Source organism: Chrysoperla carnea, chromosome 2 (assembly GCF_905475395.1).
Source record: "Chrysoperla carnea chromosome 2, inChrCarn1.1, whole genome shotgun sequence".
Taxonomy (NCBI): Eukaryota; Metazoa; Arthropoda; class Insecta; order Neuroptera; family Chrysopidae; genus Chrysoperla; species Chrysoperla carnea.
This window is the reverse complement of record NC_058338.1, coordinates 13,710,078-13,782,166: the sequence shown is the minus strand read 5'-3', so window position 1 is coordinate 13,782,166 and position 72,089 is coordinate 13,710,078. Positions and strand designations below refer to the sequence as shown.

At 29.2% G+C, this 72,089-nt stretch overlaps 4 protein-coding genes across 7 annotated transcripts; all 4 read left to right on the top strand.

Annotated features, from left to right (window-relative positions):
* Positions 1-1,534: 1,534 nt before the first annotated feature.
* Positions 1,535-29,179, top strand: LOC123293820 (neurogenic protein mastermind). Of its 3 annotated transcripts, none has more exons than XM_044874755.1 (8): positions 1,535-2,023; positions 15,765-16,020; positions 17,251-18,642; positions 24,881-25,421; positions 25,821-26,018; positions 26,499-26,762; positions 26,839-27,074; positions 27,834-29,179. In XM_044874755.1, the coding sequence occupies exons 1-8, from the start codon at positions 1,950-1,952 to the stop codon at positions 28,158-28,160; spliced, it is 3,288 nt and encodes a 1,095-aa protein (XP_044730690.1). In that variant the 5' UTR covers positions 1,535-1,949; the 3' UTR covers positions 28,161-29,179. The 3 variants fall into 3 exon arrangements, with proteins under 3 accessions (XP_044730690.1, XP_044730691.1, XP_044730689.1); XM_044874756.1 differs by lacking the exon at positions 27,834-29,179 and adding an exon at positions 27,504-27,650 and having other exon boundaries at positions 1,536-2,023; positions 25,818-26,018; XM_044874754.1 differs by having other exon boundaries at positions 1,537-2,023; positions 25,818-26,018.
* Positions 29,180-33,130: 3,951 nt separating this feature from the next.
* Positions 33,131-39,610, top strand: LOC123293822 (heat shock protein 75 kDa, mitochondrial). Its single transcript, XM_044874757.1, has 15 exons — positions 33,131-33,409; positions 33,470-33,529; positions 33,589-33,812; positions 34,528-34,599; positions 34,701-34,864; positions 35,485-35,668; positions 36,098-36,260; positions 36,560-36,673; positions 37,325-37,394; positions 37,840-37,987; positions 38,130-38,257; positions 38,346-38,533; positions 38,658-38,889; positions 39,284-39,356; positions 39,424-39,610. The coding sequence occupies exons 1-15, from the start codon at positions 33,298-33,300 to the stop codon at positions 39,523-39,525; spliced, it is 2,034 nt and encodes a 677-aa protein (XP_044730692.1). The 5' UTR covers positions 33,131-33,297; the 3' UTR covers positions 39,526-39,610.
* Positions 39,611-39,723: 113 nt separating this feature from the next.
* LOC123294115 (V-type proton ATPase 16 kDa proteolipid subunit) lies at positions 39,724-50,853 on the top strand. 2 transcript variants are annotated; one of them, XM_044875205.1, is made up of 4 exons: positions 39,724-39,730; positions 42,510-42,575; positions 47,253-47,442; positions 47,879-50,853. In XM_044875205.1, the coding sequence occupies exons 1-4, from the start codon at positions 39,724-39,726 to the stop codon at positions 48,081-48,083; spliced, it is 468 nt and encodes a 155-aa protein (XP_044731140.1). In that variant the 3' UTR covers positions 48,084-50,853. The 2 variants fall into 2 exon arrangements, with proteins under 2 accessions (XP_044731140.1, XP_044731139.1); XM_044875204.1 differs by lacking the exon at positions 39,724-39,730 and having other exon boundaries at positions 42,345-42,575.
* Positions 50,854-61,880: 11,027 nt separating this feature from the next.
* LOC123291528 lies at positions 61,881-62,962 on the top strand. Its single transcript, XM_044871840.1, has 2 exons — positions 61,881-62,008; positions 62,597-62,962. The coding sequence occupies exons 1-2, from the start codon at positions 61,931-61,933 to the stop codon at positions 62,960-62,962; spliced, it is 444 nt and encodes a 147-aa protein (XP_044727775.1). The 5' UTR covers positions 61,881-61,930.
* The last annotated feature ends 9,127 nt before the right edge of the window (positions 62,963-72,089 follow it).

Here is a 72,089-nt window from a genome sequence, read left to right as displayed (position 1 = left end):
GCCTAAGCCGAACTCCATGTGTGAAACCAAATATGAGTATCGTCTCAGATGATAAGATGAACTTCTAATAGTTTGACCAGCTCTTTATATGTTAGTTCAATAGTTTCCTTGACTCAAAGAACTTCGACGATTTTTTAACTTTCTTTGAAAATAAGTAATTTGTACTAGATTTTTATCCAGTGAAAGAGATGAAATTTTAGATATTTCCGCTTTTAAATAATTTATTGACATAAAATCTATTAAATTTTGATATAAAACAATATTCAATTGACCCAAAACCAAAATAGAGAATGTATTTTCATTTTTTATTTTCATTCAATATACCATAAGTACCTACATATGTAACAAATTTTAATAAGTCTCTGATTAATAACAGTATATTTTTATGTAACGGAATAATTAAACAAAAAAAAAAAAATTTTTTTATACAACGATTTTTACACAACGGAAGCCTGAATGGCTCACAATCAATTTATGAGAAAGTGGCGCTACACTAGCTTTTTTTTAAATGTGTACTACCCACAAATGTAAAATCAACATTTTAAAAAGTTACTAGTTCACTTTCAACAAGTGCACTTGTGATTGTGGTATTATGGAAATGAACCTTTTTGAAGAACGAATTTTATGGAAACGAGCCTTTAATTAGACACTACCGAAACTGCCTGTAATTATTAATAATTATTTGTCTGGATTTAATAATAATATGAAAATGTTTATAATTTGTCTTATGTAGTTAGTTCAAAATTTTCTTTAGTATTATATAAAAAATATAATTCTTTAATTGTTGATGTTTTTCTTTTGCATCTACACATTTCTATTATTATTGTTTATTATGACGTTATAATTAGAAATCTGCACATTACAAAATACCGACATCTTCAAAAAGGTTCGTTTCCATAACACCACAAGTCACAAGTGCACTTGTTGAAAGTGAAATAGTGGCTTTTTAAAAGTTGGTTTTATACTTGTGGGTAGTCCACATTTAAAAAATAAGCTAGTGTAACGCCACTTTCTCATAAATTGATTGTGAACCATTCAGGCTTCCGTAATTTTGTTATATGAATAGTTTTGACGTTTTGCAGGTGGCGACCCTGATGCATTATTAAAATGGCCGCTAGCGTCCGCAACTAGTAGTGTATATTGTATATGTAGCGAAAGTATTTCAGTGATTGAACAAATTACATCAAGAATATTGTGAAAGATGGATACTCCAATACAAAAGAATTACAAACAATAATTAATAAATAGACTTTCGTGTGAATTAGTACAAACAAAGACGTAAATTAAATAAAATATATTATGTGATTCTAAAAACAGTTTTTTTTTATAATATTATTTTTACTTTGCATGTTTTAAAAACAGTACAAGAGTTGATTGAAAAGAGTAAACCCATTGAGTTATTCATCGTATTAAGAAGTTTTAAGAGGATCATTTAGTAATAATTTAATAGAAAATTCTATGTGAACATTAAAAATTTTTATACTCGACAATGTTAACAAATTTTTTATGTGAAGTTCATATATTGACTGATACAACCTGTTAGTGTTTTGAATTGAACATTTGAACCTTTGAAGTTTTGTGATTACGAACTCAGTGCAAAAAAAAAATGTAAATAAAAATGTGGTCGTATCATAAATTAAAATTAATATGCTATTCGGTATGCATTCGATAACGAACCGTAATTTAATAAAAATAGTGGAAATGTAAAAAAAAAATTGTTGGGATTTTGTTTAAATAAACAAGTAAAATTTTGTTTTGAGTTTTATTTTTGTATTTTTCTAAATAGTGGTTTATAATCGACAAGGAGGGTGGATAGAACCGGGTTTGGGTACACCACGCTGGACCGTGGCGTGGCCGGCGGGCCCCCGGGAGGATGCCTCGACGCTGGGGGAGGAATCCCCCGCCACCCGGGAGCCCTCTCTGTTGTGCCAAACGCCCCCGTACCAAATATGCCGCCACAAGGCTTATCACCAATGTCTTCTGCTGATGTACTTCCACATAAACGGCAAGTTGTTGTTGATAGGTAAATATTTATTTTGTAATTTTTAGAGATATTTTAGGTATTCCAAGAAGTTTTATTGAATGCAGAACCTTAAAATAAGTTTTAATTAAAAAAATGATTTGTTAAACAGTTTAAACAAACTGTCAAAATTCAGAAAACATAACAAATACTTAAACCAACTCAAAATAATAATTTCTTATCTTACTTGATGATAACGTATATCGACTAACTCATGAAGAATAAACAATGTTAAGAAAGTCAATACCAAGTTTGTTCTTGAAACTTATTTTAAACTGAATACCTTTTTTTTATCTGATAAAAACAAACCCTTTGAAATCGAAACAAAATTTGTAGATTGGTTATCAAAATTTATGATTCATTTAAAATAAACAGCACTAGGAATAAGATATTTAAAAAAATAATCTTTGGAGACAATACACGATAAAAAAAATCAGTTTCTTTTTTCGTTCGATTCTCGTGATGGGTTCGTACGAGATATAATTATAAATAAAATTTGTCAAAATCAGTTCAGTTTTCGAGATAATTTAAACTTAGCTGTGCATATAGCTAGTACAATCATCGTCATGTTTATTACAATAAAAAATATAATTTATATACCCTGTATATATGAAATATATATCAATGTGTACTAAGTTTGTACCGCTTAGAAATATTGCCACTACTCCGTGAACCATTTAGAGCTGTTTAAGAACTTTGATGTCGACGGACTCAGGTCGGAGAGGTCGTCAAAGACAGGCCGGCTCAAGTAAGTCCATCTCCTCATGACAAGAGCTGGGCAGTGACAGAGAAGATGAGACATTGTCCCCTCCCCCTCACCACTGTGACAGTTCCTGCAGTAGTCGTGATACACTTCCAGACCCAGGCGTTTAACATGCCTGCCGCCCAACCAGTGTCCTATAATAGCCACAACAACTTTGTGAAGACAAGTATACGAAAGCAGGCTCGAAATTTTCCGAAGTTAATATTCTTTTGCTTACACTTTTACTCTCGTGATGAGAGAAATTCTCACAATTTTTCTAAAGAACTTCTAAAAAATTTTAAAAACTGTTAATAGGTGGAAAAATTTATAATTCGAAAATAGATAAAAGCAATAGCAATTTTCATTTTAAAAGATACATATCGAAAATTTTAAGAAATCGAAAATTGATAAAACAATATTTACTAATTGAAAATAATTTACAAACAAATTTGACAACGTTGCATGAATATTGAAATAGCGGGAACTTTAAATTTATTGTAAATCAATACTTCAATATCCCTTGTCTACTTATTACAAAGACTTTAGGTTTTCATAGAATATCAACCACATATTATGAAAATATTGAACGAACGAATACGATTGCACACATTTTAATGAATAAAAGTGTACATGAGTGTTGGCGTTTCATAGAGAAAATATAAATAAGGCACAATAATGTCTTTAGATTAGATTAAAAATACATTGACGTGACGTGAACTTAGAATTACGTTCGTTGCATATTTTTTCTCTCCCCTTTGCAATAAATACATCCCACATAAAATATGTGGGTGGTGAAATTTTCGATCTATATTTCTATTTATTTATTTCTTTAACGTCTGTGAATGTATGGAAAATATGCAAAGTGTATTATGTGTGTTTAGATTCAAGAAACGATTGAAACGATTAGAAATATTGATTGTAGAACTATGTTGGTGGTGAAGCTGCTTTTTATACCATGTATATGAAATATACCAAGGTATACTAAGTTTAGTCCTAAGTTTGTAACGCTTAAAAATATTGATACTATTAACAAAATTTTGGTATATGTGTTCATGAAATCACCTAATTAGTCCATTTCCAGTTGTCTGTCCGTCTGTCATCATGATTACTCAAAAACGAATAGAGATATTAAGTTGAAATTTTTATAGCGCGCTGAGGACGTAAAAAGTGAAGTCAAGTTGGTAAATGAGCAACATAGGTCAATTGGGTCTTGGGTTCGTAGGACCCATCTTGTAAACCGTTAGAGATAGAACAAAAGTTTTAATATAAAAAATGTTTCTTATACAAAAATAAACCACTTTTGTTTGAAACATTTTTTCGTAAACATCACTGTTTACCCGTAAGAGCGCCAATTAGGCGTAAATTGTATAGTATGTATTAATATGGAAATATCAGTTATGTATGTGTGAAATGTATGTATGTGTAATGTGACAGAGTAATCAACACTGTTTATAAATGATATTTCAAGAATTAACTCAGTCAATTGTTTGTTTTCACTTGTTCCTTTATAAAATTCCATGATCCTTAACCCGCTGAGGGTTCCCTATCAGTTAGGGATCAACATCCCTAACCCGCTGAGGGATTTCTCTCCTATCCAATAATAATACAGTAAAATACAGTCGTATTATTAAAAAATTTTCTGTTTTTGTCGCGCCAGTTAAAAAGATATGATATTTTAAGTTTTGGAATTGGATTTAGTTGTTAAAACAAACAAACAGACAATATAAAAGTACACTAGAAATTGATAAATTGACATATTTTTTTTAAAGGTTGGTATTTTTATAGAGATAAAAACCATATCGTAAATTATAATTATAATTACAAATGAACTAATCATTATTAAGGCATACGTTAAATTTCTTAATTTTCTATGACATCATAATATAAATAAACGTTTTTGTTTTACACAATAATTATATTCATTCTTATTATACCAAATAATTTTAATTTCAAAATAAAAAAAATAATTAAATGGGACGAGTACTCGATTCAAATTATTTTTTATTAAACACTTCCAAAAAAAAATTTTTTTTTGTCTTAAAAGTTGTTGACGAAAAAATGTTTCAAACAAAAGTTGTTTATATTTGTATGAGGAATATTTTTATACCATGTATATATGAAATATACATAGTATATTAAGTTTAATCCCAAGTTTATAACGCTTAAAAATATTGATGCTACGAAAAAAATTTTGGTATAGGTGTTCACTAAATCATCTAATTAGTCCATTTTTACTTGTCTGTCTGTCGTCTGTCCGTCTGTCATCAGGATTACTCAAAAACGAAAAGAGATATCAAGTTGAAATTTTTATAGCGTGCTGAAGACGTAAAAAGTAAGGTCAAGTTCGTAATTGAGCAATATAGGTCAATTGGGTCTTTAAAGATAGAACAAAAGTTTAAATGTAAAAAAAATTCCTTATAAAAAAATAAACAACTTTTGTTTGAAATATTTTTCCGTAAACATCACTGTTTACCCGTGAAAGCGCATATTATGAGCAAATTGTAGTATTATGTGGGTATATCAGTTACATGTGTGTGACATGTTTGTTTGTGTAATGTAAGAGTAATGTAAGAGTGATCAACACTGTCTATACATGGTATTTCAACAACTAACTCAGTCAATTGTTTGTTTTCACTTGTTTACATTATAGTTTTGTTCTATCCCTAACGGTTTACAAGATGGGTCCTACGGACACAAGACCCAACTTACCTATGTTGCTCATTTACGAACTCGACCTCACTTTTTACTTCCTAAGCACGCTATACAAATTTCAGCTTGATATCTCTTTTCGTTTTTTAAGTTATCGTGATGACAGATGGGCAGACGACAGGCAGACAACCGGAAATGAACTAAATAGGTGATTTTATGAACACCTATGCCAAAATTTTGTTCATAGCATCAATATTTTTAAGCGTTACAAACTAAGGACTAAACTTAGTATACCTTGGTATATTTCATATACATGGTATACTAAGGAAGATAAGGTTAGGACAGAAAAAAAACTTGCTAGAGTAATAATACCTATATAAGATGACTGACATTCTATACAGGGTATTTTAACAATTAACTCAGTCAATTGTTTGTTTTTATTTCTTTTTTTAAATTCAAATCCAACGGCTACAGAAATTTTTTATTTGAATTTTCATGCAATGTACTAGTGAGCAGTATACATTCTAAACATGATCACTAAAAACATATTAGATAAGTTGGACATGATATACATTTTTTTTTGTGAATGTTGTACACTAACAGAGCGGAAGCCACAAAGAACAGACACAATTTTTAAAAATTATGATTATGATAAAACAACACAATTTTAAAATGTGAAATTTCTTCAAATGTTTTAAAATATTTTTAATAATTATTATTAGATACCTTTTCTTCTCTTGCACAATGTATTTATGACGTCATAAAAAAAAAGGTTTATCAATATTTTTTTTTATCAATTTTTATATTTTCCTTGTAAATGCTATAAATATCAATATACATATTTATATTTAAGTATTGTTTTTTTTTTGTAATTAAATGAAATATTTTGCGTTATTTTTTTAATTAATATTATACAGATTAAGATTATATTTCAATAAATTATTGAATATACATTTTTTAATATACACGTTATACAGAAAGTTCGATTTACACTTAGGCATATAAATATCACGAGTATGATAGAGTACATTCGTTAAGCAATGCATCTAAGTGAGAGGTATGGAAAGTCCTCCTAATGTATTAATGGCTATTTTAACAATAATAATTTTTAGAGCGTTGCTCAAAGATTAGGGGTTAGGGAGCTGGACAGTTGGGAATTTTAGCTCTTAAGAGCAAAATCGTCAAATCGATCAGTTAATATAAAATTTACGAGTGAAAGAAACAATTGACAAAGTTAATTGTTGTAATACTATATACAGTGCTGATTACGCAATCGTTTGTTTTTTTACGCCATATAAGTAAAGAAAGATAGCCACTCTTACACACAAAGTAATAAGAGTATCTTTCTTCTCTCTTCCTCAGTAGATATGGGATACTGCATGCTGTTACAAACAAAAACATGTATAATATATCGGGTAAACAGTGATGTTTACGAAAAAATGTTTCAAACAAAAGTTGTTAATTTTTTTATTAAACATCTTTAACATTTAAATTTTGCTTCAGCTTGATATCTCTTCGTTTTTTATTTACCGTGGCGTTAGACAGACAGACAAACGGAAATGGACTAATGAGGTAATTTTATGAACACCTATACCAAAATTTTGTTTGTAACATCAATATTTTTAAGCGTTTCAAACTTGGGACTAAACTTAGTATACCTTGATATTTTTCATATATACATGGTATAAAAATGTTATGTTTTTAATATTTTATTGATGTCAATCGTTTGTGACTAATTAGTTAATTAGTAATTAATGATTTTAATTATGAGTTTGTGAGATGGATATTATTTAAAATTATTCGAAAGATAGGGTATACTATCATAGATAAATATACTCAAAATGCTATCATAATTTCTAATAATGTGCGGCCGGTTTTAGTTAAACATCGAACACATAACCTCTGCTTTAGTAATTACCATGTATTACAGTCTGTATATAGAGGTAGGTAATAATAAATTTGAGAATCTGATTGACTTGACTGCGTTATACTAAGTTGACTATATGTGTATGAATTCAGAGTATCAGATATTATTTTATTAATTACTTGAGCATAAAAAAATATGATTTTGTAATGAAGTATGACATTATTTGCACGAGTTAAAAAAATTATTGCGAAAAATTTCTACAAAAACTCGTGTGTCAAAATCCGTTTATGAATATTTGATTTTGATACAATTTTCAATTTCGTATTTCAATTTGTTCACCTGTTTGTACAAGATAAAGGTAATATTTTCCACTCGGAAGAAAGATGATGATTCTGATGTTTTAAGATTCCTTGAATACTCGTTAACGTTAAAGCTTTTAAAGTACGAGCAACAATACTTTTCGGGTTCTCTCAATTTTTTGAGTTGTAATGAGTATGTAGTAGTTCGACTTGTGCGTAATTTCGCACTGCGGTATCCGTGGCTGAAAAAAGGCTACTTTCTTTTTATTAATAGGCAATTTTATTACAGATATGATAAACAAATTACATATTGAACAAAACTAAATCTTAATATTATTTCTCTAGCCTGGTTTTTTCGAAGTGGTACATTTTTAGATCGTGAGTCTTTTTTCTTCATTAGCCCTCACGATGAGCTTTAAAATGAGGGACAAATCATGGAAATTGAAAGACAGGGAAAAAAAAGGTTAGAGAAATAATATACAAGATGACATCCCGTTCATTCGAGATCACATTCTGTGCTTCCTTTTCGTTGGGGAATTTACAGTCGAGGCGATTATTATCGATCTTATGGCATCTAAAATAATTATTTTCCATATTGTTAATTTTCGCCTCGACTAACAATTTGTAATTTATTTATTTTAATAATAAAAAGTACTTGTTTACGGTGAACGTAATATCCGGTGACCTCAAATATTTTTTATGATATCAATAAAAACTGAATTAATTTCTGAAGGTTTTAGATAATATTTTTTTGTTCGAAACAATGTAATTCGCCAAGATCCAGGTTTCTGTTTGAAGTACTCTACTCAAGGCAAAGTCGAAGAATGTAATGAGCTCAAAATATGCTGGGATATCTGGATAAATGGATGCATTTACAGGACTGTATTGTTAGTTCAAATTTTATGTGGACAGAATCTCAATGGGAGGGGTTTTGACCCCTAAAACTCCTCCCTTGCGCGTGGGCTTGAGATATTCAAAACATTTATTTAGTTTTTGTTTTCACTAGCTTAAAATTTTTTAAATAAAAGTTATCAAAGACAATAGAAGACATTCTTTCGCTTGTGTCCATGATTTTGACCTGAAATTGTGAATAAAAGGGTAGACAAATGAGGGTAGGGGAAATGAAAGCTATAGACAGACCGGGCAGCTAGTTGGATTATAAAATTTTGATTTAGTTTTTAAGAATGATACCATACAGTCATAAAGTATACAAAGATTGCACTAACACTGATGTCATGTCTCAATGAGAACAACATTCAACAAATAATAATATAAATAATAATAATAATAATTATGGTTAGTTTTTGTTTATCAATTGAAAGTTTCATCAATAAATGAATGTGTATGAACAATGTATAAATAACTAACCACTCACTCACTCACTCAATCTCAATGAAACAAACACAAACCAAACTAAAACAGTCTATAATAATCTTATCTTTAATGTAAATGTAAATGTACAGTGTGTTTTATAAGTATTTGGATTGGTTCTATGTAAATACAAAATATTTTAGGGTAGAATGTATGTAAACCTTCTTTTTTACCCCGGCTATACAATGGCGAGGGCTATGTGTTTGACCGGGATGTTTGTATGTTCATCTGTTCCCTCCTAGCTTCTAAACTACTTATCGTAATATGACAAATAAGAAATCGCTAAGAGCGTCTTGATCGTCCGCTGGTTATAGACTATGTGGCGTCACATTAATATGGGGCCCTCTAGAGGACATAAAGTTATGATCGAAAAACAAATTTCGATTTAAATATAGCGTGTTATGTTTCAAATTAAAGAGCGTAGTTAGCAATTAACAAAAATATATATATTGTTATACTTAATCACGAAATTATAACCGCAAAATATTTTAAAATGTATGTATTTTCGCCTGTTTCCAACTACATACACAGTGGAACCTCAAGGGAAATACACAAAATTTCGAGTTCATGAGTTCCCGACTTAAGTAATTTGACATGGAGATTTAATTGATAAAAATTCGACATAAAAAGGTGCGATTATATTTTACTAACTACGACTTAGGGAGTCTGAAATTTGAGTTTCAGAGTATAAAACTCTACTTTCAATATCTTGCAGGGAAATAACATTTTGTTCGAGTTACAAAGTTTAAATAAATTCGAGATATCACGTACTTAGGGGTTCAGTGGAAGAGAATGATATCTTTTGTACTTTTTTCGGGAATTACGATTTACTGGAGTTTGAGTTATCGAGATTCTACTGTAGACCATCGGGGGTATGGTACTCGTTGTGGCATCAGCTTCATAAGTAATAATAATTCAATTCAATTTCTACTTTCTAGTTACATTATTATTATTATTATTTTTCACAAAACTTAAATATTATAATAATTTTATTACAATTGTCTCTATGCTGTGAGTGTTGTGTATATATGTTTTATATTTATACGGAGTGGTTTATTTTTAATTTCCCACCTAATTATTTTAAAAACACATTGGAATGTCAAGGAGTCTTACTTTTCAGGGAATGACGAAAACGTCTCTAGTTTTATTTTGCGAGGATGTCTTTCGGGTTAAGCAATGGATATTTTTTTAAATGCAACTAGCCATTTTTTGTAGCAGATTTTGATTCTATGCCGTCAAAAGCTGCATGGAATGATTCTTTTTAATCTGAAAATACATGAAATAAGGTACGAAAAATCGATGCTTTTTTGAGACAAAAGTGGCTTTTATTGTGGCAATATCCCATATAATAACAAGTGAAAACAAACAATTGACTGATTGGGTTGAGTAAATAGTTGAAATACCATGTAAAGGCAGTGTTAACAAGATAATATTTCTATTACCTTTCGAGTATCTCTCTACTCACTTCCTCTGTGAACATATTATTTGCTACAAACAAACACATACATATATACAGTAAATGTAGACCTAATAAAATACATGTACATACTATATAATACCTAATTTACGCTCTTACGGGTAAATAGTGATGTTTAAGAAAAAAATGTTTCTTACAAAAGTTGTTTATTTTTTTATAAGAAACATTTTTTATATTTAAACTTGTGTTCTATCTCTAACAGTTTACAAGATGGATCCTACGAACCCAGTATCCAATTGACTCATGTTGGTCATTTTATGAACTCAAACTCACTTTTTACGTCCTGGGACCGCTGTAAAAATTACAGTTTGATATCTCTTTTTGTTTTTGATTTATCTTGATGACAGAGTTGTAGACAACCGGAAATGGACTAATTACATACTTGGGACTAAACTTAGTGTACCTTGATATTTGTAACATATATGCAGGGTATAAAAATCATTCTGTATATTTTATAATATAAATATGTACCAATATACAAACGCTACCAATATTACAAGAGAAATCTTTATATTATAAATACCTTTTACGGGTTTTATTCAAACTAATCATATAACATACATTTTTAATCGACATTACTATTTGTACGCTAACGTGTAAATAATAATAATCTTTATTGTTCATTACATTTCTTGTATACAAGTACATTGTCAAAAGCATATAAAATAAAATAAGTAATTAATTAAAATGTCTGAAAAGGCTTTATTAAACAAATAAAATAACAATAGCTTTATTACTTCTAGTTAAGGAAGTTTTGATCATTATGAACGTTTTGATCTAATGGGCTCAATCCTCAAAAACTCCTCGCTTCTGAGCTACGGCCCTTCAAAGGTTATGCCTACATATAGGGGTCGAAAAGGAAGGGTTTTTGAGGGTTGAGTCCATTAGATCAAAATGATAATAATGATCAAAACTACCTTATTCAAAGTTTTCAACAAATTTTAACTGAAATCAATATCTCATGAAAGCATAACCTTTGAAGGGTTAGGTCAGAAGGGAAGGGTTTTTAAAGGTTGAGCCCATAAGATCATGCTGATCAAAACTTACTTAATCCATACTTTTCAAAAAATTTTAACCAAAACCAGAAATCAATGTATTGTGTGCGGGGTCCTTTAGTAAGATTTGTTTCTTAAGAAGAATTTACAGCACTCACATATGTTGAGTTTATGAAAAAATATGCATACGTTGGCGTGTAAATAAATATAAATTTTTTTAGTTGGTACATATTACAATTAGTAAGAGTTTTTTACTAGAGAAGTTGTTTTGTAGGTACGTACGCATACGTGTGCATATGAGTGAAAATCGAAATTATATATATTTTCACTGTAAAAGAAATTTTACAAGAGTTATTTTTAGAAAATCGAAAATATAAGCAACTTTCATTGATATTGATGGGAATAATGATAATGTATGTCAATTTGAGAGTAAATCTAATTTGTTAGGTGGAAAACATCCGTTACCGATGACGACCTGATTGTCTATCCGAGAATATTTTTAAAATCTCAGCGACACGGTAGTAGAGAAGTAAATCTTTTATCAGGTCATCCAGCCGATGGTTTTCATTGAATAAAAAGAAATTTTGTATTTTATCGTGTTATCATCTTTTTCTTATAAAATGGATTGAATAGAAGTATCATTCCTGATGTGAGCGTTGTTGCCAATTTTCTCTATCTATTTCTCATTCCTTTTTTTTCTGCCTCAGAAAATTTATGTAAAACTAGCAGATACCCGCTCGCTTTGCTTGACAATTTCTCCTTTAAAAATAAAGACTATCACGTTATAGCCCTCACTTATCCTCCCTTTTGTTCACAATTTTAGGGATTTTAATTTTTTGTCAAATGAAGTTTTGCCCATGATACTCGCTGACATTGGTAACTTTCTGTAGGTCCAATCATTAAATTAACCTGATTTTTATACTTTGTGGGTCAAAATTACCCCATCCACCAAGTTTCATCAAATTCCAAAACAAAAATTTTTTTGCGATTTTCTCGATTTTTTCAAAATCGATCCAAATATTGCGATGTCTCCGAAACTATGCATCCAATCATTAAATTAACCTGATTTTTATACTTTTTGGGTCAAAATTACCCCATTCACTGAGTTTCATCAAATTCCTAATCAAATTTTTATTTCCGATTTTCTCGATTTTTTCAAAGGGGTACCCCTTAAAAAAATTCCAAAAAATCGAAAAAAATTTTATAACTCCAATTTCGATAAAACTCACTATATAAGGTAATTTTGACCCAAAAAGTTCAAAAATCGGGTGCATTTGTTGACTGGTCGAATAGTTTTTGAGATACGAACTAAAATCGATCCAAATATTGCGATATCTCAGAAACTCTGCATCCAAGCATTAAATTAACCTGATTTTTATACTTTTTGGGTCAAAATTAACCTATCCACCGAGTTTCATCAAAATCCAAAACAAAAATTTTTTTTCGTTTTTCTCGATTTTTACAAAGGGGTACTCCTTAAAAAAATTCAAAAAAATCGAAAAAATTTTGTTATCTCCAATTTCGATAAAACTCAGTATATAAGGTAATTTTGACCCAAAAAGTTCAAAAATCGGGTTCATTTGATGACTGGTCGAATAGTTTTTGAGATACGAACTAAAATCGATCCAAATATTGCGATATCTCAGAAACTCTGCATCCAAGCATTAAATTAACCTGATTTTTATACTTTTTGGGTCAAAATTAACCTATCCACCGAGTTTCATCAAAATCCAAAACAAAAATTTTTTTTCGTTTTTCTCGATTTTTACAAAGGGGTACTCCTTAAAAAAATTCAAAAAAATCGAAAAAATTTTGTTATCTCCAATTTCGATAAAACTCAGTATATAAGGTAATTTTGACCCAAAAAGTTCAAAAATCGGGTTCATTTGATGACTGGTCGAATAGTTTTTGAGATACGGACTAAAATCGATCCAATTATGGCGATATCTCAGAAACTCTGCATCCAATCATTAAATTAACCTGATTTTTATACTTTTTGGGTCAAAATTATCCCAGCCACCGAGTTTCATCAAAATCCAAAACAAACATTTTTTTTCGTTTTTCTCGATTTTTACTAAGGGGTACCCCTTAAATAATTTTGCAAAAAATAGAAAAATTTTTTATCTCCAATTTCGATAAAACTTAGTATATAAGGTAATTTTGGCCCAAAAAGTACAAAAATGAATATACCAAATCGGAATTAATTTGAAAATATGGATGAAAAGAATATATTTCTAAGACTGTCGGTTTTTCTAGTCTAGGAAAGAACTTTACTAGGGTGGCTAAAACCAGCATTTCCCACCCCTAGCTACGCTAACTGGCACAAGCTTCCTTCAAATGAGTACAAACATTTTATTTGTATACTGTTTTGTAATAAATAAATAATAGTAATAATATATCACCGTTCACTATTTAAAAAAAATAATATATATCGAGAAAGTTGTAACAATTTTTATCCATAGAAAAATCGTTTCATCATACATTTATAAACAACTTTACGAGTTTTGACTTATTTAAGTTTTTATTACTTTTGATTTTCTATAAATGATCTAAATGAATAAAATTATAATTTAATTATAATAAATAAATATTTTGATATCCATTCATTTAGATTTGTTTTAATTTATTTATAACAAAACAAAAGAAAAAAAAAACTTGTTGAAAAAAATCCGGTTTTCTTGTGTTCTATTTCAATTGGATTACAACTATTATATTAATGCTTAGGACGAATTGTACCCACTTTTGCGTCAAAAGCTTTTAATTCAATTTTTAATAGTAGTACGTACTTCATCAAATAGGATATGACGTTACATTTATAGCCGAGAAAATTTCCTTTTCTATATAAATATTGCTAGGAACATTTTGAAAATGTTTGGTTTAAGTTCCAAAGGCACACTGAATGAGTAAAGAATTCTTTATGATTTAAGGCTTATGATGCCAAGTGAAATTTACGGAACCCTTAACTCGTATTTAAAATGTGACTAACAACACTCTCCATTAAATTACCTTTCAAAAAAAAAAAATCAAAATTGGTTCACCCGTTGAGGATCTACGATGCCACAGACAGACAGACAGATAGACACGCACACACATAGCGGTCAAATTTATAACAACTCTCTTTTTTCTTCGAGGGTTAATCAATTAACAAAAATCAGCAGTGGAGATATGGGTGTGCCATTATCCCGTTTGGGAAACATAGGTACGCTCTCCCTCCTATAATGTATCATTTTGTAACCTTTTATGCCCCGAAGGTTCGATACAATAATACACCTCTAGGTGAATTTTGCAAACTTTGGTATACTTTAATGTTTATTTAAAAGGTACATTAATTATTCCACTTAAATAAATTTCCAATCTTGATTTCCAAATAACAACTATTACTTTTGCATATAAGCCGTTTCCATGGAAACCATATACCATTTTTGTTATTTCCACAGCCACCTCACACCTGTTGTTTTTCTTCTAGAAACTACCTTCACTAATGAAGTTTTGCTGTTATAAAATGAGCCACCCTGTACAACTACGCATTGGCTACTGCCCGATTTCATTTTCAAGGTGTTCATCAAAAATTTCCTTCGGATCGACCTAAAAATGTGTTTAACTGTACTGTACTATTTGTTACTGAAGTCAAAAGTTCCCTGGTAGATTGGAAATGCGGTTATCTCCAATCTAAAAACATAGATGATTACTAAAGGTCTAGAATCAACAAATTGCTTCTTCATTTTTTTCACACCCAGCTCCTTTCGGAACTTGATCTAATTCACAAAAAAGTAAGCCCGAATCTTCACTTCAGGTGAAGAAATCTTTAGAAGTATGCAAAAGTATGAACTTTAAAACTCCTAATTGAACAAAGAGGAAGATATAGTTTAGTGACGCCATAGAACGATATCGCTATAGAAATTACATATAAAACACCGTTTTGCAAGAAAAAGACAAGCAACAATCTTTGATTACTTGTAATTTCTTCATTTTTTTATCAATTTTAAATGATCCTTAGGTATAAAAGTGGTGTCGGCATAGCGTTTTAGGATTTTAGATATTAAGCAACTCGTTTATAGTAGTACCCGTAGTTTGAATTTTACGTAAAAAAAATACTTTTTGAAATTTATTGTAGGTATTTATTTAATTAATATAATGCAATTTTTGAAATCTTTATACCCTCTAAATAATAGCCTTTGACCTCTCTATCCAAATCATCGAACGGGAAATCCATATAATTTTTCAAAAATTATAGAGCTTCTAATAATAATTTCCAGTTGATTTGACAGTAGAAATGTAGTTAGTCGATTTTCTTTTGCGTATAAAAATAAAAATCTAAAATTTTGTTTGTTTAATTGTTTACAGATTACGTAGACGAATGGAATCATATCGACGTCGACAAACGGATTGTCAACCACGTTTTGATCAAACATTTGGTGGATTATGCGAACAAAACATGCAAGATACATTAGCGCTAAAACAACGATTCCTTGAAACAAAAGCCAAACGTCAAAATAAAACAAAACAAGATAAACAAAATAAATTAGTGCAACAAGTTGTGCAACATCAACAACAACAAAATGACACCACGAATGCCGCCCTACAAAGTAGCGTCCATGTTGTAAGTATTTTTAATATTGGCAACTTAATTAAAACTTTTTGAATTTTGAATACGCCATAAAATTAAAAATTTTGATTTTTTTGTAAATTTGATCCGCTCAGGATTCAACATTCTGAAAACCTATTAGAGCTAGGTTAATTTTGATCACAAATTTGAAAAGTATGACCCAAATTTAGTAGAATTACATACTTGGTTCATCAAAATTGGATAAAAGGATCTGATAGAGCAAGATTAAATTTTTTGGATTCTAATGACGTCATAAAGTTAAAAAATTCGATTTTTTTGATAACACTGGCAAATCTGATCCGATCTTTTTGGAATTTTTTTTGAAATCCACTAATTTAAGGTCATTCTTTTCAACTGTGATGTCAGTTTTTCGCTAGCTATCACTGTTGTTCTTAATTCCGATAACAAGGCTCCACATTCTTGAAACCTATTTGAGCTAGGTTAATTTTGATCACAAATTTGAAAAGTATGACCCAAATTTAGTAGAATTACATACTTGGTTCATCAAAATTGGATAAAATTTGGATCTGATAGAGCAAAATTAAATTTTTTGGATTCTAATGACGTCACAAAGTTAAAAAATTCGTTTTTTTTATAACACTGGCAAATTTGATCCGATCTTTTTGGAATTTTTTTTGAAACCCACTAATTTTGGGTCATTCTTTTCAGCTGCGATGTCAGTTTTTCGCTAGCTATCACTTATGTGCTTAATTCCGGGACAAGGTCTCCACATTCTTGAAACTTATTAGAGCTAGGTTGATTTTGATCACAAATTTGAAAAGTATGACCCAAATTTAGTAGGATTACATACTTGGTTGATCAAAATTGGATAAAATTTGGATGTGATAGAGCAAAATAAAATTTTTTGAATTCTAATGACGTCACAAAGTTAAAAAATTCGTTTTTTTGATTACACTGGCAAATTTGATCCGATCTTTTTGGAATTTTTTTTGAAATCCACTAATTTTAGGCCATTCTTTTCAGCTGTGATATCAGTTTTTCGCTACCTATCACTGTTGTTCTTAATTCCGATACCAAGGCTCCACATTCTTCAAACCTATTTGAGCTAGGTTAATTTTGATCACAAATTTGAAAAGTATGACCCAAATTTAGTGGGATTAAATTCTTGATTTATCAAAATTGCCAATATGGTACTTTTTGATACCTTTTAATGAACCACGACTTGTTTGAAATATAGTTTAACAAAAATTTCTTTTTTTTCAGCAACAAAAATTCTTAAAACGAGGGAATGATGATATGGATAATGTTGGTGGTAATGATGGAATGGAACCTCCCGTCAAATTACAATGTACAGCACAACATAATCAAGCACATTCGGGGCATCAAAACACCGAAGGTTTAACCAAATTTTCTGTAGAAATTGTACAGCAATTGGAATTTACAACGTCAGCGGCCAACTCCCAGCCACAACAAATTTCCACAAACGTAACTGTTAAGGCATTAACAAACACTTCCGTTAAAAGTGATATATCATCGCCAAAAACATCAAATCCTTCAACACCCGCTTCAACGGCTGGCCCCCCTTCAGCATCATCAAATTTATCACGGCCTAATATTGGATGTGTTGATATTGGTACATTAGTTGAATGTAAGCAAGAACCTGATAATGATTTTGCTGATTTGGATCAATGTGCTGCAGCCTTGGAGAAAGATGCCCAAGCCAATGGTGGCAATTCCTTCCCTGGTTTCTCCGACTTAATTGGTGATGATACTAGTGATGAAATTATTACTTCCGATGCATTTAAAGACTTAATTAGTGAAATTAGTGATTTAAATCCAGAGTTTATGAAAGAATTTGATTTTGAAGAGAAATGTGATGTTAGTGCGTTAAATAATTTACCTCCTCCTACCAATCAATCCGGTGGTCAGTTACATCCGAACGAAATGAAAATGGAAGATACAAAAGATTTGAATTTACAAGCGAATAATGGTTTATTAGATGTCGTTAAAAGTTCTCATAGTCCGTTATTACAGAATGCATATTCACCGCCTGTTGGTTACGAAAACCAAAATATGAATAAGAATCGATTACCGTACTCGAATATGGACTTCCCAAAAACAGAATTAAGTCCCGCAGCGCAAACACTTAAACAAATGGCTGAACAACATCAACATAAAAACCAAATGGGTTTGGCATTCAATACAGGCGGAGCTCCACGAGCTCCAAATGCACGATCGCCGTATTCCGATTTCTCTCAATTTAATGGTAACGAATTTTTGGGTAGTCCGAACTCAAATCAAGCAAATGTTGCGGCAGCATTACATAATAAAAACAATTTCCCACAATCTGATTTAATTAAACAAGAATTAAATATATTTAATAATCAACCACCGAAAGGTAGTAATTTACCAACGGGTCCTGGATTATATAAACAACAGTATTCACCGTATAACAGTCCGAGTGCCAATCACGGTAGTCCTGGTTATATGCCACGAGGACCTGGAGGAGGTCCACCAGGTGGTGGACCACAAGGTGGTGGGCCGCCTCCACGACCGCCGTCTGGTGCTAATTCAAATACACAAAGTAATTCAACCACCTTACAAATTAATCAAGCGCAGCAATTACATATATCACAACCAGGACATGGAATACAGGTGAGTGTTTCGATTTATCTACAACTCAGTCAATTGTTTTTTAATGATTTCATAAATGATTTGTTTTCCCAATTTCTTGGAATATCTTACCTGCAAATTTTTTTTTACTTTTTCCACAAAAATTTTTTATTGCAATACATTTAAATTTTTTTATGTATTTATTTTTAGTAATAAAATCCTATGATTATTGAATATTGAACGTATTTATGTTTAATCAGTGGTTTTTCCAAAAAATGTGTATGTTCCGTTTATAATCACTTGAATTTACGATATATTAGGGGAAGATGTAGTACCTATCTAGAATCAAAATAATTGTTGTGATTTATATAATAAATCGCAGCATCTTAATGTACTTTATAGAACGGATTACCACGAAAACACATTTTCTCGAAATTAAAAATTTAAGTTAGTGCGAGCACCTAAGCAATTTTAGATTTAGATAGACATCGGGGAGCGAATTTATTACCCCGACTATACAATGGCGAGGCTTATGTGTTTGACCGATATGTATGTGTTCATCTGTTTAGACCTAGTTTCTAAACTACTTATCATAATTTGACAAATGAGGTATCGTTAGAAGGATCTTGATCTCCCGCTAGTTATAGGCTATGTGGTGTCACATTAAAGTAAATATGGCGCCCTATAGAGGAGATAAAGTTTTGATCAAAAACAAATTTCAATTTAATTATAGCGTGTTTGGTATCGAATTAAAGGGCGCAATTAGCACTTTTAAAAAAAATATCACGAAATTATAACCGAAAAATATTTTAAAATGTACGTATTTTCGTCTGTTTCCTCCGAGCTTAAATTGCTTATCATAATTTGACAAATCAGGTATTGTTAGAGTCGTCTTGATCGTCCGGTGAAATCGTCCTTGAAAAAGTGCAAAATAATTTAACTTTCCGAATCCTATTGACTAACAGGTGACCTTTACTACCAAGACAAAGATAAAAATTTTGCCATGTAATTTAAAAAAAAAAAAATCACAAATATAAAAGTTAAACGGATTTCATTTGTAATAAACAGATGTGAGATATTTATATATTTATTATAAAAGTTAAATAAACTTGATAAATTGTTTTTGTTTTTTCATCTTCTAAATACATAATTAATAAATAGTGCCCCGTACATAATAAGTTGTTAAACTAAACTAATACACATACATATACAGTATACACATGTATTGAATCAGTTTATATAATAATGAGGGATTAATTACATAACACACAAACTCAATCAAACAAAGATACACCGAACCCACTTTACTTTATATTTAACATAATAGACAAAGTACGAGATACGGTGGTATCAAGAATATATTATTCAAATAAAATCTGATCTGATCGCCACACAACCTCTATGTATATGTACTTACATGTTAAAAAATAATGACAACCTCATCCTGAAGCGTTTCTGCGTATTTCTCGATTTTGTATTTTTGCGTATTTCTCGATTTTTTCAAAGGGAAAAAATTGCAAAAAATCGAAAATTTTTCTTTATCTCCAATTTCGATAAAACTTAGTATATAAGGTAATTTTGGCCCAAAAATTACAAAAATCGGGTGCATTTGTTGACTGGTCGAATAGTTTGTGAGATACGGACTAAAATCGATCCAAATATTGCGATATCTCCGAAACTATGCATCCAATCATTAAATTAACCTGATTTTTATACTTTTTGGGTCAAAATTACCCCATTCACTGAGTTTCATCAAATTCCTAATCAAATTTTTTTTTGCGATTTTCTCGATTTTTTCAAAGGGGTACCCCTTAAAAAAATTCTAAAAAATCGAAAAATTTATTTTATGTCCAATTTCGATAAAACTTAGTATATAAGGTAATTTTGACCCAAAAAGTACAAAAATCGGGTGCATTTGATGACTGGTCGAATATTTTTTGAAATACGGGCTAAAATCTATCCAAATATTGCGATATCTCGAAAACTATGCATTCAATCATTATATTAACCTGATTTTTATACTTTTTGGGTCAAAATTACCCCATTCACTGAGTTTCATCAAATTCCTAATCAAATTTTTTTTTGCGATTTTCTCGATTTTTTCAAAGGGGTACCCCTTAAAAAAATTCCAAAAAATCGAAAAATTTATTTTATGTCCAATTTCGATAAAACTTAGTATATAAGGTAATTTTGACCCAAAAAGTACAAAAATCGGGTGCATTTGATGACTGGTCGAATAGTTTTTGAGATACGGGCTAAAATCTATCCAAATATTGCGATATCTCAGAAACTCTGCATCCAATCATTAAATTAACCTGATTTTTATACTTTTTGGGTCAAAATTACCCCATTCACTGAGTTTCATCAAATTGCTAATCAAATTTTTTTTTGCGATTTTCTCGATTTTTTCAAATGCACTCCTTGTTTGGTAGTAGGACCTGTAAATACATACAAAACCTACTCAACGCTTACACTATAAACTCCTACCTACATAATAGCATACCTTGTCTAGTTCTACCATGGTTTCAGGACTTCAGGTAGAATACTGTTGACCTTTATATTAGCATTACACAGAGGTAAAAATACAAGATTAAATTCTCAAGCCTAGTGTGTTCTGTGTATGTGTATAAAACCCTATATATGAAGCAGCAATCAATACACAATATAAGCTAGCTGAACACCATATATCCATACCATTACCATGGATGGATCGTATGGTGTATGGTTACTGGTTAGGTATAGGTACCATCATCATACCTTACCATACCAATATACCATTTCATATCATCATTTTACACCGCAAATATAATACCGCCCCCTCATACAGTACCTACACTGTACAGTATACTATAATCTACAACAGTGTGTCTGTATTACTGTAGCTGTAGCTGTAGAGAGTAAAGGGTCATCGTCCCTGATAGACTGCTCTAACTCTTGTGTATTCTGCTCTGACTCTGACTAGTGAGTAGTGACTAGCGTCCCGCGCGCGACCTAACAACGAATCAACTACCTAACCTTCTTCTTCGTGTGTCGCATCGCTCGCATGCAAACATATTCTCTTATATGTCGTTGTAAGGTGTATTTCAGAAATGTATAATATGTACATATTATATTTAAGGAGCTGACATACATTCGTATTTAAAAATTAACTAACTGTCTGATAATCGGTTGGTTGATAGTATTAAATACTAGCATGATACCCGCTCACTTTGCTGGGTTCACCTCTCTTGCTCTCACTTGTCCCCCTTCCATAACAGGTAAAAGTATATATCAGAAAACCCTACAGAATGCCGAAAATTGTTTCTCGTTCATAGTTTTTACAGAAATCTTTAATTTATGCTTTACAATGGTGTTCATGGATGGCGTAATGAAATGTCAAAAAAACAAGTGAAAACAAACAATTAACTGAGTTAATTGTTGACATACCATGTGTTGATTTCACTGTCACATCACACATACATACATGTCACACATACATAACTGATATTCCCATATAATACATAATACACAATTTGCGCCCTCACGAGTAAACAGTAATGTTTACGAAAAAATATTTCAAACAAAAGTTGTTTATTTGATATTTTATTTGATAAGGAACATTTTTACATTTAAACTTTTGTTCTATCTCTAACGGTTTACAAGATTGGTCTAGTAACGAGTTTGGACTGATAATATGAAGAATTTCTCGAAAACCCCAGGATTTGAAAGGAATACTGTTGCACCAGGTACTTCTGAGACCAATTCTATTACGATATTCATGTTCAGCGACCCACAATAACCCTGGTGTAACAAGTTTGAAATCATTTTCATCACTATTAATCGAATTGTGAATTTAAAATTAACGGTCAATTTAAAATGCATATTTTTAATTTCTTATAAATCAGCCTGGGTCACAAAATTTCCAGATGCTCTAACGAATCGAATGCCGAAAACCGCATTCAAATCCGACTTACTGCTCAAATTTGTCGAACTTTATTCCTTCGTTTCTTAGTCTATAAGGCTTTCACACAAAAATGCATGTCAGCTCCTGAACTGTTATTACTTTATACTTACTACTTTACGTGCTATTCAATTTACTTGATTGGTTTGGTTCGTTGGCCATTCCTTGCCTACATTTACAACAAATTCTTGAATTTGTTTTTTGAGATTAGATACAGATAGTTCATAAATTGTTTAAGGTATATTACGAAGTATAGTCTCGCCATCTGTGAGTGAATTATACGAAGTTATAAGAAATCTTAAGTAAGTCTGGTTGTCTAAATTGGAACTACTGAAAACGGACCCGTTCTTTTTTAATTAGTACGAATTATTGTCGCCAGTTGGCGAAATTTATCAGATTTGAATATTTTGATTACTCTTTAATCGTAAGTAAAAGTATTCCCATCTAGTAGTCTAAATTGGAACTATTGAAAATGGGCCCTCTTCCTATTTTAATTATTACGAATTATTATTGCCGGTTGATGGGTTGTAACCCCCAGTTACCAATAGATAGATAATACATTTATCTGAATGTGTAGATAACAAATGAAATTAAAATCCTTGACAAATTTTTCCCTACGGAATCCTAAACTGGCACTTGAAACATATCTAACAAAACTCTCCATTAAATTACCTATTTCTTTATAACATTCTTCAAACTGAACCCCGTTTTTTAAAATCTTCGCTTCGTTTTTAGCTTTTTCGGGTACGGATTTTAATGCAATATATCTTTGTCAATCTATTTTACCCTAAAACACAACGTTTTCGAAATATTGCACCTCTAAAGAAAATTGACTTTTATAGTCCTCCCAAAAGTTTCTTTTGTATATGTAAAATTTTAAAATAGGTTTTTTAGTTTTTATTTAATTGAATGTATATTTGTAATATTGAAATGATTTTAAAATGAAATACCTCTCCCAACCAATACATGTTAAGTTAAAGTATGTATATTTATTATTATTAACATTTTGTTGAGTAAATTTCAACATAATCAAGACAATAGGACAATATAACATTAAAACTATTCAACTTGTTTAAACGAACTAGTAACAAACACAAACAAACACATACACACATACAGTAATACATATACGGGAGAGTTTAGTACCAGGGATAAAAAATTATATTTGTGTTTTTTAAGCCATTTTTTAAACTAGCACTGAACAACACAGTCAAACTGATCTGGGTTCCGAATGACTCTGGCGTTAAAGGGAATGAAGCAGCAGACTCGTTGACACGAGAGGGCTCGTCTCAAACGCCCCTTTCACCTGAGCCTGCCATTCCCATAGCAAGATACTCTGTAATTTACCGAATCAAAGAAAGGCCATACTTTGTATAACCACAGCCAGGCCATTCAACTGTGCTCGCCTGAAACTTACTAAAGCACAATTGAGAAGGGAGGTGGGACTCTTGAAAGGACACTGTCGACTGAACTATCACCTTCACAATATGGGGATCGCTTATAATCCCACTTGTAGAACCTGTATGGAGGATGACGAAACGCCCATTCATGTTATTTGCACCTGCAGGGTGTTATATTCAGAAAGTTCGGGTCCGAAACCTTGGATCCATCGATCCTGGGAGAGAACCCGATGGAGAAGCTGTGGGCTTTCTGTGTCTGCGTCTAGCCTCGACAGAATCCTTTAGCTTCATCTGATTTTAGCTATATCTGTCGAGAAAATGCAGAGTGATTCAAAGTAAATTGTATTCGGGGTACTATACATTACCCTGCATACATTTTAACATATTTAATTCAACGGTTAATATTTGTTATTTTATTATTATTATTATTAATTTCAATTATGAATAATATAATAATGCATTAAACTTTATTAATTTAATTTGAAAATAGAATAAAAAGTTAATTTCATACCTTTCGTTGATTGTCATATTTATATCTATTTAGTCCGGAGACCAAATGCATGTTTTTTAGACGATATCCCAGGATTTATATATTTATACAAAATAAAAATAGACCCGGAAAAAATAGATCGAAAATTTTATAGACCCGAAGTATTATTGTAATTACGAGTTGGCTGAGTTGAGTTTGTCGACTATAGAGGAGTTGATTGAATTCTGAAAATTTTAGTCTTCTTCTTCTTAAGTTTTGTCCATCGAGCCACGGTACACCTGTATATAGATTTCTTTATCTTTTTGAAAAACGAATCTAATTTCGGGAATTAGTTGATCTAATCTTAGTTGGGGAACATTTATTTAGCCAAGAAGATGATTTTTTAAATAACTTTGTTAAATATTAATTTGAAAGTAACTTCATTAATTTTGTTGTAATTATTATTTTTAGGTATCCGCGGGCCAACATATGCATTTAAGTGGTGACCTTAAAGGTAATGTCTCAATAGCTGCCCAACAAGGAATGTACTTTAGTCAACAGCAACAACAACAAAATCAACAACATAACCAACAGCATAACCAACAAACAGCACCTCCATCACAGCAATCATCCACGAATAATCATCCGCATAATATCCCAGTCAATCCAAATGGACCACAGTCAGGGCAGCAGCAACCTGGTAACATGCATTCCAATAATAATCCTCAACAACAGAATCCACAACAACAGCGTCAACAGAAAAATCCACCCGGAGGACCAGGACAACAAAGTGGTCCCGGTGGTCTTGGGGGACCTGGTGGACCTGGACCTCAACAAAGTGGTGGCCCTCAACAACATCAGCAATCACATATTATTACACAGCAAACACAGCAGATGCAACAACAAGGCGATACTTACACGGTGTCACAATCACAAACTATTAATTTTACGCAACAAACGTTACGGCAACGTGCTGCAGCTCAACAAGCAGCGGCAGCTGCTTCAAATAAAGGTAAATTGTAATAGTTTTTTATTGTCTTATTTTTCAGCCATCATTATAGCTCATGCATGCATATATCATTCACTACACCAGCCCAACACAAAAATTAATTAAATTAATTTTTGTTGTGACGGCGGGATCAAACTCGCTACCCTAGGGTTGAGAGCTTCTAGGGTTGACAATCGGTATCTTAGGCCCCTTAAATTAAAGAATTACCAATAAATAGGTTGTTGCTAGGCTATTTTTCACAATTAAATTCACTCGTATTTGTTATTTTTATATTTTGAATAACCTGTATTGACAAATTAATTTAGTCGTTAAAAATTTTAATCAAAATTTAACAAGTTTGATGTTTTTACATTTAATTTTTAATTAATCCTAAAACATTGTTTATTATGCGAACTCTAGGAGGATATCCACCCAATGCACGTAATCAAGGACCTGTACAAATGCCTGATAATATGATGCCAACACAGCAACATATGATGAGTGGACATGGTGGTATGCATAACAACATGATGGGCGGATGTCGACCACCACCACCAGATTACAAATCCAGTGCTGCTCTAATGCAAGGTGCTCCCAGTGGTTATCCACCACAAGCCAATTGTAAGCTTTTTTTTTTTAATTTCATTGTTTTGAAACTTTAATTTAGAAAATTTCAGATTTACGCCGATAAAATTTATATACTGTCTAAAAATTTAGATACATCTTTGAGGATTAGAGTTAAAAATTATTTTTATTTAAAAAAGATCTGTACGATTAATTTCGTGAAATCAAGTCTGTGAAATTGATTCTTTTGCAGGATGCATTTTTCGACAATAATTGTTTCGTATTATATAGATTATGGGCACGATTACGATATCCGTGGCACCACGATTTGACTGAGCTATTAGCCATAATAGATTAAAATGGCCCACTTAGGATTTAAGAGTCGATTACTCGATAACTAAATCGAAAAACGAAAATCGGTACTCTTCATTTTCGATTTTTTTTACTATGTTGAACAAAATTTCTGTTTTTCGCCTTTTTCTTCTGTTTCTTAACAAAATTTAAAATTTTTTAATAATACACAATTTCTTTTATCAGCAAATCCAAACATAATGAGGCGACTAACTCAACAAACAATGCCACCTTCAGGTCCAATGATGAGACCACAGAATATGCCATATAATATGATGGGTGGCCCAGGTGGGCAACAAATGCGACATGCAGCAGCGCAAGGTTATAGCATGGCTGCAAATCAAATGCGAATGGGTGGAGGAGCAGATGGAAGTGGTCCAAACGATTGGAGAAGTATGGCCATGATGTCACAGCAACAGAATATTGGATATGGAAATAATCAAATGCGTGGTAAGTACAGTTACGTTAAGAAAACAAATTTAATATTTGAATTTGATGGAATTTTGATTTTTGTTTGTTTTTGTAGGTATGATGGGAAATCCAGCAAATATGCCACAAATGCATTCAATGCAAGGTGGAGGTATGGGAGGCAACATGCATGGTTTACAAATGTCACAAGGTTCAATGCCAGGACCAAATCATATGATGGGCTATCATGGCCAAGGTATGGGTGGTGGCGGTATGCAAATGAATCCAGGAATGATGAATCCACAAATGATGTCACATCAACAGAATATGGCACGGTCAGCGTCAAATCAACAGGTACATTCTATTTATTACTAAACTTTTGGTTAATAATGACAAAAAAATTTAAAAATGATACGATAAAATTTGACCAAAATATCCAAAAATTATTTTTTAAACTTTAGGACGTCTTAAAAATCCAAAAAATTTGATTTTACTCTACCACACGCAAATTTTATCCAATTTAAATCAATCAAGTACGTAATCCCACTAATTTTGGGTCATATTTTTCAAATATTTTGTTTTATTCAAACTTAACTTATCTAATAAATTTCGAAAATTACTAAAAGAGTCAAAAATATCCACATAATATAATTTTCTTTCAATTGATTTACGATTGGAAAATTTTCAAAAGATTTGTCTAAAGAGACTCAAATACAGTATTTCCATAATGTAAACCATATAAATGTGTTGCGCCAAACTTAAATTTGTCTGAAATGATTATAGTACTCTGGTCATTGTGGTCATCATCAAGCAATGGGACATCATTATCAGTAGAATTTTAAGTTGCGTTATGAGTCTTATTGTTTTTAAAGAAGTTACAAATGGATCCCGTTGAATATAAATGTTTACGTTCCCACAATTATTGTCAGTGTCACCTTAATTGTTATTCTTGTTTTTTTATTTGTGTAATTAAAAAATCGTAAAATATTCAAATATATTTTTTGTTGTTATTAATTTGCATTTTAATTTGAGATTGATTAAATGTGAAACAATATTGACAATATTTATTGATAGTGTGAACACCGCTTATTATATAAAAAAATTTTTTTCCAGATATCAATTACAAATATAAATATGTCACAACAGCAATCATTTACGATGAGTAACACAAATATTCATCAACAGCAACCACAGCAACAATCAAACAATTCACAACAAATGGCTACCACAAATCAATCATCCAACAATTCATCATCCTCATCAGTAGTAAATGCAACAAACAATCAAAATAATAATTTATCAAATTTTCCTCAGTCAGCTCCAGATTTTATTGATTTCTTAGACAATTTACCAGCGGGTGATACAAACAATTTCTCTGCACAAGATTTATTAAATTCATTAGATAGTGATCCTGGTTTTAATTTACAAGACATTTTATAAATTAAAGACGTTTTATATTATTTTGATAGGCAAATTTTAAAGACAAAAGGGATTGAAGTATTCGATCAACCAACTCGTTAGGAATAATAACACTGGTCGGCAGAATAAAGAAAGTGAGACTCATAAGAAAAAAAAAATTACGAAATTTCAATTTAAATGTGTTTACTTTTAGTCCCTACCACAATATTAGTCAAATAATTTTTTCCAACCCAATCAGATAAGATAACTGTACTGTTAAACATATTTCCATTCAATCAATAAGACTCGAATTTCCTTTCAATCTTCAACATTTATTTTGTAGCCCTCAAAGTTGTCCTCATTTGACGAGTTTTATTCTAATCTTCAGAACACATCATGTTTGTAATATTTGAATAAAATTGATCAATTTTTCATACCCGAAATATACTAACAAATGCATTTCCACAAGATATAATCCTATCTCTTTTCCGGCCAGTGTATTTATTTCATAATTTGATTCGACGATATTCGTGAGACACTGAAAACACTGCCTTGAACACAGAATTTTTGAAAATATTGTTTTTTTCAAAACATCAATTTGTTGAAAATAATTGGATTAATTTCATTTTCATCCATACAAATTTTTGCTAAATATGTTGTTCATATTTTTTTGTTATATTTTTTATTTTGAACATAGATATATAATTTATTCCTGTTGGACAAGAATTTCTCGGAAGAGTATTTTCTCCTTCCCCCCTCCGTGCGTACGTATATATTGTATATTTTGTATATTTTGTTATTGAAAAAAAAAAGATTTTAGTTAATTTTTTAATTAAATAAAATATTCCCGACTTTCCTCATAAATATTCTGAAAATGTTTGACTTTATTCTTAGCATTAATCTTAGTCAAAATTTAGCAATAAAAGTAATTATATTTATTTCAACGTATAGTAGTTATATTTATTTCAACATATCTTATCGTATACCGAAAAAAATGCGGAAGATCCTCATTATACAATGCGCCACTCAAATCTCGGAGCGGGTCCATAACGTTTCAGAAAAGAATTAAATACAAATAATTATGGGCATTCTTTCTAAATACTTTTGCTAAAAATAAAATCTAATAATTTCAGAATAACCAGCAGAATAAGACTTATTATTAATTATTATTGATTTTTTTTGATAATATCTTGTAAATATTGTTTTTTAGTGGCAATATATATAAACTAATGACAAAATCGTCAATTATTTTTATTAATAAAGAACAAAAATAAATAAATATTATTAAATGTAGAGCTCTCTTAAAGATATCTTAAATAGAATAAATAAATAAATATTAAATTATAAAATTAAATAGTATCAATACATGTATAAAATTAAAAAAAAAACTTAACACGAGCAGTTAGACACATTCAAAAAAGTTGGACTTCCCCACAGGAATGATAAACGTTCCAAGTTACTTATTTACAAAGAAAATTCACAGGGAATTCCAACTTTCAAATTTATTCTAAATAAAAAAAATTAAGGGAACCATGTACTTATATTAAAAATCGTTCATTTTACAAATAATTACAAGATTTTTTTTGACACAAATTTTTCAAATACAATTAAAACTTTTTTTTGAAATTTACTATTCCAATTGATGATATTCACTATATTAGTGAAACATCGAAAATTCTAAACAAAGTTTCTCCAAATTTTAACATGATTCCGTTTATCCGAGACAGATAATTGTGTTAGTTTTACTTTTTTTTGTTAAATAACCCTATATGACCCAGTAAGCTTAAGTTTTTCAAAATAATTTCGATTTTGTTGGATTTTTAATGGAGACCTTTATTTAAATATCTCTTCTGTTTAAAAAAGTTTTCAAAATTTTAATTATTAATTTATTTTTTTATACTGATGTTAGGAGTATAACTGTAGTTCGCAATATTTAGGGCGCGCCACCAATCACAAAATTCACTATGAAGTATTATACAGTGCGTTTAATAATGCATCCATGTTGCTATATCCATGAAACAGTTAATATGTACATACAATGTGTATAAGAAAGATAAGTAAGATATGTTTGTGTATACGATACAAGTTGTAAAGAGTTAGCACAATCATATAATATTATATCTTTCTTATACACATTGAATGTACATATGAACTCTCTCATACTCATGGATGTAGCAACCCAAATGTATTATAAAACTAGATTATTTCAGGAGAGAGATTATAAAGGTTTTCTTAAAATGCATCTTATTCGTAATATTTTGAAAATCAAATTCGAATTCCTGGGCTAATAAAGAAGTTTTTATAAATAAATAAAATTATCCTGTAATTGTTTTGTATATACAGTGTGATCTCTCTAACTTATATAGACCAAAACAGTTCGAATTGCAATAAAAAAATTGTGCAATATTTACTACAGTCTCCTAGTACTCATAAAAGTTACAATTCAAATTTGAAAATATATTCCAAAAAACAGTGACTGTAATATGAGACTGATCTTTTAAAAAAAATGGAGAGTGTATGAAAAGCATATCAATCACGCTGTATGTATAAGATGAAACATCTTAAATTATCATTCTGGATTGTGAAAATATTATTTATTTTCCTATTCAGGGTGTACAAATCAGAATTACAGGAGTGAACCAACCAAGAATTATAAATAAATAAAAAATACTACTATTTAAAATTAATAAAAATGATTTTCCAATATATTTATTGTTTTAAAAATAATCAATTCGAATTGTACAAAATAATTTATATTTAATAGTATACAAACATTTTTTATAGAACACTCACTCTGTAATGAATATTCCAAAAATAGTAATATTATTTTTCAAATTAAGACTTGGAAGAGAACTGATCGTAACACACCTAACACCAAGAAGCAAATTGGGAATATGACTAAAAAAAAGTACGCGTTATTACAAATAGAAAATTTAGAATATAAAAATAAACTTTTGAATTTGCATATACCAAAATTTTTAAAATAAATACCACTACCAATTTGCGACTTTCGGCTTGATTTTTAAGTAATCGAAGCCTAAAATAAAATTTGAAATAATATATTACGAAGCTATTCTTTTGTTGTATTTTTATGTTCCTTTGGAAACCAATAATTCATGTATCACCAGCTGATGACCAACCCTGTGGATCAGCGAATGAACGCATTCACAGAGTTAACCAAAAAGCCAAAAAACCCGCAGGCATTCGGCAAATTTGTTCCAATAGACTCAGAAAACATGTTATAATTAGCCTTTAAAATTTGTAATTATCCTCTAGAATTGTGGATTTGTAGATACAGAGTAAAGAAAAACGTTCTAATCAGAACAGTTTGCCCTAAAATATATCCCAATAAAAAAATGTCTGTGTACTATTTCATTTAAGTGAATAATTTTGTACATATTTTTTTTTATATTTATAAAAAAAAAGTATTTATGCCATAATTTTCAATTATTATAGCTTAATAAATTTAAATTCGTATAAAAAAGTATATTATATATATATTATATTAAAAAGAAAATTTTTTAAAAATCATTGAAGATCTTAGCAAGAAAATATTTTTTAAAAATCCACATAAAAAGTGATATTAATTTTTTATTACTTCCCAAAATGCATTCCATTTTTTCAATACAAAAAAAAAATTAAACAAAAAGACACAGATTTGAGACTTGGATATAAAAATGCATTCAAAAAACAACAATTGTGATTCCTGTGATATGTATTCTGAGTGTAGATGTCCCAGAGAAAATTATGAAAATCAGTCTCGAATTATGTGTAAAATAAAATCAAAAACGTATATAACATATCTTTTGGATAATCATTCAACTTTACTGGCGCAAAATGTTTTTTGCAATATTGTAAAAAACTATATAAATAAATTATTTTCCATTTTGTTATAGGAATTTTTCACTGTTCTAGTTTAAAACAAACTTTTTTGGCTAAATTATTATTATGAAACGTGACAATTTTTGAGAAGTAGAAATTAAATTTTTAATTGTTTTTGAAAGGCAGTGAAAATTCAATACAAAATGGTGGGAACAAAGTGCTTCAAAACACACAAAAATATATCTTGAGTTGTTAGTCTAGTTATATACTAGGTTATTAAAAGTCTATATGGTTTTATTATATAAAAATATGATAAATATACGAATATAATACCAGATAAATATGTTGTTTTATTTCCTTATTCGACACTTTCTTTATCTTCATGCAATAGTCTAAGAGACGGTATTAAATCGACCTTCACCCATCTGCAAAACGTTTACATACCAAAATAACTCGGTCAAAATGACCCGATCAAAATAACCCTGAGCCAAAATAACCCCGGTTAAAGCAACTCGGTGCCAAAACAACTCCGACAAGTGTTTCTCAATTTTGATATGGACATTGAGAAAATCATTTCAATGGACGCAATTACAGGGCTATTGCAAGGGCCAAAAAATACGCAGACCTGTGATAATACTCGATCCCATTAAAGGCATGGCCAACCCGTGGATCAGTGAATGACCGCAATCTGAATTAGAATCTGAGGCATCTCAATTAGAGCTGTAAGTTTTGATTTTTTAAAGAGTAGACTCTGTCAGAAGGAATTCATAGTTTTAGAAAGTCATTTCCCTTGTACACTGTACACTGAAATTCAAACCCAACATCACTTTAGATGGAAGATTCCTTTAAATTCAACAATTTTAATTTGAAACATTTTTCTTTATTTAGATGTACAGAATTAGTTTGCTAGATAACCGTAACAATAGATTGGATATAATTTTACTCTTTCATTGTTGTGAGATGGATGCTACAAAATTGAAATATTAAAATTTCGTATGAACAAAAAGTTGCAAGATATTTCGTAAGACAAATCATTTTCAACTTCAAAATTTTGTTAAGCTTCGCTGCAATTATGATAATAAACATGGAAACAGTGCAAAAACTCGTAGCTTGATCATTTCAAAATGTAATTATTGAAAAACCGCCAAAAAATTTGAAAACCTAACCAATTTTTGTTTTATTGACAGATGCCGACACATTTGATGAATGATGGATAAATTGAATATTTTAAGAATTTAAATAATTTTTATTTAAACTGCTCTAACAATCTGAAAAATTTAAATTTACTATTTTTGTAAGTAAATAGTTCTTTCGTAATAAATACAAATTCATAAATTTACACAAAATCATTCTCAAAATGTCATCGCGGATCACATTGAGACGTTTGCCTCAATTATTGAGGTTATTGGAAAATAGTACTGGAAAAGCTCAATATTTATCAAATATAAAATATATAACACCACCAATAAGTAAGTTATTCAGGGTAGAATTTTATTCGTCATTTTGGCATTAATTTCCTATAATTCCAGGCGGTAGACTAAGACACGTGAGATGCTTGAGTACAAAGTTATCACAACAATGCGAGGAAGGTAAGATATGTATAATTGTAGTTTATGGCTTTTTTTTAAGACAAATTTTTAATTTCTAGTCGAAAAGCGTGAATTTCAAGCAGAAACCAAAATGTTATTGGATATTGTAGCAAGATCTTTGTATTCAGAACGAGAAGTGTTTATACGCGAATTAATATCAAATGCTAGCGATGCTTTAGAGAAGTTTCGATATAAAGTTTTAAGCGGAGAAATACAAGAACAGGATAGAAAATTAGAAATTCGAATTAGTACTGATAAAGCAAATCGATTGTTGATTATACAGGTAAGTTGCAATAATTATCTAAATTTAGACTAATTTGAACGCGGATCTAGTAATTATAGTAGGGATGTAGTATAAAGTCCTACTTTAGACGAGGAGGGTGTATCACTCAGGGGGAAGCCTACTTTAATTCATTGTTTACACCGTTATAACAAAGTAAAAAATATAAATACTGCTTAAAAATGCTGTATTTAAGTGTAAAAAAATATTTAAAATACATTATAGTTTTGAGATATTTAAACGCAGTTTTTTGGCGCTCTCTGTTGATGACGTATATGTACGTGATCTGTCAATTTTTGACAGTTCAATGTATAATTTACGCTTTAAAAAAATGAATTTACAACACATACTTTACACTTTACCATATAAAATGTAAGTAATTAATATCATGATACAGTATGTCAACAAATTTGACAAGCCCGTACTTTGATGTCACGTCCGTATAAAAATTTGAATTTTCGTTTTAGAAATTTTTAAATGCCCTCACTGAATTTGTATTTTTATTAATTAATTTTAAGTAATTAAAAAGATATTAATTACTAAAATAATGGTTTAGTTGAAATGTCCAGTCATTAAAGTTATGGAAGAAAAATATTTGAACCAAATTTAAATTTCATGAATATTCCCTATTACTAAATGTTATAGGATTAGTTGGAATAAAAATTACCAAGTAATTACAGTATAAATGGAAAAATACGATCTATTTTATTATTTTTAGGACACTGGTATTGGTATGACAAAAGATGAGTTGATTGCTAATTTAGGTACAATTGCAAAATCAGGATCTAAAGTAAGTATTTCTTTGCAATAATTTATAATAATTCATAACTGGGTTGTTGATTAAAAAATTATCATTAATTTTTGCATTTTATTTCAATTCTTTACATTTAGGCATTTTTGGAAGAATTAAAAAATAAAGGAGCAAAAAGTGATCAATCTAATAATATCATTGGCCAATTTGGTGTAGGATTTTACAGTGCATTTATGGTGTCTGATAAAGTTGAAGTATTTACAAGAGCTGTAGGAGGTGAAGGATATCTATGGACAAGTGACGGGTAACTAAAGAGCAAATATTTGCGTTTTTATACCATGCATATATGTAGTAATATGCAAGATAAATTAAGTTTAGTCGCAAGTTTGTAACACTTAAAAATAGTGATGCGAATCAAAAAAATTTGGTATAGGTGTTCATAAAATCACTTAATTAGTCTATTTCCGGTTGTCTGTCAGTCGTCTGTCGTATGTCTGTCCGTCTGTCATCACGATTACTCAAAAATGAAAAGAGAAATCAAGCTGAAATTTTTATAGCGTACCGAGGACGTAAAAAGTGAGGTCGAGTTCGTAAATGAGCAACATAGGTCATTTGGGGCTTGGGTCCGTAGGACACATCTTGTAAACCGTTAGAGATAGAACAAAAGTTTAAATGTAAAAAATGTTTCTTATAAAAAAATAAACAACTTTTGTTTGAAACATTTTTTCGTAAACATCACTGTTTACCCGTGAGAGCGCAAATTGTATAGTATGTATGTTATGGCTATATCAGCTATATATGTGTGACATGTATTTCAACAATTAACTCAGTCAATTGTTTGTTTTCTTGTTTTTCAACTTGTTTAGAGTAAAATAAATATATCATTCAATATAAATTATTTCATGTTAAATATTTGAATTTTAGAACTGGATCATATGAAATTAAACAAGCAAAAGATGTTGAATTTGGTACAAAAATTGTATTACACTTAAAATCAAACTGTCGCGAATATTCTGAAGAGTATGCTGTAAAAAAAGTTATTGAAAAATATAGTAATTTTGTTGGTAGTCCAATATTACTTAATAATGTTCGAGCAAATACTATCGAGGTATTATTTTTTATTCCAAAAAAAAAACATAAAAAAATTATTTCTTTCCCTTGTAGAATTAAAAGTGGCTTCAAAATCTAATTATTAATTTTTATATTTCATGCCAATTAATTATATTAGTCTAAGAGGCGGTATAAGGCGGTACCTTCACCCATCTGATAGCCAGCCAGATGAGACATATTTTTTATGAAATTTTATTGATTGATAAACACGCCTATTATGATAGCTTGCCTATCGAAAAGTAGGCATGGCTATTTTTAATTAAATTAATTTTAAATAATTTTTTTCCATGAACAATTTTTGCAAGCAAACCATACCATTTATTTTCGTAATTAAATTATCTTCTAATACCAAATTCGATTGGTTTAACGGATCGGTGTTAAGTGATTTAGATAAATGATTTTCATCAATAATATATCTTGTTTTCAGCCTTTATGGATGAAAAACCCTAAAGAAGTAACAGAAACACAACATGGTGAATTTTATCGATATATTGGAAATTCTTTTGATAATCCACGCTATGTTATACATTATTCAACAGATGTACCCCTATCAATAAAAGCTCTGTTGTATATTTCAGAGAGTAAACCACGTAAGTAACAAAACATTTTATAAATTGATATTTCTTTTTGTGGAGGTGATCAAGGAAAAGGATAAGGAGGCTTTAAATAAACATCTTTTTTGCTCGGTTGTTCCAGTAATAATAAAATCTTAATAATAATAATAAAACATAAGAGGGTACCGAAAATGGGTATCTAGCACCATTTATAAGTATCTAGCAAGGAGTCCTCTGTGCCTTCCTTGAGAACAACCTAAGGCAAATGAACACAAAAAGCCCACATTTAATAGTACATCGAAATACTTGTTAAATTAATCAGTTTTATTTTGCAGCTGTATTTGAAATGTCCCGTGACACAGATCCTGGCGTTGCATTATACACACGAAAAATTTTAATAAAGTCTAAAGCAAGAAGTGTATTGCCTGTATATTTACGGTTTCTTAAAGGTTGGTATTTTATTAATTTTTTTATTTGTTATTCAAATGAATTTAAATAAAAATACAATTGTTAGTCAATTGGATCTAGTAAGAAATATTGAATCAAGTAAGGAATGTATGTCTTAAATATAGCAATTCGGGCAAATGCCAGGTGTTTTATTTGTCACCGCCAGTATAAGAATAATTCTACCTTAGGGTATTTTCAAACTATTATTAGGTTGATTCAAAATCAGATCTAATTGATTCGTTTGTAGCAGCGTAGCTTCTAAATAATGGAACCGATTCAATTTTTTCTTTTGTTGGAAAGGTAATTTAATCGAGAATGTTCTAGGGCTACGTTTCAAGAAAATCTATTCAGCCATTTGAAGATATCACGTCTTTTCTAGCTGTTCATGAAGAGATATCAACTAGAAAAGAGGTGAGGATCTTCAAACGACTGAGTAGATTTTCTTGAAATATAGCTAAGAACAAAAAAGAAAAATATTAAATTGGTTCACCCGTTTAGGAGCTACGATCTCACAAACGAATCGATCAGACCTGATTTTGTGTCGAGTACTGTTTGTTTAAATTTTTAATTAATATTTTTTTTTTATTTGTTCACAAATCTAAAATGGTTAGTAAAAACTGTTATGTACTAATTTTTTGTTTGTTTTGAAATAGGTGTCGTTGATTGTGAAGATATTCCATTAAATTTAAGTCGCGAATTGTTACAAAATAGTCGTTTAATTGCGTAAGTACTTAATTATTTTTCCTTTCTTTTTGTGAAAGAGACATACAAAATTTGATAAAATACTGCGATTATTCGAAAATCGATCCTGTAAATGTGTCCGAATAATCTTCGACTGATTTAGTATGTACATTCGAGCTGTTTTGACGCTTGCCGAAGCATCCGCAATTTCATGTCGTATTTACCGCAGATTTCGCTCACGGTTTTGACCCAGCCTTTCTTTGATTTCTATTCCGCCCTAAAGTCCGTTGTCGTCAAAGCTATCCTGCTATCCTTAAAAAGTTCCAAATGGTTCATCGAGTAACCGGGGGTGATCCAACTTTTTCGGTATCATAAAGGACCCTTTGGTCTAAGTGTGCCTCACCCTAGAACAGCCACTCTAATCTAACCCTAACCTTCATAATTTTCTTGTTAGATTTTATAAACTAACTTATTTATAATTTAACAGGAATTTACGAAAAACACTCACAACAAAAGTGTTAAGATTTTTACAAGATCAAATGAATAAAGACCCAGAAAAATATAATAAATTTTATTTAGGCTTTAATCCATTTTTAAAGGAAGGCATTGTTACAACAGACGATCCTAAAGAAAGAGTAAGTTATTTTTATAAAATATTTAGGGTAAAGTTCACGTATATTTTTGTTTAATTGGAATTCCAAAATAAAATTTGTAATTTTTATTACAAATAAACTCTTATTACAAATTAAAGTAGCAGAATTTTAAAAAAATTTCTAGGAAGATGTAGCGGCACTTTTACGATATGAATCATCTAAAACAGAAGCTGGAAAAACTATAAGTTTAATGGATTATATTAAAAGTATGAAAGAAAATCAAAAAGATATATTTTACATAGCAGCACCAAGGTAAAAAAAAACACCAAAAATGCTTTTAATTACCTTCAATTTTATTAGTTTCCAAACTATTAGTTATGTGTTGTTTTTTTTTTTGCAGTCGAGAATTAGCACAGTCTTCTCCATACTATGAATCACTTAAAGCCAAAGATATGAATGTACTATTTTGCTACGACCCGTATGATGAATTAGTTTTAATGCAATTACGAACATATAAAGATAAAACCATTAAATCAGTTGAAACCGAATTACGACAGGATACATCGGCTACAAATATTGCTGACTTAGGTAATAAATTATAATGAAAAGAGATTTGGTTACAGAAAAATGCTAACATTAAATACATCATCTTCAACTTCTTCTTTTTGAAAAGTTTAAAATGTATGTTTTGCTAATTAATTATTTATTTTAGGTGAAAATTGTTTACGTCGATCACAAATTGAAGAACTATCAAAATGGTTAAAAACGACTTTAGAGGGCCGTATACATGATATAAGAGCTGTCGGTAATTTAGATTCACATCCTTGTGTTGTCACTGTTGAAGAAATGGCTGCAGCTAGACACTTTTTACGTACAAGTGGGCTACATTTACCATTAAATGATCAGTATGCAATATTGAAACCACAATTAGATATTAATCCGAAGTAAGTTATACATTTTTTTATAAGGGAAATTACTCCGATGTTTAGCCTCAAAAAAGGATCATTGATTTAATATTCTTGGCCCAAACATATTAAACTATTCTAGTTTTTTCCGATAATATTCACTCACTCACGTCAATTCGGGAAATAGGTCTCTGAAAATAAATGATGAGGCTCATATTTATTAAAGCGTTGTAGGGTTAAAAAACGAAAGAAATGATAGTAGGTCAAAACACGGTTTTATCTCGTTTTTCGCCATTTATTTCCTCGACTCGCAGGAAATACGTTCGAGGCTCAAATTGTAGCTTTTAGTGTGGTATCAAGAAACTTAAAATGGTTAAAATTGGTATAAAATGGTTCAAGAACTTTATAAAAACAATTTTTTTATATTTTTTAGAAATCCACTAATTCGTAAATTGTACGAACTCATGACAAAAGATCAAAAATTAGCCAAATTATTAGCAAATCAAGTACGTAATTGTTAAATATAAAAATGTAATTTCGAATTTTATTAATTTTTTTTCCTATATATTTTAGTTATTCGTAAATTCAATGATATCCGCTGGACTTGTACAAAATCCACAGGTTGTTGTGTCATCTATCAATGAATTATTGGAGAAAGCTTTAGAGAAAGTGTAATAGAATATACTAACAAAAGGTGTTAACACTTTATATGATATTGTGTTACTTGTTCCGTATTATTCCAAAATGTTGTTTTAATTTTTTTTTATTTTGTAAAATGAAAATTTGAAATAAATTTAAGTTGAGCAGAAATATTTTTCAGAAATTTTTCGTCGAAATAGAAAATAATTTTAAAGATTGAAATGACTCTCATCTATGGAGAGTAATTCCACAACAAAATGATATGACTGATCAGGCCTATGCACAGGAATCATCCAAGGGTGGGGGTGGGGGTTGGTGGTATTCAAACTTTTATTCATAGGTCATAGAGTCAATAAAAACAAACTCCTTTTTCGAGTAAGAGAACATTTTATTATGTCAAAATGTGATATGTATTCAGTCACTATTTTTCAATAAGTTAATTCTGCGAGATACAGACAAAAACTTTACCAAAACTCGACCTTTACACCGCGGTGAGTGAGGCTAAACCGTTTAGTTGTTCCCTAAGATATGTTTTGAGACAACGACAAATTGAAAAGGAGCGTTCATTCGTCATTATTGTCTTAGCTATTAGGCAAAACTGCCAGAATGCGAAGCATTTAGCCCCTTACTCCCTTCACCCCGCACAGGTCTGTGATTAATATCAATTTTGAAGAAGTGAATGATAACTATACTCTATGAGTGATTGAAAGCAGTCGCATATCTCCCCTTCCTTTTTTATTCCCTATCCCATTTTATAGCATGTTCTATACAATTTTTGTATTGTTAAAAAAAGAATGAATGAATTGAATATGTTAAAACAAAGTCTTAAGGAGAGTCTGTAGCTTTCAAGAAGGTTGATGAATTATGGTCGAAGTGGTGGCCATCACCCACAAAAAAAACGTAAGATGCAAGCAATTGAACCAATAATATGCCTTACATCTTACGTTTTGACAATTTTCAAGATGAAACATTTGACTCTAATTTGTTTACGTCTTTTACGGTTTTTTATATGTAATGTCCAAAGCGACTAATAGGATATTAATATTGTATAGATATGTTAATAATGAGCGGGTTTACGAAAATAATATCTTCCAAACAGTCCCAAACAATTAATTTTCCGTAAAAACGAGTCTTTAAAACTGTTTATTAGAGAGCATGTGATTAGAAGATTAGAGAGCATGTGATTGCCAATTGAAGGCCATTTGATCTAATTTCTCTTCTATTCTATTTAGCAAATCGTTTTCTTTATTTTTCTACTATAAATTTGACTCTGGGATCATAATTTATTTACACCGACCATCCCTAAATTTATTATTTATGAATTCAACTGCTTTGCAATCTCAAAAAAGGAAGTATGGTCCTTTTTTTGCTTACAAGTGTTTAAAAATGAGTTTTTTTACACATATAAAAAAAAAAATCTCTGCAACATTTTTTATTGGATTAAAACACATAAATCAACAATTTTTTAATTTATTGTAAATTTTGATGAATTAATGATAAAAATTGCATGTTGGTCAATGGGTAGGTAATTATTTTTTTTGTATTATATAATATCCAATAAACATGTTAAGTTTTTTAGCAAATAAATATTTATTTTTTACTGTTGATTGTTTAAACATTGTATTAGTTAGATAAAAGAATCAAACATTTTTAACTAGAAATACATAAAAGATAACAAAAATTTAACAAATAAGAGTATCAAGTATGTATTTATGTACATATTATGTATTATAAGAACATAATTAACTGGAGTACTTGACTAAATAACTATATATAGGTACTATTAATGTAAACATATATGATTGATATGATAATATCATTTATAAGAGAGGACACGTATATACTTAAGTTATTTGCAAGATAGCAAATAAAAATCACTTAATTTTTGATTATATACTTCAACAAGCTCGATTACATTATATTATATTAAGAGCAAGATTCACATACAAAAATTTCAATTTTAATGTAGATATATGTAAAATGACTCATCTTAAAATTTTTTCCGCAAAAATTTCCAATTATTTAAGAAAAATTAATAAGTTTCATTCGAAGGAAAACACAGAATAGTGCAGGCGCTGGGTGTATGTGATGAATGCGACCTGCTGCAACGTTTCTTTCGAGTCGGTTAGAAAATTAATCGGAGGATATGAAAATCTATTAGTTCGAAACGTGATCAGCTTATAGCTACTAGAAATCGATAAATATTTTAAGTAAAAATACAAATTTAAGTATAAAAAACAATTAGTAACGCTTATTAACAATTCGTTAGTTCGAGTTCTTAAGAAAAATTGCGGTTTGCGATTACATACTCATATTTATCTATATATATATATGTAGTGCGCCTGCACTAAATTAGGGGAATTTACTCCAAAAAGCTATCAGTTTTGGAAATTTAAGATTGATTATTTATCGTTATCAGCTTAAAACTAACAAAAGTTGTATTTTTCAAAAAATTCCATAAGGACAATTAAATAATTTTTTAATTTGAGAAAAGATTCTATTTCCCGCAAATTTTTAAACTTAAGAAAGATCTTTGATAAAAAATAATTTAAAAAGTAATAATAATTTATTGTGTAATGATAATTCAAAAAATAATGCAGTAGTTATTATACAAAAAAAGAGAAAAATCAAATTTTTTTAAATTCAGTTGCATAAAGTTGATGTTACTCAAAGTGAAAAAATTAAATGCAGCCAAACGATAGATTGAGTGACGTCAAATATAATATGTAAGAAAACTGCTACTGGATTGGTGAATGTCTGTCCTTATAATTGTAGAGCACCAATCGTGTATCGTGTTACATATATATCTTCACCTGAAAATTGTTTCTTCGTCATATGACCCATCATTCGGTTCGTTCTACAAATCTACACAGCCTAGTGATTATTGAATAGGATAGATAGGCCATATTTGACAGCGAGTTCGTACGACATTGTAGTATTGTGTGTGTGCTAAGTTTCATTCAGTTGTTTTAGAGCCTGTATAATACTCTAATTTATATTCATTCAAATGGCGGATTCAGGGGAAAATCCAATTTATGGACCATTCTTTGGCGTTATGGGTGCAGCGTCTGCAATTATATTTAGTGGTAAGTTTTGTTAGATTTTTTACTCTAACAGCGGTTAGTAAATTCAACATATATCGATTTATATAAATTTCATGAGCTTATAGATATGGATTCAAGTCAATTTAGTCCATCTTATTCTCATTTAATTGGAACTATAATTATTAATGTATCATTTTAATTAATTTCATTTTTATGATTATTTTGGGCGTGTAAATGATGTTTTTGTCATTATAAAATCTTGTCTTGAAGTTTTATTATGAAAATTCTTGAAATGATGGGTGCCTTGTAGTATTCGTTTTGCATAGTTTTATTTTTAGCACTGTTTTGGCGAAAAAAAAATTTATTAATGTTGCCTACATGAAATGTTATAAATCAATTTAGGTCATTAAGAGAAATTGATGTTTTTTAATTACCCTCTTAAAATATTTACACCAAAAATCTAGTTTAAACTGAAAATTATAACTTATTGGCACGAATATACTTGAATGTAGGTGAAATTATAATTTTTCATGGGTTTTTCCAGCTACCATTCTTAATCTAAAATTGTTTGGTCATCTTGAAGGGGCCCTTTTTATGATTATTGAAAGAAATAAAATATGAAAATTTAATAATTGAAAAATTGCGGCCTTTTAAGTGTTAATTTTTCATTTTGGGTGTTGGTTAATAATCATCGCTGGAACACTAGAGCATGTGATTCCAATTGAAGGCCATTTGACCTAATAGGTTGCTTACTGTGTTTAAATCACATGCTTTTTAACTCTTGCATAACCTTCGCTATGTTTACCTTAAATTTTTTTTGATATTTATGGAAAATTAGGGCCATCTTAAAACAGATTTTTTTTGGAAACCATATGGTCATTTGTTTTTAATTTTTCCTAATATTTTAGCGGGTTAATTTGTAAATTATTTTGTTACAAAATTCATTTTGGGGCGTAACTTGTTTTTGCATACATGACCGGTTTTTTACTATAAATTGTTGCAATTTGATGAAAGTTTTAAAACAATATTAATTTTCAAATTGAAAAATGATATTACCTTGTAGTTTTCAGTATCATTTTGACGTGCTTATAAATTTTTATGATTTATCAAGCTAAAAATTTTCCAAGGTAAACAATGCTAATAAAGATTGAATGAAACTTTTCTCCTTACTATTTGAAACAATAATTTACCTTATTAATGTCCCTAATGTTTTATTTACCTTAAATAAAAGTTTATTTTAAATTTAAATTCCTAACAATTAGTGCCAGGGAATTATATTAATAAAGTTACAGCTTCACAAAAAAGCACATTGGCTTGGTACATTAATAAATGATAATACAGTTTATCGACTATCACCAAACTTGTTTCTTAGAACATGCGTACCAAGACTTGTATACAGAGTGTTCATTCTAAGGCGCGATAATATAAAGTGATTTTAGTACAGACGCTGGATGCAATTGGGTGTGCAAAATATGAGGACCGCATTTTGTCGATTGATTCTTGTTCAGAAAAGCTTGTAGATTAATATTTCGGGTGTTGCCCGAAATCCTATTGGTCCAATTTTTCAGTAGCCCCTGTCCTTCACAGAAACAGTAAAATGTCAATTTTTTAAACCAGGGGAAGCTATCTTAAATTTTTTTGAGGCATTTCACGTAAAAAGACTCCTTTTAATTTTTTCGTAAAGTTCGCTGTTTTCAAGTTCTTGACAGTTTAACGTTTGGAAAACTTCAAAAAGGTAATTTTCAACGTTGAACAAAAATCAATTGATAAAATGAGGTCCTCATTTTTTGCACTTTCAACTCCATCCAGCGCCTGGCCTATTAATTATATTTGTCATTATCACTGCCACGGACTTTGTTGTAATAGACTAGATAAAATACTCAGTTTAGTCATAAATATTATTTTTACTTCACAAATGAAGTTTTGAATCCGTATTCGAGTTGTTTGTACACTTGGAAAACTGTATACTTCAAAAAAACTCAAGATTCAGAGTGGCCAGTAACTTAAAAACTTGAATATTTTATATCTAGGACTTAGACCTGGGTATGAGACGCTTAGACAGTGTTGCCAACTTTCAATCCTCGAGCCCCTTAAACAGGCGGTAGAAAACCACTGAAATCCTTTAAGCAGTAATGTTAACTGAATATTTTTCGATTTTTGATAGTTTTTGAGTTTTCTATAGGTAAAATAATTTTTAAAATCGGTCCAGTAGTTTTTGAGTTTATCCCTTACAAACAAAAAATCATATTATTTCCAATAAAAAATCACAAAGCTGAAACAAACTTAAAAACTTGTGTTGAACATAAAATTGCCGAATTTTTAAGGTAAAAAATCTCGCAAGATAGGTAAAGGTAAGTTTAAAACAAACAATCATTGACATCTCAATACGAATAAAGCAGAAATTTTAGTTAACAGAAAAGCTGGAAATTTTACTATCAAAATGGAGGAACGAAAAATCGAAAAATTCGATTTCAATATACATATTTAACATTCTAGCCAATCTCAGAAATTTCTATTTCGCCTAATCTGTTTTGCGATACGATAATTACACAATAAAAATAATTGACCTTGAGATTGATACTATTATACTATCGTTGAATCTCATCCAATGTCAGAAAATATATGAATGAGCTATACATTCACTGTCGATAATGCAAAGGTTAAAATTAATTTGTTTTTATAGAAGGAAATGATGTCCAAGAAAAGGAAAGAAATTACTTTTTTGATAACATATTTGATTGTTATGTTTGTCTTTCAATAAGGCACACACTTGTTGATTAATATAGGTTGATCTCCACCAGCTGATGATACTTTGTCAGATTTTATGTACCTATTTGTCAGCTTTTATGTAAAATCTGAGGCTCTGATAAATTTTTGTAAGTTTGAAGTTAAGCTTTTGATACATAGAGCATAGAGAATACATTTGATCATTATTTTTTATACATTTAATCATGTACAATATCATAGTATAAGAACTGGCAACGTCACGAAAAATTTGATTTCAAGTTCTTCTTTAAGAAATTATGTAGATTAAGTATGCAAGTCCTTTTATGTTTTGTCGTTTCTATCTCTGGTTCAGATAGGCCAATAACCGGAAAATGGTCCCTACTATTTTTTTCGTGGTTCACGAGGTACTTTTCAAAACGCGTTTTCCAAGATGGCGACTGAAGCTCGCGCCCCCTCTCGCCAACTTCGGTTTATATTCAGGTGATATCTTGAACATATTCCAATAAGAAAATACCTTCAGTAGAAAATTGCTTTACTAATCTACTTTTTTGCTCTGGCCATTGGAATATGTAATAATTAAATAGTAATTTTTTTTCTTCAAATCATTCAAGTTTGGCTGTAATTTTAATAGGATTTAGTTTTATAATCAAATAATGTAATTTTAATCTGTCAGACAAAAATTTAGTTGCTTTACTAATGTTAATGTTAGTTAATTAAAACAAATATCCAAAATTCACCTACAATTCACTTTCGTAACCACGGAAAATCTAAGAAGATCAAGGATTTTTATTGCAATTAAAAAAAATTATATTACTACAAAATTAGCAAAAAAAAAAAATCAATAGATACTAATATTGCCAATTGTTATTTTGTAAAACGTTGATATTTGTTATATTTTCGAAAATAATAATAAATTAGCTGACGTTTTCGATTTATTATAATTATATTCAATAAATAATAATTAAATTATAGGGGAACCATGCTCGAATCCCCCCAACACATAAAATCGATAATTATATTTAGTCACACTTCTATTAAAAATGATTCATGATTATAGTATTGTAAACATGACTTTTTACAAGTAGCAATCGATCGATAAAAATGTAATCTAAATCGTATTGAAATTAATACTTGAAAATTACAATACTCAGTAGTTCAATAGTATTGTATATTTGAACAGATTTATTGGAGTGGTTTGTTTTAGATAAAAATAAACTAATTATTAAATAATTGGTTTTTTTTTATACTAAAATTACAATAATTATAAAAAAAGACTGATTAATGTTTAAAGTCAATAAATTATTTTTGATAAATTATTGTAAATGTCAACTGTTGTAGTAATACTAATACCTCACACAAACGGTTCAGTACTCAATTTTCGGAAACAATCTAGTAAATTTAACTTTCAAAATTTCAATAATCGATAATTTATTTTATAACCCGAATGCAAAATATTGTGCTGAAAGAGATTGGGAGGCGGATTATGTGTCATGCGACAATTTTTTTCAAACAACCTTTTACTTTCATAATTTAAAAAATATGATAATTTAAAAGTTAAAAACACGACTTAAAAATGCCATTTCATTTAATCAAAGGAAAATACGCTTAAAGCTTATCGATAATTGTAGGTCAAAGTCATGGGCACAGGCGAATGTCCTCTCTATTGCCCTTGACAACAATTTACTTGCTTATAAATGGCATTAATGAGAATGCATATACACGATTTAAAGATGATCCTAAGTAAACGTGCTTTTTTGGGAAAATTCTTAATGAATCTGCAAAAATAGTTTTTTTTTTTATACGGAACCCTATGTATATTTGTAACTCTTTTACTGATAAGAGACCATTAATCGCATTCCGCTAAAATTATTTTTATGTTTATAACAAATAATAAAACAAGCATTTTTTTTTTAAATTACTGAAAAATTATTGTAAATCTTGTTAATTACTAGATAAATATATGTCTATAATTTTGAATTTTTTTTATTACAGCGCTGGGTGCCGCTTATGGTACCGCCAAATCAGGCACTGGTATTGCTGCCATGTCAGTAATGCGACCTGAGTTAATCATGAAATCCATCATTCCAGTTGTCATGGCGGGTATTATTGCCATTTATGGTCTTGTAATAGCTGTACTTATCTGTGGTACATTAGAAGAACCATCAAAATATAGCTTGTACAGGTGAGTCTGTCAAATGCAACAGATGCCCTTTGATTGGATTATATAATATAACACTGGGGGCTAATAAAATCGACTCGAATTTTAATTAAATTTATAATTTTATCGAAATTTTGTTAGTCAATGATTATTTGTGAAACAAAAACAAATTCATTTTCTGTATTAATTTTGGAAGAGTAAGTGACTCCTTGCATATTACACCATTTGATATATGGAGTAGAAAAAAATCTTTTATTCTTATTATTTTAAAGTCTTAGTCGATTTTTTTTTGCTCAAAAGTGTATTTTTCTTAACTGTCTGTTTTTACTTTACGTCATTTTGACCTTTGCTAGTTTGACAAATGACATTAAACATGACAGTTACGGAAATAATATTATCCGGTCAGAACTGATTACTGATAAGAAAAATAATAATTATATGTTTTTGTTAATTCCCACAGAGGTTTTATTCATTTGGGAGCTGGTTTGGCAGTAGGATTCTCTGGTTTAGCGGCCGGCTTTGCAATTGGTATTGTGGGTGATGCCGGTGTACGTGGTACCGCTCAACAGCCACGTCTATTCGTAGGAATGATTCTTATCCTTATTTTCGCTGAAGTATTAGGTCTTTATGGACTAATTGTTGCAATTTATTTGTATACAAAATAAATATTTGTAGGTTGTCATTTATTGAGACGTACAATATGTTCGTCTATCATTGTATTTGGGGGGTGGTTTAATCGATCTGTTCCAAATCCATCCCACCAAAAAGTTTCTCTCGTTTCCTTTCACAGCATCATCAATCTCATAAATATATGATCATCTCATATGCTTGTAAAACCTGTCCATGTCTATTTTGCCCCATCTCTTTAATTAAGTTTAATTCTTTTTTGTATTTGTCTGTATCAATGGCGGCTGTTACCCTTCCACGCCAAGCCAAAGATCTTATGATACAATGTGAATGAAACACACACATAACAATGTTCTTTTTTCCCTTTGTGTCATGAGATACATGTTGCGATGTGTGTATAGCGTTGTATCCAAGAAAGATAGTATCGTAGTCTGTGTACAAATTTTAATTTGAATCCACCCCAAATTTTAAACTATTGTTGTGAATGAAATGTTGTGCGATTTAAAAAAAATCCTAAACGTTTCTCGAATTTATTTTGTATTTTTTTGTTTTAAATATATTAGGTACTAACACTATACACTTGCTAATTTTATTAAAAATTTCAAAGGTTGTTTTAATGTATTTTATTTACAGTGGCTCAAAAACTAAGAATTATTAAGAACTAAAACTCTTCCAGAAGGGCATTTTCAATTAATTTTGTAAATAATAAAATTGCGCTGAGTCATAAAATTAATCTCCGCACGCTCACTCCTTATTTATTTGTATATAATGCTATACTACGACGTCTTTCCTTAATAAAAAACAAACCTTCATCCCCACTCTAACCCCTTCCTGTTTTTCATACAAGTATATAAAATGAAAAAAAACCAGACTATCTCATTGTAAAGTATAAACAAAATTTCATCTGTATATGTAAAGAAAAAACTTGTGTGTTCGATCAAATTTACAGTCAAATGAGAAATCAAAAAACATTTGGTCACAAATTCCTACTGAAAATCTACGGAATCGAATAAATCATCAATTGACTGTAGAATTTAATCGAAAGTGCTGTATCTTAATTATGTATAGTTTATTATTTTAATTACGTAGGTTGTTATTAAAAAAAATAGTTTATTTACAAGGAATATAAAAAAATAAAAAATTTTCTTTCTTTATTCTTTTTTTAAAATTGTTTTTCACTCTATTGAGTGAAAAAATATTTAAAAAAGTATTTAAATAAAAATTACAAAGTAGCACAATAATATTTTTAAAATCGCGAGTTTTATTTTTTATTAAAACTTTCTATTATAAACAAAGAAAACCGAAAACTTTAGATGTGATGAAGAAAAAAAACCACTATATCCCGATTCCCCCACCCCTCGCGTGTTATAATCAACCTAAAAACCACCAAGGCAATCAAATATAATGATGTGAATTCACTGAATAGTTACGATTACGACGCGAGGGAACGAAATTTTATGAATCATTTTTGTTATCAGAAATTCATTTCATTTTTAAAACATTTTTTAACATATCAATAAGTATTTATTTTTCTTGTTTTTAATTTGGGTTGTAACGATAAATTTTTTTCTGTAGACGAAACAATTTTTTTCGACTGTTGTATAATTTCATGATTGTCTTTGAAGTTCTAAAATAGTTCCTGCATTAATTGGTTTTCAAAAAAAAAAAAAACTGCCAAAATCAAATGCATTTTTAGAGACGAAGTTAATTGGATTTTAAAAGTATTGAAATTAAACAGCAGACGAAATAATTCAATTTTGTGTATATTTTAGTTTTAAAAATATTTAACCGCCGTCTCGTCGTGTTAAGGTCTCATCACTCATGAAAAATTTAAAATAATTTAAAGTCACTGTTGTAAATAAAAAAAGGCAACAAAACATTGTATGTAAAATTTAATGGTTTGGTGTAAATTAGATAATAAAATATATGTTACATAATAAATAGCAGCTGGTAGCTTTTTTAGCTTTTATTCGGATTGGTTGCAAAGTGTGTAAAAAAAAGAAAAAAAACGTTATATACTTGCGAATATTTCAATCGTTTGTAGCCATTTATTTAAAATTTTTATGTAGCGTTGTAAGTAGTATACAGAGGGTGTGATTTAAAGATTGTGGAGGAAATTTAGGAAGTGATATAATATAATGAAATATTTTCTGATATTTCGTTAACGGAGAAGTAGAAAATATTTTCGAGTACACATTTTTGAAAAACCTATCGTAAGAATGGATTCGTTCGGTATAAAAAATAGCGTAGGTATAACTTGACACTCGTTAAATTTCTTTGATTTTCTCGGTTCCATGGCTCACCAGTTGAACCCATTGAAATTGCAAGGTTTCAAGGATTTTGATTGAATTAACCCTTGTTGGCCCTTAAATTTTTTCCACATGTTAATTTACACTCGATGTAACCCTTTTAGAGGGCCTAGAGATAATACACGGGCATATCGCACTTTAGACAAATAATTAGGAATAACTAAACAATTAGAATTAAACCTTTTTGCGTATTCCCAAGGTGTATATACTATCGTTTGGGAAACGGCCTTGAATGACCATGTTTTTTTGGAATATGGATTTGTATGGTGGAGGCTATAAATGACTGAAATATATTAGTCCAAGATATATGTTAAAATGTACATATATGTGTTATACCTCGAAAATTTTTTTAACATCGAATATGATCATTGTAATCTTTCCGAATTTCAGCCTAGATTATTAAAGTAAAAAGAAATTATAGTGTTCTATATCATTTAGTGAAAAATTTAAAGGTCGCAAATTATAGAAAAGGTTAATTTTTCTATAAAGGGAATGTAAATTTAAACAAACAAAAAAACCTTTAACCCATTCTTTCAAACTTCATATGGACGGTATAATCACAAGAATGTTGTACAATTTTTGATAAGGTTTGATTGTGTGGGCTAATGGAGCGCAAATACAAAAACATAATAAAAAGTAGTTACTTCTTGTGTATTGTCAGGGAACAGCAAAATTCAGTTATGAAAAATTATTTGTACATTCCATTATAATAAAAATGATAAAAATTTGTTTTTGATTTGTTAAAAAGTTTTAATTTTAATTTTAAGATCATTATTAATTAATGGATATATTATTATTATTATTAATTATTATTACTATTTAATCGTTACACATTGGAATAAAAATTTTAAAAGAATTAATTAGTTGAACATTTCATATGAAATTATGTAAATATTACAAATATACTAATTAATCGGATCTAAAAATCAGTTTGCGTAGTAATCTTCGTTCAAATAAGATGACTATTTTTAGGGTTGCCATCTCAAAGTTCCTGGAAGTCGGAAGATAAACACGAAAATCGGAGGATACTGAAATTAATTTCATTATACCATCGAAATATAAAACTACGATATTTTTGATATCTTGTGTACTCAGTTTTGCCATAATTAAATATTTAACCTCATGATAACTTTTGTCATGTGAAACTCGTGCGAATAGACCAGAAATATTTAAAATCCAATTGAAGTGAAGCCAACGATTCACTTGTGAAAGAATTACTCAAGCTACAGCCAATGAAGCTGATATTTTCGAAAATAAATTTTCTTTTATTTAACGTTAGTCGGCATTCGTTTTCTAATTATTTACGGCAGGGGAAGGCGAACTCTGCACGCATTTTAAACATTCATGTATTTCACAAATAGGATAGTAATATTTCGTCGAGGTTTTATAACAATCTGGATAATTATTTGGCCAATCGATTTGAGTATGGATGCTATGAATATTCTTGGAATTTGGTCAATGTAAGCTGAGAAAAAGTGTATTGTGATCGAAAATACTAACGAGAAAAACTAAGTGCATGTATTTTCTTAAGTTCTTGTGACATTGCTTCGCTTCAAAGAAACTATCGAGATGGAAATAATTAGCAAATTTAAGAAAAACACAGGTTACATAATTCAATAATGATTGTTATTTTTAACATTGAAGGTTTCATTGGTAATAATTGGCAAAAAAAATCTACTTGATGAAGACAGTCTTGAGACGAGTCATGACTACATAATAAATTAGTACTGAGGTAATAATTAAGATCATGGTAAGTACAAAGGCATTGAAATTTACGTAAGTGCAAAAATATACATTAGAAAGTTTATTTTCGGCACGTTTGATTAATCTACGAGTTGACGTGGTGATAAACTAGTAAGTACTGCTCATACTGCTTTCAGCAAGTATTTTTATTTTAGAAATCAATTGAATAATGTTATAAATTAACTTAGGTGTGTAATTTATTGCCAAAATAAAACATTGGGACATCTATGAAATTACTGTTAGTTCATCCTGTTTACCATAGATGGCATTACCATCGAAATTAATAGTTAGTTCAGCAGGTTTATCATAGATGGCATCACCATCGAAATTACTGTTAGTTTAAATTACTATTATGTTTACCATAGATGGTACTACCGTAAAAATAATGTCAGTTCAACAGGTTTTTCATAGATGGCACATAGATGTTATTTTGTTTTTGTAATCATTTAAATTGACTGAAATGATTTTTAACATTTATACTTTATTTTTTGATGTTTTCCTTGCTACAAATTATCAAATTGATTTTTCTATCTTTCTTTTGAAATAAATATTTTATCATCTAATGTCAGTAAAACTGTTTCAATATTTGTCTTATTACTAGTATATCAATTAGTCAAACTGACAGTTGTAGAGTTTATTATTTATTTAATTAATTAATTATAAAAAAGTTTAATGTTTATATTATTAAAGTTTACTTTGTATTCCTTAAAATGGTTGAAGTAGCATCGCCCCGTCAATAAATGTAGATTTGTATTGAGTCAAATTATTATTAATTTTGTATTTAATTTATTGAACAGGACTTAAAAAAGTACATGAACATATTACTTACCAGGTAGTCTAGAGTTCATGGATTACATTTCATGCTTACTTCCTCTTTCTGTTCTCTTTTTTTTTATCCCGAAAAATGATTTTATACTGTATAAAATAACCATTATTCATTCATAGTTATTTTAGTTGAAATATGTAGTACAAATATATATAATAAAATATCGTTTTTATCAATTTTTCTGGTTTAATTATTATTATTCAAAATTACACCTACCTTTATCCTTTACATCGATTTCAGGAATATTAAACAGAACATACATTTTTAATAAAATATTATTACCATTATTCATTTATAGGTAAGTTTAAAAATAAATGCTAAATTTAAGAAAACAGGTTTATTAAATAAAGGTGAGTGTAAAAGGTATTTATATTCAAATATTGACTAAAATAATATGTTAAAGGTGGAGTAGTTTCTAGCTCAGTCGCCTTTGGTTAGTGAGTACCCCGGTTCGTATCTATCAATGTCTCGAATAAGATTTTTTAAGTTATTATGCCGAGATAATGCCATTTTTTTTAGATAATTGTTATGATAAAGAGGCATATTTTATGTTATTTTAATTCCCACCCCCTGGCAGAAGAGTGATTTATGACATAAGTAGGAAGGTGGGGTTAACAAAATTGTTTTTTTTTTTTTTTTTTTGTGAAATAACATATTCTCCTATTACAAAATCTTATAAAATTTCATTTAACAAGAATAAATTTTTAGAAGTTACAAAAAAAGCAAGCAAAAAGCTCCGCGATCTTAGCACCTCATGTGCGGAATTTCGATTGACCAATTATACCATCTGAAAGGTCAGAAATTGGTCATAAAAGGTCAGTTGGTCTCATTAATTGGTCAGCATCAGAAAATTTTTTATTATAGATTGAAAAAACTCCACCTATGCGCGATCGGGCAGCATTCGCTGATAATTGGTCAGCTAATATAAATAATTGGTCAGTTTAATTTTATATTCAAAAAATAATATAATTTCGAAAAAATTTTCAATTTTTTCAACATTTGTACTAGGAGAACATAAATGGGAATTAGTAGTTCCTGATAATTAGAAAGGTGAGTAAGTGTTTTCACCCCGAAAGTCTAAAATTTTATTTTGGCAGAAAGTTATTGGTCTGCCCACTAGAGGTCACACTCACCAAACACGGGTGTGCAGACCACTAACTTTCTGACTTACGAGGTGACAACAATTACCTTGCTATCAGGTACTACTTATTCCGTCCGTCCTTGATGTTCTCCTAGTAGAAATGTAAAAAAAATTGAAGTTTTTGAACGAAAAAAAACTAATTTTTTCGTCATTTACTAGGCAAACATGCTGTGGTGGAAATTTGAAAAAAAATGAAAATAAAAATCAGATTTTGCTTAAAAGATTTAATGAACTTTTTTTTAATATATGTCTTCACCTAGTTTCGAACCAAGGTACTATTTATTCGAAGTCAGATACGCTAACCATTATACCATTAGGGCTCTGTTATTCCTATTAATAAATAATTATATTAATATTTTCGACTTTCTTAAATTATAACAAAAAGTAAAACTCATTTTCGGAAAATTTTGAGTAGTATTATTACCAAAAAAAATGGCAAACGAAGTTTGAAATACTTACCTATCGTGAAGTTCGAAATACTTACCTATTTTTAACTGAAATAATATTGTATAGCTACAGAGAGATGGGGAAAAATAAAATAAAAACAGGGTCTGAGTTTTCAACTTTATTTAAATGAAATCAAAATACATAAAAACTATTTACGAATTACTTGCACATAATTCCATATAATTAATTTCATCTTAAAAAAATTTTTTTGCATCAACTTTTTTTTTACAAACCAAATACCACACAAAAATAAAATGAAAATCCAAAAAGAATATTACGTATTTACAATCCAACTTCTTTATCTCACCTATATTTTATAAGAATTTGTTTGTACCTTTACTAAAAAAAAATTAATTAGTTAATTAATAATTTTGTTCTGAAAGGAAAAATGGGATAGAATAAAATAAAACAAAATTTAAAATATATAACGATATTTATTTATTTATATTAATTTGAAAACGTTATCCCGAAAATTGATTTTTTACTATATAAAATAACCATTATTATTATTCATTCAAATTTTTTATAGGTGACATATGTACAAATATATATAATACAAGTGAAAACAAACAATTGACTGAGTTAATTGTTGAAATACCATGCATAGTCAGTGTTGATTTATTTATCACATTACACATACAAACATGTGACACATACATAACTGATAATCAAGTATAGTACCTATTATAAAATTTCCGCCTAATTGGCGCCCTCACGAGTAAACAGTGATGTTTATGAAAAAAAATTTTACATTTAAACTTTTGTTCTATCTCTAACGGTTTACAAGATGGGTCCTACGGACCCAAGACCCAATTCACCTATGATGCTCATTTACGAACTTGACCTCACTTTTTACGTCCTGAGTACGCTGTAAAAATTTCAGCTCGATATCTTTTTTCGTTTTTGAGTTATCGTGTCCACAGACGGACGGATGGACGGACGGACAACCGGAAATGGACTAATTAGGTGATTTTACGAACACCTATGACAAAATTTTTATACTAACATCATTATTTTTAAGCGTTACAAACTTGGGACTAAACTTAATATACTATGTATATTTCATATATACATGGTATAAAAAGAGTGAAAAATTTAAATAAAAGGAAAAATTCATTTTTTTAAAAGTAAAAAATTATAAAAAAAATATTTCCCCTACTCTGTCTGGTTTATAGTGAAGAGCTGTGCGTAAGTACTCACTGCCCTGATAAACCATCCGACTCAAAGCATGCGCGTTACGACAGAGACAACTTTTTTAATTTTTTTTAATATTAAATTAAACTGACCAATTATTTATATTAGCTGACCAATTATCAGCGAATGCTTCCCGATCGCGCATAGGTGGAGTTTTTTATTTTTTCTGCGAATGAGGTGCTAAACTTATTAATTGACCTTGAAAAACTTTAATCTTTAATAAAAAATTTTCTGATGCTGACCAATTAATGAGACCAACTGACCTTTTATGACCAATTTCTGACCTTTCAGATGGTATAATTGGTCAATCGAAATTCCGCACATGAGGTGCTAAGATCGCGGAGCTCAAGCAAAATAAGAATTTTTTTAATATTTTGTAATAGGCGAATATGTTTTATGTATAAAAAAAATGGGATAAAATATATAACATATTCTCCTATTACAAAATTTCAAATTTTAGTCTTAACAAGCGACTTTTTGATTTTAGAATTTTAATATTTTGTAATAGGAGAATATGAGTGAGATTAACTATATGACATGCTCTCCTATTAAAACGTTTCAAATTTTAACATAACAAGCTATTTTATACAAATTTTTTTAACATTTTGTAATACGAGAATATGAGGGAGGTTAGCTATAGGACATGTTCTCCTATTAAAAAGTTTCAAATTTTAGCATAAAAAAATATTTTATACAAATTTTTTAACATTTTGTAATAGGAGAATATGATTTTAAAGAGTGGCAAAATAGTGATTTATGACATATGTATAATTGACGTTATTTATAACAAGAGGGTGGGGTTAAATAAATAATTTAAACTATAAAAGAGTGGAAAATTTTTAACATCAAGAAAAATGCATTTTATCTAAAAGTAAAAATGTTATCCCCACATAGGTACGAACCATCGTACCTTCGTTTCACAAGCCACTGCTATACTCACACAGCTACCCGCTCTATATAGGATGATACAATTAACTTAATACTTACCTTTACTAAATAATTAATTAATTAATAATTTTGTTCTGAAAGGAAAAATGGGATAGATAAAAATCAAACAAATTTTAAAATATATAACGATTTTAATTTATTTATATTAATTTTTATTAATTTAGAAAAAATGACAAAAGTTGTTATCCCGAAAATTGATTTTATATTGTTTAAAATAATCATTATTATACATGCATTCTTTTTTATTTTAGGTGAAATATGTATAAAATGTATATAATAAAATATAATTTTTATCAATATTTCTGATTAATATTCAATATTATACCTACCTTTATCTTTTATCCTTTAAATTGATTTCAGGAATATTAAACAGAACCTGCATGACATGTTTTTAAAGAGTGAATGATTTATGATAATTTAAATTCCCACCCCCTGACAGAATAGTGATTTATGACATATGTATAACTGACGTTATTTATAACAAGAGGGTGGGGTTAAATTAATAAATAAAACTATAAAAAGAGTGGAAAATTGTTAACATCAGGAAAAATTCATTTAATATAAAAATAAAATTTTATCTCTACCAGGATACGAACTATCATACCTTGGTTTCATAGTCAAGTGCTGTAACCACTCAGCTACTCGGATTATGTACAATCAAATAATTTATAATCATATAAGTTAATACTTACCTTTACTAAATAATAAATTAATTGATAAGTTTGTTCTGAAAGAAAAAATAGAGTAGAAAATTTAAAAAACAAAACATTTAAAATATATAACGTTTTTTATTTATTTATAGCAAAAAAAAAAAGTACATTTTCATAAAACAAAATTACAGAGATTCTTCTATTCTTATTATAGTTTTTATATAAAATAAGTTTTTATATAATAATAATAGTATTAATAAAGGGTATACCAAGATTAACGTCTGATTCGAACATCTTGCGTTAATTTTGGAACGCTCCTTTATAAAACACAATATATACTTTCTTAGAGAGAATATGATACAAAGGTGATATAATATAAGACATAAATTTTAAAATATAAATCTACATAATGATATCAATAAACCCGCGCTTATCATTTAAACATTGGTGATGACATATAGACAACGCACGCACGTACAATAAAATATTGAAAGCGTCTGCAATTGAATTAATGAAAAAAATAAATAATTAATTACATACTGTGAAATATGTATAATCGAACAATTGCTAATAATAAATGAACAATCAATAATTCCTTAAAATACATTAATTAAGGGAGTAAAAAGTGGAAATCAATAGTATGGGGGTCTAACTTAATGACAAATAATTGATTAGTAAATAATAAATAAACAACGATCGAACAAATAAGTAGACATAATTTAAGTTAAATGTAGACAATTTACTACTTGAACATTCTAATAAATCTACTTATTGGAAATAAATGTTGCTTGAGTCGCTCTAATCCACTGAGTGGAACATGCACTGCCATCTCTATTTATTTTCTTAAACTAATGCTATTGTTTTTATTGTAAACAGAGACAGGCAGAGACTATATCAATACATTTATATATTCTCTTCTTTATCGATATATTCACCACAATATTGTGGTGGACCACAGTATTGTAGTCCATGTCAGATGGCAGCAGCTCCTGGTATATTCTGTATTCCCACTACAATATTTTATATATGACTAGCTTTTACCCGCGACTTCGTCCTCATAAGTTTTTTTGTTTTCTCCCGGCTGTAAGTCCCCCTGCAACAATGTCCCACTATCCCACTACTGCCTACGCCTTAAGTACGATAGCATGAATATTAATAGCCCATATCCTTTTCTAGGTTACTATCTATCACCTAACTAAATTTCATCAAAATCCGTTCAGCCGTTTAGGCATGATAGAGCAAAACTCCCAGCAAAAACCATAAAAAAATCACTAACTCAATTCAGTTTTCTGCCTACTTCCTACCCCCTAAGTACTATGACGTGACCATTTTGATCTTATATCCGTTTTTAGGTAACCATCTATTACCTTACTAAATTTCATCAAAATCTGTTCAGCCGTTTAGACGTGAAAGAGCAAAAGTCCCAACAAAAACGACTAAAAATCACTAACTCAATTTAGTTATCTGCCTACTGCCTACCCCCTAAGAACGATGGCGTGATTATTTAAAGCCTATGGCCATTTCTAGGTTATCATCTATTATCTTACTAAACTTCATCAAAATCCGTTCAGCCGTTTAGGCGTGAAAGAGTAACAGACAGACAGAGTTTACTTTCGCATTTATAATATTAAAAGTATGGATTAGTACCCGACTTAGTTTTTTAGTACACGCTGTTGCAATTATAATACTTAAACAATTACAGTAGAACCTCGATCATTCTCCGAGCGTAAAACCTCAAGATGAAGTTAGAATGTTGTCAGTCGGTATGAAGATTTGAGGTGTTTTTCTATAGTGCCTAATCTCATACAAACCTCATCTAATTTTATTAAGAAAGTGAAAGGGGGTGGTTTTTCCAACTTTTGTTCCCAGAGATTTTTTACGAAAATATTAAAAGTAATTGTTGAAGTTTGCAAATTTTTGGGGTGCTCCGAATAGTATATTTTGAATTCTAATGCCATACCAACTCCATATGAAAGTTCCAAGAGGTTGAAAACGGGCCAGTCTAAATTTGGTTTTATAACAAAAATTTTATGTATTCGTTTAAGAAGCCAAAAAAATTTTTCAAAGGGAAAAAACTCAAAAAAAGAAAATTATCAAATTTTTTGCAGAGTATGAGGGGCTTATACCATGTTTTGTTCGAAAGTAGAAATCTTTTGGAAAAATTGTTCACAAGTTTCACAAAAAAAAAAAAAACATTCAAAAGAACATACAAAATGGGGACAGAAGTTTGTGCGGAATCATTTGCAGTGTTTTTTGTTAGGGTAAGGAAATATCCAGTATAATTCCAATTTCAGTTCGCCGCATCGTGGTCAGCGCGCGATTTCAAATAAGTATGCATATTTTACTTAGTTTTAAATCCTTAGGCAACTCTTTTAAGAAGTTTACTAACCTCTAAAGTACCTTTAAGTTAACGAACCGACTTTTTTCTTAAAATTATCGGTTAAAGTAGGGCAATTTCAGTTAATCACTTTTATTTATTTTTCAAAACAAGCAAAAAATATTGAAATGACATATTCGTGAGTAGAAATACAAATAAACGAATAAATTCATATTTAAATAAATAATAAATAGCCAATTCGGAACAATTTTTTTATTGTTATTATCCAAATAATATTTGCCTCTTGTACAGGGAATACCTGAAATATTGTTTGTTCGATATTTGATTCTCATTTTAATCTTTGAGAATGCTTTGTGGATGAAAATAGAGCTAGTATGTTAGTAACGATGTATTATGGTGATTTAGAAAAGTACTTTCGTGATAAATGTATGTTTTTTAACAATGATAGCTCGAGCCGGAGAACTATCCCGAACAACCAACTCGATTTGCTAATTTTTGAAACTGCATACAGGCGCAAACTTTCGTAATCCGTCTCTGGGCTTCATACCATAATGGAATATCTCTAAAGGAAGGCTCACAGCTCACACAAATTCAGTGTTTGTTTGGAAATTAGTTTGCAACTAATGGCAAACCCGTTTTTTTACCATCAATTTATTTTCTAATAAAAATGCGTATGTCATAAAAACGGAGGTTAAACCCCCCCATTATGATTATTATTAAAAAATAGAAATGCAATTAACCACGAAAACCGATTGAAGAAAAAAATGACATGGAATTTAAAAAAGGTATGCTTTTAGAGTTTTAATTACTAACTTACTACTCTGAAAGCTACCTTTAGAGTAGTTTTAGGAGTCTAGTATGAAGATACTAGACTCCTAAAGAAGACTAGGGTGACACATGCCACTACAGTTGAAGAACTGTGGTGACATGTGTCACCCTTTGCAATATACATCATTATGAAGACAAGATAGCTTTTGACGACACTTGCTTAGGTCAGCCTGGCGTATAATGTTTATAGTCCAGTTGGCTATATAGTTATAAGGCTATAGGCGTACCATTTTTTCTAGAACATCCGGTATTTTCTTATTTCTTAATAAAAAAAGTTATTTAGAAGTACAATAATATTAACTATTTAGCCACCAACACCAACGTATTGCCAAAGTGAATTGTTGTTTCTTAGCTATATATATGTAGGGTTATAAGATACAATATCGTCAGTTGATTGTCCATGAGGGAACCATAACTGTTCAACTTCTATCTAGAATTTGTGTGCAATGATCATGATAAAACTTACAAGCGTTATGTATCATTGGTTATAAATAAATTTTATTACCTTTTTTTTTTTAACTAAATCAATTTTATTTGTTTTATTACCTTTTTTGTTTTTTAACGTAGTCATATTAAAGAGTTGAATGCGTATATTATTTGAAAACTATACGCACAGATGTTAGCGTGTTTAAGAACGTTTATGATACATTTATTTTACAGCGTTACGAACAAAAAACGTAAAATTTCACGGAAAATATTTATAATTTATAAACTAATTTGGAAAAAGTTCCTCGAGATTTAGAAATTAGTAAATCTATACGCAATGTATTAATTACTAACATACTTATTTTGTTTTTATACGCAAATGGTACACCAGTCTTGTAATGTGCATTGCATAAACTGATTAAAAATAGAAAAATCAGATGAACAAATTGTAAAAATTGCGTAGGGGTGGATAAGTGAATCAAATTGATTAATTAATTGATTAACGTGAAATTAGAAATCGATAAAATTAAATACAATTTATTTATAATCCATTCCATTAAATTTTATCGGTTTTTAGTATTTCAAGACAGCGGATTTGTAAGAATTTTTTTCAATATTACCTCACTTTTTTTATTCTGAGCACGTTATAAAAATTTCAGCTTCTCTTTTCGTTTTTGAGTTATCGTGATCAAAGACGGGCAGACTAAACTTAGAATACCTTGATATATTTCGTATATTCATGTTATAAATATTATCATTATATGAACATAAACAGATAGAAGCATTTTAATTATTACTTTTCTAAGAAATAAAGAGTTATAATATAAAATGCTTAGCGAATTTATTATTATAAATAACATACATTATTATAGGTAAAGGAGCACAAACTTTGTTGGTACACTTTGTATTGCAGGATTATACTGTAAAAAAAATAAATTACTTTGAATCACAATATTGTTCTTGTCATTTAAACTTTGTTTACTATACGTAATGTCGATTATGCATAATTAGTTTTTTTTGTCAAAAGTGCTAAAAATGTCTACGTTTTCTGAAGATAAAAAACAAATTGCGGAATTTAATGCAATTCTTCTTGACTATTATAAGAGAAATCGAGTAAGTAATTTTTTTAAAATATTTAAAAAAAGTAAATCTAAAACTTATAGTAAAATTTTCGAACGCCTAAGGTATTTCCACCTTTTCAGGGTTTGGAAACTTTTTTGCCGAAAAATTATGTTGTAGTTTTGGTCAAAAATTTGATGTGAAAAATATATGACTTTATACTTTGGAGAATTCTACACACTTAAAATTGTCCAAAAGGTGAAGCTAGGTAAAAAATGTCAAAGATCAAAAATGCTTTGAATTGTCCAAAGTATGAAATCCAATAGTTTTTTTTTACTGTAAAATAGAGAGAATGTGATGTCCGGAAGTAGGGCACACTCAGATAAACATTTTCCACCGGCTCACATAAAAATCAAAGACAAGGAGTCAATTTCTTGGTCAAATGCTTCATTTCCTGCAGTATTATTTAAATTAAATTTTTCCTTATTATAAAGTCTGATTAATGAGTAAGAAATTTTCGATTCAATCGAATGAATAGAAATTGAATTTCATATTCATGAATCGAATTTTTTTATTACACTTATATAATTTAAACCTCGTACATAATCATGTTGTTGAAGATTGGATTGATTTTATTTCTAGAATTCCAATACGGAAGAAAATAAAGAGGATTCAATATCAAAATTAAAATTTACGGTGAGAACTCCTGATCAAACAAAAACAACTGAAACTCAAACAAGTGATGTACCCACTCCCGATGGACCAATGAACAATGATGGTACAACATCACAGTATCACAATTTTATAAGATTAAGTTTATTATTTCCTGATTTACATCCAGCAACTCTACATGGTGCACTTGGTTTATGTAAAAATGATTTTATACTAACTGTCGATAGTTTGATATATGCAAGAAATTATCGCAAATCTAGCGAAAACAATTCTAATATGGAGAACGTAAATAAAACTACCGCGTCTGAAATTTTAAACTTAAGTCCTTGGTCTTGAAAATTTGAAAATTTTTACAATATTATTTCAATAAAAATAATTAATTTTTAAAATAAGTGTTTATTATGTATCCGGTAGCATAAAATGGAGTTTAATGACATAAAAGTAGTTTTAACGAAATTTAAATACTTTTGTTTTTGAAATATTACAAACTGCTATTTGCATGCTGATTTTAGTAGCTGTGGAAATGGGGCATATAGGCCTTTTCATCATGTCATAAGCGCAAGTGCAGAGTTTATTTTTTCGTACTGACAGCAATAAGTAGGACTAAGATAGAAGATATTTGTTATTCATTTTATCACATTGGTTATAAATCATTTAGTACGAAACAAATGTGAATCGTGATTTTAAAATGAAAAGCCCTATTGAGTTAAGAGATAGGTACTCTATTTAGCGTTTTAATAAAAAATTTAGTGATATCCTCTATGAATGTAATCAAGAACAAAATAATATCATCCTGCGCTTCTGCAGTAGAAAAAAAACATGGCGTCTAATAATATACTTAATTTAATTTTAACGAGTTAACAATTAAACAAGAATATATTAATAAGGAGGCAATTTAATCAAACCAACAGTGTTATTATGAAAATAATAAAATAAATAAGCTCGTAAATTTTCAACAATGAATTGTCAATTGAAGAATATTCCCATAATTCTTCAATAAAAACGACAATTTATTGAGTTAATAGATACTCTATTTAGAGTTTAAATAAAATTTAGTGGTGCCCTCTATGGATGTAAGCATAAACTAAATAATATCAGCCAAAGACAACTATTTGCGCATGTACAGAAAAAAAAACATGGCGTCTAAATATACTTAATTTAATTTTAACGAATTAACACCTAAAAAAGAATATTAATAAGGAGGCAATTTAATCAAACCAACAATGTAATTATGAAGAAATTTCCCAATTGAAAAATATTCCCAAAACCTTCAGTAAAATCCCCAAGATTTATTTAGAGGTTAAATGCTAAAAGCACTGGAATATTCATATTGAATGCTCGGTTATATTTATTTATAATGATATGATGATATCTTGTGTATAGCGATAGATTCGATAACGAAACAACTTCGTATGCGTTTGTAATGACGATTATTATAATGGAGTTAATAAAGCACGCTTGTATTGTTAAATGTTATATAGGACTATGTTCTAGGAAAATTCATTCGTATGTACATCGTTTACCTAACATTTTTTATTTCTTAACTGCTTCGACAACAATTTTTTACAGTTAGATATATATTTTATAAAAATTGGTTTTATTGCATTTTCTTGCAAAATATTCTATATTTTATAAATTATTTTTCAGATTCCGAATCTTAAAGTAGTTCGGCTGTTTGAGCAATGCGTTTTGCCAAAGTTTAACTTTGTCGACCCAATGTCACAGATAGCATAGGACTGCCGTACGTCCATAAATGAGCTGGCGGAACAAATTAATGCAAACCTGGTATGGGTACCGGGACACAGGAACATTCCGAAGACGACGAGCTTGCTAGAAATGACACAATGCTGCCAGACACTTCCAAGATCTTATATCACTTCCAAGGGCCTCTGTTCGCAAGGTTGTTGCGGCTATTACAGGACACTGGTTGGGCGGCAGGCATGCTGAACGCGTGGGCCTGGAAATTTATCACGACTACTGCAGGAGCTGTCACAGTGGTGAGGAGGCGGAGACAATGTCTCATCTTCTCTGTCACTGCCCAGCTCTTGCCACGAGGAGATGGAATTACCTGAGCCAGTCTCTTTTTGACGACATCTCCGACCTAAAGTCCGTCGACGTCAAAGCTACCCTGCTGTTCTTAAACAGCTACAAATGGTTCATGGGGTAGTAGCCGGGGATGGGCCAACCCATTTTCGGTATCACAACGGATCCTATGGTCTAAGTGTGTCCCACCCCAAGACAGCCACACACCTAACCAATGTCACAGATATCATCGTGCAAAATTAAAAAGAGTGGATCAAAAAGTTGAGCGCAATAATCTTCGTAAAAATTTTTCATTTTGTCAGGAAAGAAACAATTCAAAGTTTGATGTAATATTGCGATGATTCAAAAATCGATTCTGTAAATGTGTTTAGATTGTGATTCGAAAATAATCTTCAACTCAATCAGTCTGTACATTCGAACGTAGAGCCTTTTTTGATGCGAGCCTTGGCTTCCGCGTATGTGTAATCGTTTTTGTTCCGCCTGCTCTAAGGTTGCTCTAGCCCGAGAGCCGTGCAATTTGGTCCAATAATTACCAAACATTCTGTATACATGAATTGAAAACTTAAAGAAGAAACAATTTTCCTGAAGTGGTTTAAAAAAATACTTTAAAAGGACAAACATAAAAAATAATTAATTACGAAAATTCCTATGCCGAAAAATCCACGTATCTTGTCTTGCTGTATAACTAACAACAATTGAATATAACAACAATATAATAATGATTAAAAAAGAATTGCGCAGGTCAAACAATTCGTTATAAACCATTTTCGTAAGTACATAGTTTGATATATGAAATCTTCTTTCTAACGTTCGAGTTAGTTTGTTCCTTCATTCATAAACGGAGCGTGTAGAGCTTTAGACGTTTGAATACTTTCTTCCGTATACAAGTATATAAAGTGTTTTCGATATCGTAATAGCGTAAAGTGTTTTGGTGATTTTCATTTGAGTGTACTAACTATCTGCCGAAAAGCTTTTTGGACAGTTGAAAAAACGTATTTAAAAAAAAAATATATATTGCAGTTTTATATTTGAGAATCTTAAGGTATGTTAAATTTTTCTGATTTCTAAATTTAGCACTCATAAGAAAATTTTGAAAAAAGAAAGAAAGAAAATAAATATTTATAGCATCGGTCAATTATTCTGTTAACAATCTAACATAAACCAATTGAAAATAATAAACCAAGCATAAAAGCATAACAACTTTGCGGCTATTTCATTAGCGCGCTACTAACAAGATAAATTTATATCTCAACATAATATATATAGTTCTAAGTAAAGATCAGATTTATATTACAAAAATATTACCTTTTATTGAAACTATTGAAATAAATTTTTAGTTTATCAAAACTGAAATTATATAATCTTAAATAATTGCTAAATATCCTAATTTCAAATAATTACATAAAAATCTTCAGATTATGTCTTTTTACTGGATTTATTAAATATATTATTTTTTAAATTTTGATGTCAAAAGACCAAAATATTTTTTAATTTTAATTTTAAAAAAATTTCTTGAATTTTTGTATTAGATGCCCCTTACACTTTTTATATTAAATGCGTAGGTACATTATTTATTACTTATATTCCAAAAAATCTTTGTAATTTTTTGTCCCTCATATTTCGAAGTGTATTTTCGAATTTCATTATGTTACGATATGGATATTACCATAATAAGATACTTAATGCACATATTTTCAAAGTTTCAAACCGAAAATGAATTGTCTCTGACAGTTTGGACAAATGTTTAGATACTTATATGACTTTTTATTTCGATGAAAAATATCACATAGGAAAACTGTGAACTCTAGGAAATATGGAAATAAATTTCTATTATTGCCTCAATTTCCTAGACAGTCAACAAACTAGCAATGAGAAACATACAATATAAGAGTGATTACGATTAATAATAATGCTAATTCATTAATTAACTGAGAAGTCGGGGCTCCTGTTCTATGTGAGTGACTCAAATTATATCTAGGTGTATCTGTAGGTGTATACAGAACACACAAACATTTCACAAAAAAAAAAAGAGTAAAAATTTGGTTTCATAATAAAAATATTAAAACTTCTTGCTTACTAAACTTACCATTATCAATACTAAAAAAGGCACATAAAAAAATCATGGAACTAAAAAAAATGGAGTGTAATTGTATTGTCAATTTCTTTCTCAAAAACCATTTGTCAAAAATACGAAAATAAATTCAACAATCGAGTCAAAGTTAAAACTTTTTGCTTACCAAAATTACCTTTTTCATTCGAAAAAGCACACAAAAGTAATCATAGAAATTTCGTTTCATTATGGTGTCACGGAATAATATACGTTTAATACTCTGATCTCTTTACACCTTATTAGACATTTTCAGCCGTTTTCATTAGCTTTTTAGTTTTCTTATAACACGAAATCCGTTCTTTAGTAAACAATTTGTGTAGTTTTACTCCAGATATATTTGTGGATAACATCATTATGTACCTAACGCCAATTAGTGTTTACATTCTCGTATTCACATCTGTGATATATAATATTCTACGATATATATTGAGTGTTTCAAAATTGCACGGCATTTTTTTAATTACATGTTCTCTAGATCAAAATAAGCAAAAAATTTCATGTCTACATAGGTGCAAAAATAATTTGTTACTGAGGTATTTAGTACTGAAATTGATTCCAAGAATTTGTTCAAAAAAGTCGCCGTATTGCTTATTGCAGCATTCAGCATATTTCTTCTTTAATATTCCATACTTCTTTGCCATTTCGTAGAGCATAAGCACGATTATTAGTAGTGGTTTCAGCTTCCAAGGTCCAATTTCTAAAAAATTTTCATTGTATCTTTGAAGAGTAGCACTATTTCTTTGTAACTCCTTCAAGTTAAAAAACGAACTTGACCTTTCCAATACCAAAACCCTTCTTGATACCAAATTTTATTCAAACCGTATTTAAATTGCGATCGCTAGAGAGTTTACAGACACATAAACGTATAGGTACATTTAGATTATTTAAAAACAATACAAATAATATAAATAAATATATTTTATATATATCGTTAATGATCCAAATTAATAAGTAGGCAACTTGTATAGCGTAAATGTTAAGTGTTTGTCAATTAATCGAAAACAATTCATGTATAACGTAATTCAAGTTGCCTATTAACAATACAAATGATATAAATAAATATATTTTATATATATCGTTAATGATCCAAATTAATAATTAGGCAACTTGTAGAGCGTAAATGTTAAGTGTTTGCCAATTAATCGAAAACTATTCATGTATAACGTAATTCAAGTTGCCTATTAACAATACAAATAATATAAATAAATATATTTTATACATATCGTTAATGATCCAAATTAATAAGTATGCAACTTGTATAGCGTAAATGTTAAGTGTTTGTCAATTAATCGAAAACTATTCATGTATAACGTAATTCAAGTTGCCTATTAACAATACAAATAATATAAATAAATATATTTTATACATATCGTTAATGATCCAAATTAATAAGTATGCAACTTGTATAGCGTAAATGTTAAGTGTTTGTCAATTAATCGAAAACTATTCATGTATAACGTAATTCAAGTTGCCTAATAACAATACAAATGATATAAATAAATATATTTTATATATATCGTTAATGATCCAAATTAATAAGTAGGCAACTTGTATAGCGTAAATGTTAAGTTTTTGTCAATTAATCGAAAAATATTCATGTATAACGTAATTCAAGTTGCCTATTAACAATACAAATAATATAAATAAATATATTTTATACATATCGTTAATGATCCAAATTAATAAGTACGCAACTTGTATAGCGTAAATGTTAAGTGTTTGTCAATTAATCGAAAACAATTCATGTATAACGTAATTCAAGTTGCCTATTAACAATACAAATGATATAAATAAATATATTTTATATATATCGTTAATGATCCAAATTAATAAGTAGGCAACTTGTATAGCGTAAATGTTAAGTGTTTGTCAATTAATCGAAAACTATTCATGTATAACGTAATTCAAGTTGCCTATTAACAATACAAATGATATAAATAAATATATTTTATCTATATCGTTAATGATCCAAATTAATAAGTAGGCAATTTGTATAGCGTAAATGTTAAGTGTTTGTCAATTAATCGAAAACTATTCATGTCTAACGTAATTCAAGTTGCCTATTAACAATACAAATGATATAAATAAATATATTTTATATATATCGTTAATGATCCAAATTAATAAGTAGGCAACTTGTATAGCGTAAATGTTAAGTGTTTGTCAATTAATCGAAAACTATTAATGTATAACGTAATTCAAGTTGCCTATTAACAATACAAATGATATAAATAAATATATTTTATATATGTCGTTAATGATCCGAATTAATAAGTAGGCAACTTGTATAGCGTAAATGTTAAGTGTTTGTCAATTAATCGAAAACAATTCATGTATAACGTAATTCAAGTTGCCTATTAACAATACAAATGATATAAATAAATATATTTTATATTTATCGTTAATGATCCAAATTAAAAAGTAGGCAATTTGTATAGCGTAAATGTTAAGTGTTTGCCAATTAATCGAAAACTATTCATGTATAACGTAATTCAAGTTGCCTATTAACAATACAAATGATATAAATAAATATATTTTATATATATCGTTAATGATCCAAATTAATAAGTAGGCAACTTGTATAGCGTAAATGTTAAGTGTTTGTCAATTAATCGAAAACTATTCATGTATAACGTAATTCAAGTTGCCTAATAACAATACAAATGATATAAATAAATATATTTTATATATATCCGTAATGATCCAAATTAATAAGTAGGCAACTTGTATAGCGTAAATGTTAAGTGTTTGTCAATTAATCGAAAAATATTCATGTATAACGTAATTCAAGTTGCCTATTAACAATACAAATAATATAAATAAATATATTTTATACATATCGTTAATGATCCAAATTAATAAGTATGCAACTTGTATAGCGTAAATGTTAAGTGTTTGTCAATTAATCGAAAACTATTCATGTATAACGTAATTCAAGTTGCCTATTAACAATACAAATAATATAAATAAATATATTTTATACATATCGTTAATGATCCAAATTAATAAGTACGCAACTTGTATAGCGTAAATGTTAAGTTTTTGTCAATTAATCGAAAAATATTCATGTATAACGTAATTCAAGTTGCCTATTAACAATACAAATAATATAAATAAATATATTTTATACATATCGTTAATGATCCAAATTAATAAGTATGCAACTTGTATAGCGTAAATGTTAAGTGTTTGTCAATTAATCGAAAACTATTCATGTATAACGTAATTCAAGTTGCCTAATAACAATACAAATGATATAAATAAATATATTTTATATATATCGTTAATGATCCAAATTAATAAGTAGGCAACTTGTATAGCGTAAATGTTAAGTTTTTGTCAATTAATCGAAAAATATTCATGTATAACGTAATTCAAGTTGCCTATTAACAATACAAATAATATAAATAAATATATTTTATACATATCGTTAATGATCCAAATTAATAAGTACGCAACTTGTATAGCGTAAATGTTAAGTGTTTGTCAATTAATCGAAAACAATTCATGTATAACGTAATTCAAGTTGCCTATTAACAATACAAATGATATAAATAAATATATTTTATATATATCGTTAATGATCCAAATTAATAAGTAGGCAACTTGTATAGCGTAAATGTTAAGTGTTTGTCAATTAATCGAAAACTATTCATGTATAACGTAATTCAAGTTGCCTATTAACAATACAAATGATATAAATAAATATATTTTATCTATATCGTTAATGATCCAAATTAATAAGTAGGCAATTTGTATAGCGTAAATGTTAAGTGTTTGTCAATTAATCGAAAACTATTCATGTCTAACGTAATTCAAGTTGCCTATTAACAATACAAATGATATAAATAAATATATTTTATATATATCGTTAATGATCCAAATTAATAAGTAGGCAACTTGTATAGCGTAAATGTTAAGTGTTTGTCAATTAATCGAAAACTATTAATGTATAACGTAATTCAAGTTGCCTATTAACAATACAAATGATATAAATAAATATATTTTATATATGTCGTTAATGATCCGAATTAATAAGTAGGCAACTTGTATAGCGTAAATGTTAAGTGTTTGTCAATTAATCGAAAACAATTCATGTATAACGTAATTCAAGTTGCCTATTAACAATACAAATGATATAAATAAATATATTTTATATTTATCGTTAATGATCCAAATTAAAAAGTAGGCAATTTGTATAGCGTAAATGTTAAGTGTTTGCCAATTAATCGAAAACTATTCATGTATAACGTAATTCAAGTTGCCTATTAACAATACAAATGATATAAATAAATATATTTTATATATATCGTTAATGATCCAAATTAATAAGTAGGCAACTTGTATAGCGTAAATGTTAAGTGTTTGTCAATTAATCGAAAACTATTCATGTATAACGTAATTCAAGTTGCCTAATAACAATACAAATGATATAAATAAATATATTTTATATATATCCGTAATGATCCAAATTAATAAGTAGGCAACTTGTATAGCGTAAATGTTAAGTGTTTGTCAATTAATCGAAAAATATTCATGTATAACGTAATTCAAGTTGCCTATTAACAATACAAATAATATAAATAAATATATTTTATACATATCGTTAATGATCCAAATTAATAAGTATGCAACTTGTATAGCGTAAATGTTAAGTGTTTGTCAATTAATCGAAAACTATTCATGTATAACGTAATTCAAGTTGCCTATTAACAATACAAATAATATAAATAAATATATTTTATACATATCGTTAATGATCCAAATTATTAAGTAGGCAACTTGTATAGCGTAAATGTTAAGTGTTTGCCAATTAATCGAAAACTATTCATGTATAACGTAATTCAAGTTGCCTATTTATTATTTTTGTAAGTCAACTTTAACATTAACTGTACCATTGAATTAACAATTTATTGTTTATTAAAAGATTTCAACATTTCCGTCACTAACTCATGCGTTACTTTATACCTAAGAAACACATTCCATGAGGTTTTAGCAAAATGCGAGCGGTTTCTTTTATTTTCCTTTATTTGCAACATCTTTAACTGTACTAAATTAACATGTGACTTAAATTAAAACTTGAACTATTTTGAGCTAGAGAACACGCATCTAAAATTGTGCCGTGCGATTTTGAAACATCCTGTTTATAGATTTATACAACACACAACATATATACGTACACTATCAACTAATGCTGTATGTGTAAGTAGTATATTTACAGCTAGCTAGTTGGTACTGGTATCATCAATGGATGGATATTGATTGAAAATCACTAATTAGTGAACATTACGTAGTTTAATTAGTTGAAAC

Coding starts and splice junctions, on each gene's coding strand:
- LOC123294115 (XM_044875204.1), top strand. CDS start 42,497: ATGGCGGATTCAGGGGAAAATCCAATTTATGGACCATTCTTTGGCGTT. Junction 42,576..47,252: donor GTCTGCAATTATATTTAGTG/GTAAGTTTTGTT, acceptor TTTTTATTACAG/CGCTGGGTGCCGCTTATGGT. Junction 47,443..47,878: donor TCAAAATATAGCTTGTACAG/GTGAGTCTGTCA, acceptor TAATTCCCACAG/AGGTTTTATTCATTTGGGAG.
- LOC123293820 (XM_044874754.1), top strand. CDS start 1,950: ATGCCGCCACAAGGCTTATCACCAATGTCTTCTGCTGATGTACTTCCA. Junction 2,024..15,764: donor CGGCAAGTTGTTGTTGATAG/GTAAATATTTAT, acceptor AATTGTTTACAG/ATTACGTAGACGAATGGAAT. Junction 16,021..17,250: donor TACAAAGTAGCGTCCATGTT/GTAAGTATTTTT, acceptor CTTTTTTTTCAG/CAACAAAAATTCTTAAAACG.
- LOC123291528 (XM_044871840.1), top strand. CDS start 61,931: ATGTCTACGTTTTCTGAAGATAAAAAACAAATTGCGGAATTTAATGCA. Junction 62,009..62,596: donor ACTATTATAAGAGAAATCGA/GTAAGTAATTTT, acceptor TTTTATTTCTAG/AATTCCAATACGGAAGAAAA.
- LOC123293822 (XM_044874757.1), top strand. CDS start 33,298: ATGTCATCGCGGATCACATTGAGACGTTTGCCTCAATTATTGAGGTTA. Junction 33,530..33,588: donor ATCACAACAATGCGAGGAAG/GTAAGATATGTA, acceptor TTTAATTTCTAG/TCGAAAAGCGTGAATTTCAA. Junction 33,813..34,527: donor ATCGATTGTTGATTATACAG/GTAAGTTGCAAT, acceptor TATTATTTTTAG/GACACTGGTATTGGTATGAC.